The sequence below is a fragment of the Triticum dicoccoides genome, chromosome 5B (assembly GCF_002162155.2).
Source record: "Triticum dicoccoides isolate Atlit2015 ecotype Zavitan chromosome 5B, WEW_v2.0, whole genome shotgun sequence".
Classification (NCBI taxonomy): domain Eukaryota; kingdom Viridiplantae; phylum Streptophyta; class Magnoliopsida; order Poales; family Poaceae; genus Triticum; species Triticum dicoccoides.
Window position 1 is genome coordinate 403,632,575 of NC_041389.1, and position 72,089 is coordinate 403,704,663.

Consider the following 72,089-nt stretch of genomic DNA (forward strand, 5'->3'; position numbering starts at 1 on the left):
TGGCTTATACCCCCTGATACAATCCGTAGCTTCATCAAAACAAGCAAACAATGCCACGAAAACAGAATCTGTCAAAAACAGAATAGTCCATAGTAATGTGAGCATTTATGATACTTCTATAAATCCAAAAATTCGGAAAATTAGGACAACGTGGGAAATTTGCATATAAAATATGTGTAAATAATTCAGAATTTTATCATGCTCCAGCAAATTTTAACAATTCTTCTACTGATGCAAAAGTTTCTGTTTTTGCATAGAATCAAAGCAACTATCATCCAAATCATCCCAAAGGCTTTGCTTGGCACACATACTAATTTAAACATGAAAACACAATCGTAACAGTAGCATAATTGTGCACACACAAGAAAACAGAAAAATAAACAAGAAAATTAAGATAACTATCGGGTTGCCTCCCAACTAGCGCTAATGTTTTACACCCTAGCTAGGGTAATGCAAAGTTTCAAGTACTGTCATCTTTGGTTTCTAACTCCTCAATCACATATCCATATTTCCTAGGAGTCCTAGCATACATGTTTTTAATGATCACATTCCTAGGAACAAAATTAAGAGATTTATTTTCACATATAGGTTTCTTTATCAAATCAACGAAATTGGGGTGAACACTAATCATTTTAAGATCTTCGTTGTTGTTGCTAGATGTGGCACCCTTGTTTTTAGGAACGCATATAAACTTGCAATTCTTGCTAGCAGGAGTTTTTTCTATAGTTTTAAAGGAAGAAAAAGTGAAACCCAAATTAGTAATAAATTCTTCCAACTTATCAATCCTAGCGGGACTTTGCTCCACCCTTTCATTAATTATCACTTCTTTCTCTGTTAGAATCTTAAGAGCAATCCATACCTTTGATCCAAATTGAGTAACATGATTATGAATCTTTCTATCCAAATTTTGAATATTCTCTACGGTAGGCATTTTAATTTCAATCACATCTAGCCTTTGCATAACATGTTCCAAGGTTAAAATTGTTTCATTAATAGTGATATGTGGTGATCCCACTAAACTTCCCATAGCATTGGAAGCATCCATAGGGTGACCACTCAAGAAATTCCCTCCAATAATAGTGTCTAGCAAAAATCTATACCAAGTAGTAAGACCCACATAAAAATTGCAAAGAAGAATGGTAATAGATTGCTTACGAGTTGATCTATTTTCAGCATCGCAAATCCTATACCAAGCATCTTTTAAATTCTCTCCTCCCCTTTGCTTAAAATTGAGAATATCATTTTTAGGGGTACACATAACAAGGGAAGAACTAGCCATAAAGATAAAGGGGACAAGCAAACAAAAAGGAAATGGGAAATATTTTTGTAATTTTTTTGTAAAACTTTTTAGAAGTGGGGGAGATGAAAATGAGAGGCAATGTCAAATAAAATAAATGCAAGGAGATGAAAGTTTATGTATAGGTACTTGATAGATGATAATGTCTCCCCGGCAACGGCGCCAGAAATTCTTCCTGCTACTTGTGAGCTACGTTGGGATTTCCCCGAAGAGGAGGGGATGATGCAATACAGTAGAGATAAGTATTTCCCTCAATTATGAAACCAAGGTTATCAATCGAGTAGGAGAATCACGCAACAACTCGTTAACAACACCTGCACTCAAAATAACAAATCGAACAAGGGTTTGTCAATCCCTTGGCGGTTAATTGCAAGATTAAATTCTATGGTGATAGATAGATAGATTGGACAAAATAGAAAATAAAATAAACAAAGTAAAATTGCAGCAAGGTATTTTTAGGATTTTTTAATATATGATAGAAGTAGACCCGGGGGCCATAGTTTTGACGAGAGGCTTCTCTCTTGAAAATAGCATCTGTCCCAATGCTCGGCTGACACGTGGATCCTCTAGCGAATCAGAATTTTACACGTGGAAAATCCCCATTGGTCCGGGCTTTTAACAGGTTATCGATCCAAACCGGAACCCGATAGCTTAGTGGCGACCCGTTATGGTGGATGCCACGTGTCAGTTACCCTTCACGAAAACACTTCCATGATGCGCCATTTCTCATCATGGAAGTGGACACTTCCGTGATGATAATTTTGGTATTGTCATGGAACACTTCTACGACAGCACATGTATGACTATCTTGATTCTGTCATAAAATCGTCATGATGTACATGCATGACAGAAAACGTGACCTACTGTGACAAACATGTATCATCATGGAAGTTTTTTTGTAGTGCTAGCTGTTGGGGAACGTAGTAATTTCAAAAAAATTCCCATGCATGTGTAAGATCATCGTGATGCATAGCAACGAGAGGGGAGAGTGTTGTCCACGTACCCTCGTAGACCGAAAGCGGAAGCGTTAGCACAACGCGGTTGATGTAGTCGTACATCTTCACGATCCAACCGATCAAGTACCGAACGCACGGCACCTCCGAGTTCTGCACACGTTCAACTCGATGACGTCCCTCAAACTCCGATCCAACCGAGCTTTGAGGGAGAGTTCCGTCAGCACGACGGCGTGGTGACGATGATGATGTTCTACCGATGCAGGGCTTCTCCTAAGCACCGCTATGATATTATCGAGGTGGATTATCATGGAGGGGGGCACCGCACACGGCTAAGAGATCAAGAGATCAATTGTTGTGTCTATGGGATGCCCCCTCCCCCGTATATAAAGGAGTGGAGGAGGGGGCCGACCAAGGGGGGTGGCGCGCCCTAGGGGGGAGTCCAACTCCCAGCGGGAGTAGGACTCCCCCTCCTATTAGGAGAGGGAGAGGTAAGGAAGAGGAAGGAGGGAGGAAGGAAAGGGGGCCCCGGCCCCCCTCCCAATTTGGATTGGGCTTAGAGGGGAGGGCCTCCCTTGCTCCTTTCCCCTCCTTTCCACTAACGGGAGAACTTTGTTTTTGCCACTCTAGTTTTTGCCAATTTTGCTTATGCCACCCTAGAATTTGACATTTCACTTCTGCCACTCTTAGCTTTTGATAATACATCACAAATACCATTCCGTGGCAAAAGCAATAATTTTTCATTTCACTTTTGCCACTCTTAGTTTTTGGCAATGTATCACAATTGCCACTCTAAAATTATTGCTTTTGCCACAGAATGGCAATTGTGATGTATTGTCAAAAACTAAGAGTGGCAAAAGTGAAATGTCATATTCTAGAGTGGCATAAGCAAAGTGGTCAAAATCTAGAGTGGCAAAAACAAAGTTTTCCCTTCCACTAAGGCCAAATAAGGCCCATATACCTCCCGGGGGGTTCCGATAACCTCCCGGAGCTCCAGTATTGTCCCAATCTCACCCGGAACCTTTCCAGTGTCCAAATATAGTCGTCCAATATATCGATATTTATGTCTCGACCATTTCGAGACTCCTCATCATGTCCGTAATCACATCCGGGACTCCGAACAACCTTCGGTACATCAAAACTCATAAACTCATAATAAAACTATCATCATAACTTTAAGCGTGCGGACCCTACGGCTTCAAGAACTATGTAGACATGACCGAGACATGTTTCCGGTCAATAACCAATAGCGGAACCTGGATGCTCATATTGGCTCCTACATATTCTACGAAGATCTTTATCGGTCAAAGCGCATAACAACACACGTTGTTCCCTTTGTCATCGGTATGTTACTTGCCCGAGATTCGATCGTCGGTATCCCAATACCTAGTTCAATCTCGTTACTGGCAAGTCTCTTTACTCATTACATAATGCATCATTCCGTAACTAACTCATTAGCTACATTGCTTGCAAGGCTTATAGTGATGTGCATTACCGAGAGGGCCCAGAGATACCTCTCCGACAATCGGAGTGACAAAACCTAATCTCGAAATACGCCAACTCAACATGTACCTTTGGAGACACCTGTAGAGCTCCTTTATAATCACCCAGTTACGTTGTGACGTTTGGTAGCACACAAAGTGTTCCTCCGGTAAACGGGAGTTGCATAATCTCATAGTTGTAGGAACATGTATAAGTCATGAAGAAAGCAATAGCAACATACTAAACGATCAAGTGCTAAGCTAATGGAATGGGTCATGGCAATCACATCATTCTCCTAATGATGTGATCCCGTTAATCAAATGACAACTCATGTCTATGGTTAGGAAACATAACCATCTTTGATTAACGAGCTAGTCAAGTAGAGGCATACTAGTGACACTATGTCTGTCTATGTATTCACACATGTATTATGTTTCCGGTTAATACAATTCTAGCATGAATAATAAACATTTATCATGATATAAGGAAATAAATAATAACTTTATTATTGCCTCTAGGGCATATTTCCTTCACTAGCTACTAGATACAGACTCGTAGGTCTGTGGTAAACTACTCACATATCATTGGAGGGCAACAAGGATGATGTAGAAGCCCTCCGTGATGGATTCCCCTTCCGTCAAAGTATTGAAAAAGGCCTCCAGATGGGACCGCAGAAGAACAGAAGCTTGCGGCGGCGGAAAAAGTGTTTCGGGTGGCTCGCTATTGGTTTCAGGATTTATGGGAATTTATGGAGTTGGAATTAGGTCAATCGGAGCTCCGGGGGTCCCACAAGCTTAGGGGGTGCACCTGGTGAGCTTGTGGCTCTCCTGTGGCTCCCTTGGTCTCCTCCCGAGGCTCCTAGGGTCTCTTTTGGTTCCTAAAAAATCATCATAAAGTTTTATCATGTTTGGACTTCGTTTGGTATTGATTTCTTGAAAACCCAAAACATAAAAAAACAGGAACTGGCACTGGGCAACGGTCAATAGGTTAGTACCCAAAAATGACATAAAGTTGCATATAAAGTATCTAAAATTGATAATATGATAACATGAAACAATCAAAAATTGTAGATACATTGGAGACGTATCACCACATGACTTGGAAGCTCTCAGAAAACACCAACCGTTTTCCGTTTATGGTTCCCCACAAACCCAAGAGTAACAATATCTGTGAGGATCTTGCAGGGAATCAACAAACTCATGTTTTACTTGGATGGATTTGTAGACCGGTGTTCCTCTTTGTCTCTCTAGAGTATAGAGTAGATAGATTGGCTAGAGAGGGAGGAATCAAATATCGTAGCTTTGAATCAAATGTTGTAGCTTTGAAAAGAGGAATGGCGTTGCCATGCTCCTTTGAAGAAGAAAGGTTGCTTTATATAGGTTGCCACGATATCTGCTTGTTATGCACACTATACAAAGAAGTCGGATAGTATGACTTGCCAGATAGTCTAGGCCAATGTCCGACGTTGTATTCGACCTAATACAGAGAGTTGGACAAAGTCGGAGTCTATGTTGAACAGTTCGACATGTCAGATAGTCCCACGTAAGTCAGATTTTCCGGCTTGGCCCAGGCAACCAAAAAAGCAGCAAAATAAATGAACATTTGGGTGCCCTTCCTCGGATGGGATGTAGATGTATTTAGCTTGAATTATTTAGTGAGATCCATGGTGTGTCCCCTCTTAATAATACGACATACTTCACTCAAAACTGATAAATCGCCGGTGCAAATTTGACGTGTTGTCTTCTTTTGTCATGTTAGCTTTGGTGGTTGCCGACCAACAATATGTTTCTTTTCCATAGGTGTGGAAGTTGAAAGCAAGCTCGAAGCATAGTTGTCTAATCTCTATTGCCAGTAACATCGAAACCCTCTTTAGAAGCCATGGTGGGGTGTGACGGCCGGACATGAACCGCAAGTTTCCTTTGACCGTTTAGCCTGACATGGTAGTTGTGTTGCTACCTCTCGAGGAAGATGCATCGACAAGATGTAGGACCTTTAAGACTAGGCATAGTGGGAGTAACTTTGGGTCCAAGTTAGCAAATTTGCCTATGTGACAATGAGTTAATGAGGAGAGAGGTAAATTGAGTAACTTAGTTAGTTACTCATTCTATGAGTAACATCACACATACAAAAACAAAATGAGTCTATAACCTAATAAAGGAAAAAGTCCAAAACAAATCTTGATCTTGTAGGCGCTAGCGAAATCGAACCCTGAAGTCCAAATCCCTGAAATTGTCACTCTCAACTCACGAATCCCGATCTAATTTGGACCTTGACAAATATTCCCAAATAGGGATTGTCGACGTGGCAAGTCGTAGTGGGGATTTCTTTGTTTTTTCTTTTGAGAGAGAGGGAGACGGCCGTTTCGCTGCGTAAAAGGTGGCCCGGCCCAGTGCGACGGCCCGTTTGTTGATCTAGTCGAGGAGAGCATCCCATGTCTTCTCATCTCCCGCGACGGCAATGGCGATAGGCGGCGGTTGATTGATGACATCGGTGACGATCGTGGCGGCGTGCAACGGCAAGCGACATGCTAAGGTATGTCTCCATCGTCCTCCTCCTCTGGGCACCATTTTTTACCTCTGTGTACAACCTTAGGGTTAGGGTTGGAGGGGCGGAACGTGCTGTGGGTTTGTGGGTAGAAAGACTGGATTTTGGTGCGATTAGGGTACCTTTTTGCATTGAAATTGTTCGTAATAGCACGAGTAAGTGATGTTTCTTTGTTTATTTCAGTTTCATCATGGATCCGACGGAGATTTTGAATGTTCGATTCCATTTCGCTGGCGAGTTCATCGGCAGTAATGGTCCCAATATACAGTATGTGGGGGAAGATGAAGAGATGTCAGAGATTGAGAGAGATAAGCTGTCACTCCAAGAGGTCAAAGGCTTTTTGAAAGATCATATGGAGTTGAAGGAATCTATGAAGTTCTATTTTCGGTTGCCGGGGAAATCACTTGCTGATGGCTTGATGTTTCTGAATTATGACAGTAGATGTTTGCAGATGGCAGAGTACACTGAAGTGGGAGGAGTAGTAGCTCATATATGTCGAGTACCATGGAGAGGACGACAGTGAGCATAGCAGCAGTGGTAGTGATTTCAAAAAAATATGAGATCATGGAGCTAAGCGATGATGATTTTGCACCTGACATTGTAATCAGTGCAGACACAGTTGAAGGTACTGAAAATGTAGTGATTGTTCCTGATGTGATCATTCCTGATGACAGTGGTGTGATCACTCAAGTCATTATCAGTCCAATGAAGCAAGTTCATGGTAGAGAAGGGAAGTGGCAGCAGAGAATGTGCAAGATGATGTGGTAGCCTCTCAGTTTCCAATATCTCAGGTGTTCAATCCAAGTGAAGCACCAGAAACAGCAGCTTCTGATTCAGATAGTGAATCTGATTCAGACCCTGAATATGAGCCTCACGGTGAGGACAACGGTGAAAATTCAGAGGTTGTGGAGCTCCGAAGGCATGCTAGGAAATTCAAGAAGAAGATGAAGGACACGAAGAGTTGGATTGGGAGATCATCCAATGATCTTGTTCCAGTTGATCTGATTGCAAATATGGAGGAACAAATAGAAGTAGAAGAGAAGGAGTGGGATTATGATTCATCTGATGAGGATTACTCATACGATGAAGACTCTGTCAGACAACAAGTGAGAAGGAAGAGCAGGTTTCCTAGATACAATAATGAGACAGAGATTCCACATTTCAGCTTGACGATGGTATTCAGAAGCAAGAACCAGTTGGTGAAAGCACTGAAGAGGTATGGACTGGTCACCAAAAGGAGCATCGTGTTCCTTAAATCAGAGTCAGATAGGGTTAGGGCCATATGTGGATGGGATGGTTGCCCTTGGCTGCTCTATGCTTCAAAAAACTCAAGAAGCAGCAGGTTCCAGATAAGCAATTTCAATGATGAGCACCATTGTGCACATAACAGAAACAACAGGCTTGTGACTGTGAAAGTTATTGCACAGCGGTACGAGCATTTTATTCTAGCTAATCCTATGTGGAAAATTGAGAGCATGAAGGCAACAATACTGCAGGACATGTGTGCTGATGTGTCTCCTTCTAAATGCAAGCATGTGAAGAAGATTGTTATGGAAAAGTTAATGGCTGGAATGAAAAGTGAGTACACAAGGGTTTTTGACTACCAAGAAGAGTTGCTTCGAAGTAATCCTGGTAGCACAGTTGCAGTTTGCTTGGACCCAAAAAACATGGATCAGAACATTTTTCAAAGCTTTTATGTGTGCTTCAATGCATTGAAGTTGAGATTCAAGGCTGGTTGTCGGAAAGTGATAGGTTTAGATGGTTGTTTTTTCAAAGGAGCAGTCAAAGGAGAGTTGTTATGTGCCATTGCCCGAGATGCCAATAACCAGATGTATCCAGTGGCTTGGGCAGTCGTGGAGCAGGAAACAAATGAGAGTTGGAAGTGGTTCATTGGGTTGCTTATCAAAGATATAGACACATCAACAATAATGGAGAAGGGTGGGTCTTCATTTCTGATCAGCAGAAGGGTCTTATTAATGCCATGGCAGATTATCTACCAAATGCAGAGCATAGGATGTGTGCTCGACATATCTATGCGAATTGGCGGAAGAAGCATATGGCGCATGACTGGCAGAAAAAGTTCTGGGCAGTGGCTAAAGCATCCAACAAACAAGACTTCAACTATTATAAAGCAAAGCTTGCACAATTGACACCAGAGGGTGTGCAGGACATGATGAGAACAGAGCCAGGACACTGGGCTAGAGCTTTTTTTGCAGTTGGTGCCAACTGTGAGTCAGCTGACAACAACTTGTGTGAAAGTTTTAATCATGCAATCATTGATGCCAGGTTTTATCCTTTGATTTCTATGCAAGAGAAGATCAGAAAGAAAATATTTAGTAGAATTCAGGAACAAAGGGAGAAAGGTGCAAAGTTCCATGGGAAAATATGCCCAAGCATATTTAAGAAATTGAAGAGCAGCATAGCAAGGACACAGTTCATGGAGGTGCTCTGTAATGGCAAAGACGGCTTTGAAGTGAAGCTTTTAACTGGGAGAAGGCAGTACACACTGAGCCTTGAAAATAGGACATGCTCACGTGGTTATTTTCAGTTAGCACGTCTGCCATGTTCTCATGCAGTTACTGCTATCTACAAGTGTAAGAAACTTGTGGAAGATTATATTGATCCTTGTTACTTAGTTGATACCTTCAACAACATATATGAGCATTGTCTAGAGCCTGTAGAAGGTGACGAACTGTGGCCAAATTTCTGCCAAGCCTAGGCCTCAAGCTCTAGGTTATGTGCGAATGCCAGGCAGGCCAAAGGAAAATGCCAGGAAGAGGGAAGAAACTGAAAAACCGAAGCCTACCAACAAAATGAGCAAGCATGGCACTATAATTACTTGCTCATTGTGCCATAACACTGGCCACAACAAGGGAGGCTGCAAGAAAAACCCAGACAGAGGCAAGAAGAAGAATGCGCACCTTGTGAAGACTACAAAAAAAGGAAGGCATCAGATGTAATTTAGCATGCCTCTACTGAATTTACATGATTTCTAGTGATTTATCTCGAATTTAATTTATCTGGAGTTTAATATATCTTCATTTTTGTGCTTGTAGCAACCTGGTGAATCATCAACACAACATGCAACACCAACTGCACCACCAACTTCAGCAGCAAGGTCAAATGCAGCACCAACTGCAACAACAAGGTCAAAAGCAGCCCAAACTGCAGCATCAAGATCAAATGCACCACCAACTGCACCAGCAAGGTCCAAGAAGATAGTAGCTGGAACATCTGCTGGAGCATCCACATTTAAGCCTCCAAGAAGGACGGCAGCTGGAACATCTGCTTGGACACATGGTGACACAACAAAGAAGACAAAGAGAGCACCTGCATCATCCCTTCCTAGCTTCAAGTTCCTTACTGCTAGTGGCAATGTGTAATGGTGCCAAGTATTATGCAAACATTAAGGCTATGTAATGTCGCAAACCTTCAACGGCATCAGCTTTTGTAATCTATTGCAAACATGGATTTGATGTTGCATATGATATCTACTTATAATTGCCAGACATATTTGCTATATATTCTGTGTGTACTCTCAAATTTGCTATATGTTTGGTGTGTACCTCCATTAAATGGCTGAAAAATGTGTTATGTTCTGCCATGGTCATGTCAATTTTTTGTTGCTCAATTGACAGATATGAAAAGCATTTTCGTACATTCAACTTAGAATAAATTGTACAAACCACGGTTTGTTCAAACACTGCATAAAAGTGGATACACTGAGTACATAAAACTGCATACACTGCATACACAAAGCTCTCAAGTCACTACTTATGCATTCTTCTTCCTCAGTTCCGACTGTGGTTGCATCTTCAGAAATTGCCCTCCCAACTGTGGTTGCGTCTTCAGAAATTGCCCTCCCAACTATGGTTGCATTTGCAGTCATTGCCTTCTCCCTTCAGCTTCCAAACCTGGTCTCTCAAATCCAGAGGGCAGGACGATGGCGAGGTTCATCTTCGGCCTGGTGGAGCTCGGCATCAGCGCCACGGTGCACCTGCTCTTCGGCCTCTACGTCTTCAGCACCGTTGTCGCCGCCGACATCTCGCAGGCCGCTGCAGCGGCCTCCGGCTTCCCGCTCCTGCGCCGCCCCGCTTACCCCATGCCCGCTTCCGCCGCCGCCGTGGGGCTCCTCGACGTCGCGGCGGCCGGGGAGAAGGACGAGCGGAGGCCGGTTAGGAGGACGAGTGGAGGAGCGGAGGAACCACAGAAGAGCTCGAAGACCACATCACGCCGCCGTGGAATCCCCAATCGCCTCTGCCCTCGCTCTCGCTAACCAATCGCGATTTGATTTCGTTCCCCAATTCCCCAACGATTATAAGCAGAACGGTCAACACTTACATCGCTGGCCCACCACTAAGTAAAATCCCAGCCACGTCACGTTTTTTAACTGCAAACCCTGTCAGGGTCCAAATTAGACCGGGATTAGTGAGTTGAGAGTGACGATTTCAGGGATTTGGACTTCGGGGTTCGATTTCGCTAGCGCCTACAAGATCAAGATTTGTTTTGGACTTTTCCCCCTAATAAATGAAGCTTTGCATGACACTACACATATGTTAGTACCCACTATGAAGATAGTAACATAGTCTAGGATAGTGTGTACGTTAGTAGTGTAAGTTACTCTTCACTGTGACTAGTCTAAGGGAGAGAGAAACACATGGAAGAGGAGAGCTCATGACCTCTTCGCGCTACAACTGCAATAACTGCTTTGTCTAAGCGTCATCACTATCGCTACTCCCTTCGGGAGTCGATACCACCGATCTCGCTCGACTCCGCCGCCACTCCCAAACTTCTCCTCTCGGCACTGCCGACCATCACTACTTTTTGTTGTTGCCGTAGGGGTGACGGGGTGAGGGTGAACAACTAAGGGGAAAAGCCGAGCAGTGCGGATAACCAGGAGAGGAAAAAGAAGAAGAATTCAATGATGCACAATTCAAATTTTTTTACATCTAAACATAAGTTGGGAATGGTGCTCGTTTGATTCAAACTACCAATGTTTCACGCAAGCAACCAAACAACAAAATTGGCCTTGAAACTCGATACAATGTCCTGGGATACCTGACATTAGGAACCAATGCGACCAAGCCCTCCAATGTCTATGTCCAAACGGTGCCTCAGGAAAACTCACGGGTTAATAATTTAGTATATCTACCAAGCACACTGCATATTCGAATTTGACTACGAATTGGCAATCATATCTGCAAACTACCATAAATGCAAAAGAGAAAAAGAAAATGTAATAGCCAATGTGAATTCAAAAAAAAAAACACGAGACGCAAAGTGACTAATATCCACATCATATTTTGTCTGACAAAGCATTTTGTTTTTTGCAGAATTTTTCCAACGAAATTTGGATATTTTTTTACAACATCCACACAATTTTTTTTACGAACTAGCAAGATGCCCGTGCATTGCACGGACACCAAGATGCATTTATTTTACAAAACATCTATTGTGATTGACCCATGCAGGAGTAATCCCATGTGTAAAAACTAACGACATCGGCATGTTTATATAACTCAGCACGTACACCATTGATGCAGATCCTCTCCGACACTGACCTCCACAAGCACGTCGACGGCACCGTCCCTGTCCCAACACCTCAGACTATGCGGAGTGGGGGAGACGAGAAAGAGGAGAGATAATGTGAGGAGGAGTGGGACGTGGTGGTGGTTGGTGGTCGGACTGAGCGGAGGCATGTGGGTGGACGACGCCGTCAGCGGCCACCATGCTAGATTGTTCCAGAGGCTTTCTTTTTTAGTTGCTCAACAATAAGGTTGTGGGAGATAAGGATGAATGAGGAAAGACCTTATCTGCAAATATGGAGAGAGAGGTGCAGATATTGTTTTGCAAAATTATCATAATTTGCTTTCTATCCATTAGATATATATCGGACGGTCTATATTGCAGGATGACAAACATACCAGCATCATCGACTTGGTTTTCTACAAGCAGAAGATAAGACATGCAAAACTCCAGAAGAGCACATGGGCTGCTAGTGGGCCCACCCCATGTATATGTGGCAGGAGACAAATCACAAGCTTCTCCTATGATGGGACCCACAGTGCGCAGAGACAGAGAGCAGAGCAGCACACGTGAGCCGTGCCTGCCCGCCCGCTCGCTCCATCGTCCGGGACGGACATTGGGCGAAACGGATCAAACGGGTCCTCTCCTCCCCACGCCACGAACAACCACGCAAGCACGAACCCAACGTCGCAGCCAGCAGCCGAGGAGGGGAGTCCCATCGTACGCTGCACCACGCCTCCAGCACAGACTCCACCCCGATCCGATGGCGATCAAATACATACTACGACTTCCTCTACCCTACCAAGACCAAGGCCAAGACCAAAACCAAAACAAAAAGCAGCAGCATCCACCCGATCGGGGCAGCCGGAAACACAAAAGAAATCCCCCAATCCCATTCCCGAAATCCCGTCTAATTCTAATCTAATCTTTTAAGTTTTCTGTTTTTCCTTTCCGTCGCCCCGAGCAGTAATGAGGAGGCAGCGGCAGAGAAAACGAAAAGCGCCAAGAGAACAACAACAACATCAACGCACCAGGCGGCCGCAGCATCATCATCGACGGAGGAAGCGCGGGCAGATTAGATGCGCGAGCAAAGCGCAAAATAATCCATCCATCGCATCCCAAAGGGAAGGGAAGGGAAGGGAAGGGATAGAGAAAGAAAAAGTCCCCACTGCCCGAGCCGTCAAAATCCAATCTTTGACGGGGGACGCCTCGCCCTCCCCTACTGTTCTCCCCTCCGGTTTGTTTTGTTTGCGGCTCCGCGATAATTATTATTGGCAGGCAGCCCCGGGTTGGTGGTTGCTGCTAATCAGGCTGCCGCTGCCTAATCCGCGAATCCCCGCGTGATTCTCATCCCAGTTTGGTCGGCTTCTTTCTTTCTTTCTTTCTTGGAGGTTCCTTGGATTCATCCGTTCATCGGGCGGGCGTGCGGGCTCGATCGGGATGGGCGGGGGCTGCTGCTGCTGGGTTGGGCTCGCGTCCAATTCCCCACCACCACAACTAGTACGCTTCTTTTTTATTGTTCCAGGAGTGGGATTTGCCTTTGCGCTGTGAGAGAGAGGGAGCTATTTCCGCGATTCTCATTAGGGCTCCTCCCTCTTCGTCTTCGTCTTCTCCCCCACGCTTTACTCTTTCGTTATCCTCCTTTGCGCCCCCCCGAATCCAATCCTCCCCCCTCCGCCGCTCCCCGTCCGGATCCGGGGCGCTCGTTCTCGATTTCGCCCGCCCGCACCGCCGGCCCCCGATTCGGCCGCCAGAATCCGCCTCCTGGTATGTTTCTCGCGCCGATTTGACGGTTCGTGCCTCAGATTTGGTCGGATTTTTCGGGGGATTTGTGGTCTGATCCCCCCTTCTGTTTCGCGGTTGCAGGGTTCCATGAAGTGACGCCCCCCGAGGTTAATTTCTGGGTCTTTGCAGGGAGTTTTTGCTTGCGGCCATGTCGCAAATCCAGAGCTTGTCACGGAGCTGCGTGCTACTCGCGGTGCTCTGCGGCAAGCACGCCGATAAGCAGCAGCAGCGTGCGCCGCCGGGGAGGTCCGGGCCGGAGGCGAAGCGGCTGCGGCCGTCCTATCCGTTTCCTGAGCTCAGCTCGGCTGGGAGGTTGGAGGTCAGTTAGTAGCGTCCTCACTTTGTTGCGCCTGGGGATGGAAGGATTTTGCTTGGTAGCTCACATGGAAGGGGGCTTTTCGGTGCAGGTGCACACGCTGGTCAATCCAACGCCGGAGCAGTTCCTCGAGGCGCAGCGGCTGGTGCAACCCAACTTCTTCTACATCCAGGGCCAGCAGCTGGAAGATGAGGAGATTGGTTCGCTCGTCTGGGGGGACGCCGACATGTCTGACCCGCAGTCGTTTGTCTGTCTCATCAGCCCGCCGTTCCCAACAATTGTAAGCGCAGAAATTTTCTCTCAACTGTCTGCAATGCTATTTATTCCGTGGTTGACTAGTGGCGGCAAGTTCAAGTTGCAGTGCTGTTAGCTGTTGATGGAATTGACTTCCTAGTTGCATGATACTCGCTGACATGTTTTGGAGTTAACATTCTAATTCCATGACTAATCTATCCCAACTTGTTTGGGACTGAAAGGCTTTGTTGTTGTTGTTGTTGTTGTCGATTCTAGTTCCATAACTGCAATAAGACAGTTTGTCTAAGACTACCCATGCCACTAGGGTAGCTAATGTCTTCTCCATTTCATTGCATGATGTACATATTAGCTATTATGTTTTCACAGGCAGATTTCCTCTCCATACTGCATTGGATTTTCTTTGCCTTGTGCTACTGTAGTCTGTATCAGATTCTCTTGATTCTTTTTGTCTGTGTGTGGGTGACGTTAACACTGCGGCTTGGTTATAACACAGGTTTATCTGGAGGTTCCTATTGGTGAAAAACTTGCCCAAGCAGTTCACTCAAAGGTAGACACATTAGTCTTTGCAATATTTTGCCCAAGCAACTAGAGTCCCATTGTCCATTTCTCTGAGTGTAGTTGGAAAGGTTGCGCACAGAAGTATCTAGTAACCTGTCTTAAGTTTCACAAAAGAAGTTCACTTTATTTTAGTTATACAATATTGTAATTTGCTAAATCATTAATGCTGGTTGTTTCATTTCAGGGTATTCCATATGTAATATACTGGAGAAATTCATTTTCATCTTATGCAGCATCCCATTTTCGCAATGCATTGTTGTCGGTAGTTCAAAGGTACTGCCATCCCCTTTTCACCTTTCATTAGCATCATATGTCAATGACATGTAACAAGACATGTAACAATCTGTTTATGCTTGAATATAGTTCGGTGAGCCATACATGGGATTCCTTTCAGCTTGCTCATGCATCCTTTCGACTATACTGTGTAAGAAACAACCATGTTCAAAGTGTTAAACTCGGCCCTCGTCTACTTGGGGATGCTCCAAAGGTAAATGTAGTCACCCCCGAGAATGAAATGGCTGAGGAAGAGGGTTCTTCTTCTGAAGTTTCCCCAGCTATAAAAATATATGATGATGACATCAACATGAAATTTCTTCTCTGCGGAGTACCAAGCACGCTGGTAAGCTTCGATATATTAGACGTACGGATTATCCACATCTCTTGCATATTGTTTGTTACTCGATTCAACTATGTCTTAATTTCATCTCTATTCTTGTGCAGGACTCTTGTTTGCTGGGCTCATTAGAAGATGGTCTGAATGCTCTTCTAAATATCGAAGTATGGAGTAAAGCATTGTAGTTCAACAATACTTCTTATCCTCCACGTCCTTCTATGTATGGAATAAACATGATTTCTGAGTCATGGAACAAATGTTCAACTATTTGCTAAAGGAAAAAAAAACGTGGTATTACAATTCTAACAACAACCTTCATGACAATCTAAGGAATCTTGTTTACAGAAATATGATTTGACTAGGTTACATTTTGTCAAATCTGTTTTCTCAATTACATGGATGTTATCACATTTACACTCTTGCTCAAAACATTTATGCTCTTGTTTCAAGAGCCAGAAGAAGCTACACTCCTCACTGGACAATGGTTACAAGCAAGGACTACATAAAAATAAAATCCATCATGATGTGCGGCACCAAACACTGCACGTAAATGAAATACTAGATACGCAGCTTGAGTTCATTCAATTTGTACACAAAACAACAAGACTAGTAAGAAGATGCATCCTTTTGTCTTATATGTGAAGTGGCAAAACCAGATTACATTTTGATGTTATGATCAACACACATCCAAAAACACCGTACTATTTAGCTATTTCTTTTACTACTTGTCGGTAAACACATGGATGCACAAATAAAACAAGGGACCAAATAAAACAAATGTGCTAATCTTAGATGCTCCAGGATTTGTTCAGCTAACTCTTTATCTATCAATCTTTGTGCCACTTCTGTAATTCTGTTTGTTTCACTATACTTTTCATATGTATTATTAATAGCTCTATGTAACGTTTGATTCTGTTTTGGACAGATTCGTGGGAGTAAACTTCAGAACCGAATCAGGTGTGTTGATTTTCTGTCTGTTGGGGTTGAGAATTCTTACTTGATAACCTTCCTGTAGAGTGCTGAGTCAAGTTTATTTGCTATACATTATGTATTCTCAGCTAGCTCTACTATTGTTGCTTATTGTTCTTACTAAATGAAAGAGAGGGAGGGGACAAGTAGATTATTATTAAAATGAATCGGTGAGCCTTTGTTGGTAGAGTTGCTAACTAAAAGTACATGTGTACTAGTTCCTTTGTAAATATTGGGGTCACCCTGTGCAAGAAGTCTTTCCATCTGCAGTTTTTTTTTCTGCTGCCAACTTTATCTTCGTCAAAGATTCCTTTGTGGGTAAAGCAGAAACTGATTGGGTGTTCTCATATGTGGCAGTGCTTCTCCACCGCCTCTTGAAGCAGCGTCTGTACCACGTGGAATGGTTACCATGCGTTGTGATATGACTACTTGCAGTTCTTCTCATGTGTCACTTCTTGTTTCTGGGAGTGCACAAACTTGTTTTGATGACCAGGTACAGATTATCCCATACTTGAGACTTTCTTGACTTGACCACACAAACCCATACGGTGCTTACTATGTCTGCAGCTTCTAGAAAGCCATATAAAAAATGAACTCATCGAGAAGAGCCAGCTAGTCCGTGCTCTACCGAACAGCGAGGATAAGCTCTCATCGACCGAGCCTTTCACTTCTCTGTCCACAGCTTGTGGTGCTTCTACCTTTGAAGTCTGGATGACCCTTCCTAAGTGGGCAGCACAGGTTGGTTTAATAGATTGAATGCAACAGATATGCAACAGATTTGAATTCTATGGTGTGCTGATGTGTGCATTATCTGTCATCGCTTGGTTACTTCTATTCGTATTGTCTATGCATGTGATTCAGTTTGCTACTTCTAATGCTCCTATTATGTGGACTCCTTATGACCTTTTTTTTATGCCTCACGCCTGAGTTGTTTACATATGAATCAATTTTCGTCTATATCTGATGACTCAACATTATTTTCTGGAATTTAGGTTTTGAAGCATCTAGCACCAGAAATTTCATATAGAAGCCTAGTTGCACTTGGAGTTGGTTGCGTAAATGCTACTCCTGTTGCTTCATTCGAGAGACAAGATGCAGACCGCCTTCTTTTCTTCTGCACCGGTCAACGGAAAGATTCAGCCGGTGAAAGTGGCCCATATTTTCATCTGCCAAGATGGTCAGCCTCCCTTACCAAGGACAGAGCAAAGACGGGTTCAGAATCAAAATCAAATTTGTTAGGTGTGAATGGAACTTCAGAGGACAGGAAAGCTCCAGTTGAAGGGCCTTCCTCACTGACATCCTTCAAGGGAAAATTGAAGCCTGCAACTATGAGGCCTATTCCTCACTCTCGACAGCAGCAAATGCACCCTTTTATGGGTTTCCCTGAAGCTAACGTTCACGAAACTAGTCAGGCCAAGCCAAACTTGCCAGTTGCTCCACCTGTGAAGCACCATAATTCAGCACCTGCTTCTACAGCAGCGCATAGGAAATCAACTTCAGGGCCATCTCATGCTCAATCGATCATTCAGCTGAATCCTCTTCCCATGAAGAAACATGGGTGTGATCGGTTGCCTATCCAAGTGTGCTCCGAGGTATGCTTCTTTGAGCTTGATGAGAACGAAATGTCTCTATACTAAGACCACTACACCAAGCTAGAATAATGGGTCTGTTCTTTGACCTTTTGCAGGAGGACTTTCTGAAGGATGTCATGCAATTTTTAATTCAGAGGGGCCACCATCGACTCGTTCCTCATGGAGGTCTAGCTGAATTTCCTGATGCAGTCCTTAATGCAAAGCGCCTTGATCTCTATAACTTGTACAAAGAGGTAATTCTGCACTTCTGCTTACAGCGTACTCTAATGATTAAAGAGGTGCAAATAAATGTGCATTTTGTTAATCATTGTTCCCTAACAAAGGTTTTTTGTTTTTTCAGGTGGTGTCCAGGGGTGGCTTTTATGTGGGCAATGGTATAAACTGGAAGGGTCAAGTCTTTTCGAAGATGCGAAACCACACTGTAACAAATAGAATGACTGTACGTATCCACTATTCACTTCGCTTAGATAGAATTATTATTGCATTTTGTTATATCCTTTAGCTATCAATGCTGAAGTTCAAGGGAACAACCTTGTCGGCCATTTCTAGAAGTATTTTTCCATTTCAATTTTGAACATGTGTTAGCTTAGTTTTGATCTGGTCTCCATGATAACAATTAATTGCTACCTTCATTTTTTCTCTGAAATTTCATGATCACTTCTATTAGCTCCCTTCATAGCAAGTTAGCTTTACTGCTGCTGGTCGAGTGAAATGCTGAACGCGTTCTAATTTTGCTATATTTAGGGTGTTGGGAACACACTGAAAAGACACTACGAGACTTACTTGCTGGAATATGAGCTATCACATGATGACGTGGATGGGGAATGCTGTTTGCTTTGTCACAGGTCCGATCCTTTCTGCCATTATGTTTGCTTTGGATTTCAAGTTTGTCACTGTGAAACCTAACACCATCTTTGTACATAATAATTTCAGTAGCGCTCCTGGAGATTGGGTGAACTGCGGTTTATGCGGCGAATGGGCTCATTTCGGCTGTGATAGACGGCAAGGGCTGGGCACTTTCAAGGTAAAAACTTGTCCTGTACCATCGCCACCCCCTCTCCATGATAACTCGTCTAACGATCACTCTTCTTCCTTGCAGGATTACGCGAAAACAGATGGGTTGGAATACATCTGCCCGCATTGTAGTATAGCGAATTACAAGAAGAAGCCTCCTCCGCCCCAGAAAGTAGCCAATGGGTTTGCGAATACCGTGCTGCCTGTATCACGGAATGTTTAATCCTCTTCTTTTCTTGCTTTTCCTGTTTTTCGCCTCTCTGCCCTAGGTTTCGGGGTGATGCGTCGGTGGTAGGGTATAGGCCTGATAGAGGGGGGAGGCTTTTGTAGTGTTGATCTGTATTATCCCATTAATTTGGTTCAGTGTAGGAGCTCAAGTCTTTTATAGCATGTAACAACCGACAACACAGGGAGGCTACTTACTGCTGTAGTTGGCCAGATTCAGTGTAAGCACCTGTTGATATAAGTTAATCTGTATCCCCGGTTTCCATCGCCAGACTGCTTGTGTTGTCCTTTGCTCGCTCTAGTCGTCTCGGAATTCGGATCCTCTGAATGTTGGATGCCGTGAATTGAGGTGCAGAATCAGTGTACATTGAACTGCCAGTTTCGTTGCACTATGACTATGATCATCACGGCAATGAGACAGGCAGCTACATATACCAGGCTTGCACTTTGCAGAGCCAAAATGTGTTACAGCAACACAGGCTTAATTTACAGGGAAGGACGAACACACCGCTGCCAAAGTTTATTTATTGGTAGTACAACACAGGCTTAATTTACAGGGTAGTGAAAGTTTATTTATTGGCAGTACAACACAGGTTTAATTTACAAGGTAGTGAAGATCACACCTTCGGAGCTCTGACCGGCCTGTGGCTTGTGTAGGTGAAAGTGCGCATCAGCTTCGGTTGCGGAACTCGTTCATGAAGGACTCGTGGAACTCCTTGAGGCGTGGGATCATCGCCTTGATCTTGTCCTCGCCGGGGAGGATCGTGCACCGGATATGCCATGTCCCGGTGGCCTTGTTGCGCCCAGACACCTTTGATGCGTCCATGGAAGTCGTTTGCAACAAGATCAAAGGCCACCACAGTCAGGCAACTAATAATATCTTGTAACATATGCATGTGCATGGAAACAACTTCAAGTACTAGACAACACCATCTTCCTTATATTTTTTTCCCTTACAGATGCAGTCCTGATAAATAATAAAACAAAAAAAGGACTGACCTGGTGGAATCCAGAGCCAGGGACAATGGCGATCCCGGTGGCGTTGAGAAGGCGGCACGCGTAGAACATGTCTGGAGACATGCCCTCGGCCTTGGCGGCTTTGATCGCCGCTGCAGGGAGGTGGATCCGTGGGAAGGCGTAGATTGCACCTTCTACTTTGTTGCAGGTCATTCCCTCCAGGCTGCTGAATGCGCTCGCCAAGGTCTGTGAAGACCACATGAGGGCCAGCCACATGGTATTTATCAGTACAAGGTATGCAAGACTTGTCTCACTGAGTCATTTCATCATTCCTCTCATAGAGGAGGAAGAAGAAAGATGGCGTGCTGGTTGACAACATGTACGTAGGAGGATACCTTGGCGCGCTTGGCGAGAGATAAACGGATGTCTTCCTTTTCAGCCATAAAATCCTCAAAACAACCATCTCCCAGCTGCAAATATCAAGATGAGTTTGGTAAAAACAAACACATGCATATCTATTCTTTTCAAGGTGGGGGGTTGTCTATTCTGTGAGAAAATTGAGGCAGTAAGTGTTAAGGGGCAACAAATATTGCAAAGGACACAAAAACCTCTTATCTAAAAAGCAGAACGAAGATCTCATCAAAGCTGCATCAAATCAATTTTGATTACAAGTATGCCAATGGTGGGAACAATTACATCAATAATACCCTAATAAAAACGGCCCAAGAAACTTGCAGCAAAAGTCAATAAGGATTTTTTTTGCTGAAAATAATTATTTGGGTACTATCATGTAAGGACTTCAATAGCTGGCGAAGGTTCGCTGGGGAGGACGACATTGCGAACGATTTCCATGGCAATTTTAGTTATATGGGGGCAGCAATTTCTTCGGACTAGTATGACAATTCCTTCCTAGAGAAGGCAATTTTTTCAAAAAACTGTCATTGTTTGATCTCGATCAAACGACTGCGAGGGCATTCACTGGAAGTTCCTTCCCAGCGAACGTTTGACCAGCTAGCATTACCGATAAAGGATGGCAGCTTTACAATGCTTTCAGGATAAGATAAGATATACTCCCTCCACCCCGAATTACTCGTCTTAGATTTCTCTAGATATGGATGTATCTAACATGTTTTAGTGTCTAGATACATCCGTATCTAGATAAATCTAAGACAAGTAATTTAGGACGGAGGTTGTAGTAATTAAAATAAATTATCACAAACACAAGAAAGGCAGGACGAACGAACCTTCGGTGGATCCATAGCAAGGCTAGTAAGAATTTGACCACTTGTGTTGGGGCAAAGAGTCACAGAAGCCACTTTGCGAATCTCACCCATCACATCATCTCCAAAACCACATATCTCCATGTAGCCTCCCCTTCTGCCACATTCTCCAGAGAACCCTGTCAAGTTCAGATGATGAAAAAATAACCATCTGCTCTAAGGCTTATTTTCCAGAGGCTATGAACTATGTTTCTGATGAACAGCGGTTTACCCATCGAGACCGAGTGAAATGACACTATGGAGATGTCATTCTCGTCATACCCAAGTGATCTGGCTACTTTCTTGAAAGAATGGAATTTCTTATCCTCCACATAGACGTTATCTTGGTATACCTGTAAATACATTTACACAAATGTAGGATGTCTACACACGCGTCCGCGTCACAAAACTACTGCAGCTCACCAAGTGCAAACCTCATCGGCAAGCATAACCAAACCTTCTTTCCGACAAAATTCTACTATCTCCTCCTGGTTGGTGATAGACAGTACCTACAGCAGAGCTTGCAGATGTTGAGTTTCAGCATTAATTTAGGGAACCTTCTAGATTTTTTGTTTTGTTTTATCCCATTCACATTTATGGTATTGCAAGGTACATAAATATCTGTTTGCGTGCCTGTCCCGTCGGATTTCCGGGGTTTATGATCACCATAGCCCGAACAGTCAAACCTGCGATGCGTGCCTCCTCCAAGCACCTCTTTACTTCGAAGATCTCAAGCCCCCAATCACCGTCCTCACTAAGATTGTATGGTACCTACAAACCAAATTTAGTAACTTGGTCATTTCTTGCATGTAATAAAATGAGCAGTCCTTTACACTTTTTAAGTAAAAAATGTCAGGAATCTGATCTATAGGTTTGAGATGCAATGAAAAAAAAAAGTACTGAAGAATTGCGACCGCTGATCAATTATTTCATAAAGCTAGCACCATACCATAGTCCCACCATGAAGTATAATGGACGCCGAGTATAACGGATATTCAGGTAAAGGGCATAGAATGCCATCTTCTTGGGACCTAATGAGTATCTGCATACTCAAATTAATCTGGAAGGAAGAAATGAAAAATGCAGCCCAATTTAGCATATCGAGATAGACGAAATGCATTGATGTGATCGAGCTGTTGAATGTAGAGTATTACGGCTGAACTCGCTCCATCTGTCAGAAAGATGTCCTCTGGTCTTGATGGAAAACCATCTCTTGCAGCGATTCCATTTGCAACTGCTTCCCGCAAACTTCTGATTCCCTGATCATGTTAGAGGAGTTTACAACAACGAGGTGCAGAATAATAGTATGGGAAAAATATTATCATCGTCGGACAAGACGACAACACCAAGGCCAGGGCACTGGTCCTACTAAGTGGTGATCTCTTTCTGAGTGCTGGTGCACTAATGCGGCATCGCCTCAAAAGTCGAAACATAGACGACTCTAGTTTATGCAGCTGATTGTAAGATTATCTTGGTATTCCAATGTAATACCTGATTGTTAGTATATGCACCAGAGTTTCTGCCGGGCATGGACTCAATAATCTTCCGCGCTCTATTTATGGCACATGGGCTGTAATAGCAGGTTGAAACAACACCGGTCAGGTTTCGACGAATCAAATCGTCACAGCAAGATGGTGCATGATACTAGCAACTTTTGTGCTAGAACTGACAGCAAACTCATCAATGGCTGAAGAATTTGCTTTTCTTTTGAACAGAAAATTGTGAGAGGTGGGTAAACAGACTCTGAGCTAGTAGTACAGTATTATTTAAGCCCAACAAACCTGAATAGCATACGAGTTTCATCCCTGTGCAGGAGAGCTGGATTGTCACACAGAGAAAGAACCTGAAGGCAGATGATGATATTTGAGGCATAAGACAGCAATGCCTCCCAGATTAAGTTTTTTTTTTGGAGAGTGTGATTAAGGGTTATAACCTCACGGAAGAAGGTTATGGGTCGCTGGCCGAGAGCCTGGGGGTTCCCAAGGTTGCAGTATGTTATCTGCAAGGAAGCAACTCATCATCATCGATTAGTGATTTTGGCCAGGATTGAACATAAGTATATATGTAAACAAAGACGCACCTCTGGAAAAGGGCGAGAACCTGGGCTCTTCTCCATCTCCTGCGCCAACCGCTGGATAACACGAAAACCGGCATATGCCGATAGGAAACTTGTACGGTCAAACCAGTGTTTTTGCAGATGTATTATGGGCCAGGAATGCCAGATGATACCAAAGATCAAAGTTGGATGCATCATCTGAACTGGCTGTAGTGCAAAATGCAGTCTAGCACTTAGTTTCAGTTTACAGAAGTCATTTCTTTAGTTGGCTTGTGCACTACTTTAGTTTCAGTTTACAGCAGTCATTTCTTTAGTTAGCTTGTGCACTCGGGTACTACTATGTCAGAGGTAACCCACTGGCCACTGCCACTGGCTGTGTCGATAGACAGACAGTCTGACTGGACTGCGACACATACATACATACATACATACATGGACAGATGAACGGCGGGGGGTGAGCGCAGGCAGCACTGTTGCTGTTACCTCTGCGTGCCTGGCGATCTCCCCGCAGGGCTCGTAGTCGAAGATCTTCACCTGCGAGTGAGGAAGAAAGAAAAACATGGAGAATCGAGTCAGGTTTGGCGTACGTGAAGAAGGGCAAGCACCAGGAGCAGGGGGGGAGGCGTCCGTCAGGTACGGTACGGTACCTTGGGGTTTATGGTCTCGGCGGTGATGGAGGCGGTCTTGTTGTACGACATGGCGCGGGGCGGCGCCGGCGAGGAGAGAGCGCGCGCGGGCGGGGAAGGAAGGAGGAGAGCTTGGCTAAGGTGGCGCAGAGGAGAGGGGAGGGGAGGATGCAGAGAGTGAGTGATTGTGCCGTGCTGGGTGGCAGAGGCCGCCGGGTCAAGGGGTACGGGGGAGCTTAGGCGGTGGCGGTGGGCACTGCTTGGCAGGCCGCGGCTGCCACGTCCAGCGTGGGAACAAGCCTCTGAGTCTGGACCTTCGGCGGCGTGTAAGCAAAGCCGAGAGAGCTGCCCCTGCCGCGCGTCCGTCCGACCTGTGGGGTTCGGCCGGCATGGTTTTCTCAAGCAGTATTGCGACAGTGGTAGTATGGCGCTTCACGGGCGTGTGTGCAAGATCCACTCACCCCACACCAAATTTTCTTTGGCCAGTACTACGCGCGGGCGCGCCGGCCGAAATACTCGGCCGGTCGCATGCTAGCCACTAGATTAGATTATTATGCGCCGTTTGATTGAGGCTAGACCGGCGGACGCGCAAACATCTCTTTCTCTGTCCTACGTTTTCACCTCACACATATGATGCTAGCTGGTGGCGCATGCGCGCGGATGCCAGGTCGCGAGGTCCGCGGCGAGTGCCGACCTGCTAGCAACACGTCACCTCGCCGTTGTCAGCGACGTAGAGCGCCTCTTGCCGCAGACCCTTTGTGTCGCCCCATCAACGGCCGGCTCGCGGACAACATTGGACAACATCTCGCCGCGTGCAGCACCTCGGTGGTCCGCCGTTCAGCGTCGCCACCGGCCGCCGTCGTAGCGCACAGGTCGCAGCACCTCCGTGCTCCGCCACACAGCCCCGTCGTCGCCGCCCGCCATTGTCAGCTTCCTGTCTTTGGTTGAAGCTTTTTCAAAAGCTAGTTGTAACTTTCTCGTCGCCGGTTGTAGCTTCTTGTGGTGCGCGATGGCCAATCCTTAGCTTTCCCGTCTTTGATTGAAGCTTTTCCAGAAGTCGGTTGTAGCTTTCTTGTCGCCAGTTGCAGCTTTTCGTGGTGTGCGATGGCTGGCCCTCAGCTTCCCGGTCTTTGATTGAAGCTTTCCTAGAAACCAATTGTAGCTTTCTCGACCACCGGTCGTAGCATTTTGTGATGCTGGTTGCAGCTCTTTCACTCGCCGGTCGCTACCCTTACTTCCTCTGGTACCAGCAAAAAATGGCGACGGTAGTAGCATTTTGCGCAGCTGGTTGAAGCTCCGCTACGCGCCGGTCACAACACCTACTTTCTCTGTTCCAGCAAAAAATGCCGTTGGCTGTAGCAATTGGCACACTGGTTGCAGCTCCGCCACATGCCGGTCGTAGCTCCTCTGTAGCCAGTTGCAGCACCCTGTGCATTGAGTCTACTCGCAGCTCCGACGGCCGGCCTTCCAGCACCACACGGCCGCCTTTGCAGCAAAAATAGGGAAAAAGCAGCGTCGCCGTTGACCGCTGGCAAAGAAGGTGGAGGTTGATGGGTGACAGGTTGCAGCCATTGCCGACGGCCGGTGATGTCGTGGAGCTCTAAAGTGGAAATAGGGGAAGGAAGGGGATGGTTCGCTCGGGCCGTGTGGAGCCGCAGGCCGGCTTGACGGTGTGGAGTCAGGGAAGAGAGAGTTCGTGGAGACAGATGAGTCAAGACGAGGAGGCGGCAGCACTCTGGCGAATAGAGAGAAAAATAAGACTGGGAAAAGTCGTCGTGGAGAACGAATGAGTGGGCTCACACCCTTCGCGTTGGGATAAGAAAGATTGCAACGGAAAAAACAGCGTTGTGTGTGGCCCGCATGGAAAGCTGCGTCTGTGAGCGGATAACGTTTCACAAGAAAGGTGAAAAACGGGCCGCAGGATTCAGCCCGATCGAGCGGCGCCTGCAGGACCGGCCGAAGCTTCGGCCAGTGCGCCGTTTGCAAACGTTTTCCATTTTCTTTCTTCTATTCTACCGTAAAAAGAGGCTGGGGACATCGAGTTTATAGTCTCCAACTCACATGCATCGTTCGTATGAACAGTAAAATTCAAAAAAAATGGTAAATACAATTGTAAAACCTGTTTTTTTTGATACAGTAGGATGCCTGTGCTAACCCACAAGAAAATGCATGTTTTCTTGACAAAGAGTGGATTTTATTGGCTTAAAATAAAGCATCAAAAGGACATACATAACACAACATAATAAGGGCGCACACAACCGACCCAATCCACATGTGAAAACACACCGGCAACTAGCAAGGTCATAAGACAAAAACTATGCGTAGACGAGGAAAAAAGAAGAAAAAAACCCAAAGCGATCAGATCATCAATCAACAAACTAGAACTGAGACCATAGCGGCACTAACCATAAACACCACATGGATGACAATGATCTTCGACAACAATGCCTTCAGGGAGGGAGGGACATTCAAGTGCCGCCGTCACCGAATCTAACCACAAAGGCCAGAATCAAAGTTTTCACCCTGAAGAATCAGTCTAAGCATATCCGAACAATGCCTCCAACAAGGTAACGGCATAAAAAATGTCGCCATTGCCAGGTATAACCACTCAGGTCTAACCAGGCTTTCGCCTCGGAGCTCGAGATAGGGTGCTCGCAGCACATCGAAATAACAGTGTTGTCACCACCGCTTTTCCGCAATCCCAACATCTACAATTGGACTGCCGCCACTCCATAACCATCTCTCCGCGTTAAGTCGCCGTTCATAATTTTTGTCTACAACTGAAGTCATCCACCAGATCAAGAAATAAAACCTCCCAAAGTCTTTTCGATGATCTCGATGTGGTTCTGTAGGAAGTCACTGCAAAACAATCTACTAACACCACCATCGAACCGATCAGATCAAAATCACCACCACCAACAGAGGATCGCAGCGTCGCCGGTCGGCACCACACAAGCAGAAGGCCAGCTCATCGCCGCAGCCCCACATGCCCATACGTCGTCAGCACCCCGTGTCGTCCGCCGTCATCTGGTCGTCAGATCATGGTGGAATCAATTGAACACAAGCCTGGTACGACACACCACTGATACGTCTCCATCGTATGTATAATTTTTGATTGTTCTATGCCAATATTATCTAACTTTCATATACTTTTGGCAACTTTTTATATTATTTTTGGGACTAACATATTGATCCAGTGCCCAGTGCCAGTTCCTGCTTGTTGCATGTTTTATGTTTCGCAGAAAACCCATATCAAACGGAGTCCAAACGGGATAAAAACGGACGGAGAATTATTTTGGAATATTTGTGATTTTTGGGAAGTAAAATCAACACGACACGGTGCCCGAGGTGGCCAAGAGATAGGGGGATGCACCCCAGGGAGGCAGGCGTGCCCTGGACTCTCCTGGGCCCCCCGTAAGGCGGTTGACGTTCTTATTTTGCCGCAAGAAAGCTAATTTTATGAGAAAGATCTGGGTGAAAGATTCACCCTAATCGGAGTTACGGATCTCCGGATATAAAAAAAACGGTGAAGGGGCAGAATCTGAGAACGCAGAAACAGAGAGAGATAGAGAGACAGATCCAATCTCGGAGGGGCTCTCGCCCCTCCCACGCCATGGGAGCCAAGGACCAGAGGGGAAACCCTTCTCCCATCTAGGGAGGAGGTCAAGGAAGAAGAAGAAGGGGGGCTCTCTCCCCCTTACTTCAGGTGGCGCCGGAGCGCTGCCGGGGGCCATCATCATCACCGCGATCTCCACCAACACCTCCATCATATTCACCAACATCTCCATCACCTTCCCCCTTCTATCTACAGCGGTCCACTCTCCCGCAACCCGCTGTACCCTCTACTTGAACATGGTGCTTTATGCTTCATATTATTATCCAATGATGTGTTGCCATCCTATGATGTCTGAGTAGATTTTTGTTGTCCTATCGGTGATTAATGAGTTGCTATGATTGGTTTGAATTACATGTTTTATTATTGGTGCTGTCCTATTGTGCCCTCCGTGTTGCGCAAGCGTGAGGGATTCCCGCTGTAGGGTTTGCAGTATGTTTATGATTTGCTTATGGTGGGTGGCATGAGTGACAGAAGCACAGACCCGAGTAAGTAGGTTGTTTGCGTATGGGATAAAGGGGACTTGATACTTTAATGCTATGGTTGGGTTTTACCTTAATGGTCTTTAGTAGTTGCGGATGCTTGCTAGAGTTTAAATCATAAGTGCATATGATCCAAGAAGAGAAAGTATGTTAGCTTATGCCTCTTCCTCAAATAGAATTGCAATAGTGACTACCGGTCTAGTAACGTAGTCAATTGCTTAGGGACAATTTCACAACTCATACCACCACTTTTCCACACTCGCTATATTTACTTTCTTGCTTATTTATCTAAACAACCCCTAGCTTTTATTTACGTGTTCTTTATTATCTTGCAAAACTATCCAACAACACCTACAAAGTACTTCTAGTTTCATACTTGTTCTACATAAAGCGAACACTAAGCGTGAGTAGAGTCGTATCAGTGGCAGATAGGACTTGAGAGTATATTTGTTCTACCTTTAGCTCCTCGTTGGGTTCGACACTCTTACTTATCGAAAGAGGCTACATTGATCCCGTATACTTGCGGGTTATCAAGACCTTTTTCTGGCACCGTTGCCGGGGACTCATAGCATGGGGTGAATATTCTCGTGTGTGCTTGTTTGCTTTATCACTAAGTAAATTTTATTTGCTGTTCTAAGTTGTTCTCTATCTTTATTATGGATATGGAACACGAAATACCAAAAAAATTAGGCGTAGATGCTACTCATGGAGACGGGGAACCTCCTAAAACCCTCGATGCTCGTTATGTGAAAGAAATTATGTGCTACTTTAATAATCCTGAGAAAACCCCATTCAACTTTGTTATGGGAGACACCTTGGACCAACGTGAATGCTTTAGGGATTATCGCTTGGCACAAAAAGGGAAACTATTATTGGATCAAATTCAAATGTTGAAGTGGTATGCTAGGCAACTATGCTTGATACATGATTATACTTGTTGCTCTAGGATGAAGGCTCCACACTTTCCCTTTTCATGCAAATTCAATGATAATAAAACCTTAGCTTCTTATGCTAATGGTATCTATGATTACTATGATGTGGAACAAATAGAAGAATTTGTTGCTTTTATGGGTGCTTATGAGATTGAATCTATGTTTAAAGCGTTTAACGATTTTGATGATTTAGTTTATAGACCAGAAAATTTAGCTATACTTAGATATTGCTATAAAAATTATGAATACAATTACAATATTAATGCATTTATTGAGAAAGTCTCCGCTGTCCAAGAAGAGACTAATATTTTGCAGGAATCTATGGAAGAAGAAATTGATGAAACTGTGAGCTCATTGGATGAAAAAGATGATGAGGAGAGCGAAGAACAAAAGAAGGAAGAGCCGATTGATCATCCGTGCCCACCTTCTAATGAGAGTAACTTTTCAACTCATACATTGTTTAATTCCCCTTCGTGCTTACCGAAGGATGATTGCTATGATCCCGTTGATTATCTTGAAATATCCCTTTTTGATGATGCTTGCTATGCTTGTGGCCAAGATACTAATATGAATTATGCTTATGGAGATGAACTTGCTATAGTTCCTTATCTTAAACATGAAATTGTTGCTATTGCACCCACGCATGATAGTCCTATTATCTTTTTGAATTCTTCAAACTACACTATATCGGAGAAGTTTGTGCTTATTAAGGATTATATTGATGGGTTGCCTTTTACCGTTGCACGTGATAATTTTGTTAGATATAATATGCATGTGCTTGCTGCTCCTACTTGCAATTATTATGAGAGAGGAACTATGTCTCCACCTCTCTATGTTTTCAACACGATAGAATTGCAAGAAACTGCTTATATATGCATTGGCCTTTACTTGGTGTGCATGAATTGTTCTTTTATGACATGCCGATGCATAGGAAGAGAGTTAGACTTCGTTGTTGCATGATATATGTTACTTTGTGCTCACTACTAAATTACAAATCATTGTTAATTAAAATTGGCTTTGATATACCTTGGGATCCGGGTGGATTCATTACTTGAGCACTATATGCCTAGCTTAATGGCTTTAAAGAAAGTGCTGCCAGGGAGACAACCGGGAAGTTTTAGAGAGTCATTTATTTCTGTTGAGTGCTTTTATATAGTTTAAAAACAAAAAAATAAAGAGAAGAACCTAAAACTTTTTAAAAAGGAAAGTGAAAGTGAGAAAGACAAGCATTGTTGAAGTGGGAGAGCTCCTTGAACTTTGTTCATGCTCACGGAAACTTTGTGAATCTTGATTACAGAAACTTTTCATCAAAAATAATTATTCCCTTGTACAATTCCATTGTATTATAAAAATAATGTGCCAATGTTTGCCTTTAGGATGTTTACAATGCTTGTTGGTTTGTACGGTGTAGGACAGAAACTTTGGCTGTAGTGAGCGATTTTACAATTTTATCTGGAACGTCAAACAGTTCTGATTCTTTTTGCATTGTATTTCTATACAACTTGTTTATTTTTCCTAATTTTGGTAGAATTTTTGGGGTATCAGAAGTATGGTGGATGTTCAGATTGCTACAAACTATTCTGTTTTTGATACATAGTTTGCTTGTTTTGATGAATCTATCAATTTATATCGGTGGATTAAGCCATGGAAAAGCTATATTACAATAGACACAATGCAAAAACAAAATATGAATTGGTTTTCTACAGTACTTAGAGTAGTGATTTGCTTTATTATACTAACGGATCTTACAGAGTTTTCTGTTGAAGTTTTGTGTGGATGAAGTGTCTAATTGAGGATGTCTCGATATGAGGAAAAGAAAGAAAGGCAAGAGCTCAAGCTTGGGGATGCCTGAGGCAACCCAAGTAAATATTCAAGGAGACTCAAGCGTCTAAGCTTGGGGATGCCCCGGAAGGCATCCCCTCTTTCTTCAACAAGTATCAGTATGTTTTCAGATTCGTTTTGTTCATGCGATATGTGCAAGTCTTGGAGCGTCTTTTGCATTTAGTTTTCACTTTTATTTTATGCACCATGCTGGTATGAGATAGTCCTTGGTTGATTTATAGAATGCTCATTGCACTTCACTTAAATCTTTTGAGTATGGATTTATAGAATGCTTCATGTGCTTCACTTATATCATTTGAAGTTTGGATTGCCTGTTTCTCTTCACATAGAAAACCGCCATTTGTAGAATGCTCTTTTGCTTCACTTATATTTGTTAGAGCATGGGCATATCTTTTGTAGAAAGTGTTAAACTCTCTTGCTTCACTTATATCAATTTAGGGAGATGATAGGAATTGGTCATTCACATGGTTAGTCATAAAATCCTACATAAACTTGTGGATCACTGAATATGATATGTTTGATTTCTTACAATGGTTTTGTGATATAGAGGTGATAATATGTGGGAGGTACTAGTAGATGGTTGTGTTTAGTAAGGATGTTGCTGTTAAGGTTTGTGATTCCCAAAGCATGCACGTATGGTCTACTAACTATGTAACCAAATTGGAGCGCATTGTATTTTGATTGTTTATCTTTGCATGAAGGTCGGGGGCGCGTGATGGTTAACTCCTACCAACCTCCCCCCTAGGAGCATGCGCGTAGTACTTTGTTTCAAGGGCTAATAAATTTTTGCAATAAGTATGTGTGTTCTTTATGACTAATGTTGAGTCCATGGATTATACGCACTCTCACCCTTCCATATTGCTAGCCTCTTTGGTACCATGCATTGCCCTTTCTCACCTCGAGAGTTGGTGCAAACTTCACCAGTGCATCTAAACCCCGTGATACGATACGCTCTATCACACATAAGCCTCCTTATATCTTCCTCAAAACAGCCACCATACCTACCTATCATGGCATTTCCATAGCCATTCTGAGATATATTGCCATGCAACTTCCATCATCATATATATGACTTGAGCATTCATTGTCATATTGCTTTGCATGATCATAAGATAGCTAGCATGATGTTTTCATGGCTTGTCCATTTTTTGATGTCATTGCTATGCTAGATCATTGCACATCCCGGTACACCAACAGAAACATTCATATAGAGTCATATCTTTGTTCTAGTATCGAGTTGTAATATTGAGTTGTAAGTAAATAAAAGTGTGATGATCATCATTATAGAGCATTGCCCCATAAAAAAAAGAAAAAGAAAAAAAAGAAAAAAAAGAGGCCAAAGAAGCCTAAATAAAAAAGGGGGCCAAAGAAGCCCACCAAAAAAAAAGAAAAAAAAGAAGAAAAGAAGAAAAGAAAAGGGGCAATGTTACTATCCTTTTTCCACACTTGTGCTTCAAAGTAGCACCATGTTCTTCATATAGAGAATCTCCTATATTGTCACTTTCATATACTAGTGGGAATTTTCATTATAGAACTTGGCTTGTATATTCCAACGATGGGATTCCTCAAATGCCCTAGGTCTTCATGAGCAAGCAAGTTGGATGCACACCCACTTAGTTTCAGTTTGACCTTTCATACACTTATAGCTCTTAGTGCATCCATTGCATGGCAATCCCTACTCCTTGCATTGACATCAATTTACGGGCATCTCCATAGCCCGTTGATTAGCCGCGTCGATGTGAGACTCTCTCCCTTTTTATCTTCTCCACATAACCTCCACCATCATATTCTATTCCACCCATAGTGCTATATCCATGGCTCACGCTCATGTATTGCGTGAAAGTTGAAAAAGTTTGAGAATACTAAAGTACTCCCTCCGTCCGGAATTACTTGTCGTCAAAATGGATAAAAATGAATGTATCTAGAACTAAAATACATCTAGGTACATCCATTTCTCCGACAAGTATTTCCGGACGGAGGGAGTATGAAACAATTGCTTGGCTGACACCGGGATAGGCATGAGGGGTACCTTGTGTTAAGAAAAGGGAGTATACAAGACTATATGATTTTGTAGGGATAACGTTCTGGAAGCATTGATATTTTGAAAGACATGATTGTTTGTTGGGATGCCCTAAGTATTATTGTTTTTATGTCAAATGATAGACTATTGCTTTGAATCACTCGTGTCTTAATATTCATGCCATGATTAGACATATGATCAAGATTATGCTAGGTACCATTCCACATCAAAAATTATCTTTTTTATCATTTACCTACTCGAGGACGAGCAGGAATTAGGCTTGGGGATGCTGATACGTCTCCGTCTATGTATATTTTTTGATTGTTCCATGCCCATATTATCCAACTTTCATATACTTTTGGCAACTTTTTATATTATTTTTGGGACTGACATATTGATCCAGTGCCCAGTGCCAGTTCCTGTTTGTTGCATGTTTTATGTTTCACAGAAAACCCATATCAAACGGAGTCCAAACGGGATAAAAACGGACAAAGAGTTATTTTGGAATATTTGTGATTTTTGGAAAGTAAAATCAACGCGAGACGATGCCCGAGGTGGCCAGGAGATAGGGGGCGCACCCCAGGGAGGCAGGCGCGCCCTAGACTCTCCTGGGCCCGCCGTAAGGCGGTTGACGCTCTTCTTTTGCCCCAAGAAAGTTAATTTTATGAGAAAGATTTGGGTGAAAGATTCACCCCAATCGGAGTTACGGATCTCGGGATATAAAAGAAACGGTGAAGGGGCAGAATCTGAGAACGCGGAAACAGAGAGAGATAGAGAGACAGATCCAATCTCGAAGGGGCTCTCGCCCCTCCCACGCCATGGGAGCCAAGGACCAGAGGGGAAACCCTTCTCCCATCTAGGGAGGAGGTCAAGGAAGAATAATAAGAAGGGGGCTCTCTCCCCCTTGCTTCCGGTGGCGCCGGAGCGCTGCCGGGGGCCATCATCATCACCGCGATCTTCACCAACACCTCCATCATCTTCACCAACATCTCCATCACCTTCCCCCTTCTATCTACAGCGGTCCACTCTCCTGCAACCCGCTATACCCTCTACTTGAACATGGTGCTTTATGCTTCATATTATTATCCAATGATGTGTTGCCATTCTATGATGTCTGAGTAGATTTTCGTTGTCCTATCGGTGATTGATGAATTGCTATGATTGGTTTGAATTGCATGTTTTATTATTGGTGTTGTCCTATTGTGCCCTCCGTGTTGCGCAAGCGTGAGGGATTCCCGCTGTAGGGTTTGCAATATGTTTATGATTTGCTTATGGTGGGTGGCGTGAGTGACAGAAGCACATACCCGAGTAAGTAGGTTGTTTGCATATGAGATAAAGGGGACTTGATACTTTAATGCTATGGTTGGGTTTTACCTTAATGATCTTTAGTAGTTGCGGATGCTTGCTAGAGTTCCAATCATAAGTGCATATGATCCAAGAAGAGAAAGTATGTTAGCTTATGCCTCTCCCTCAAATAGAATTGCAATAGTGATTACCGGTCTAGTAACGTAGTCAATTTCTTAGGGACAATTTCACAACTCATACCACCACTTTTCCACACTCGCTATATTTACTTTATTGCTTCTTTAGCTAAACAGCCCCTAGCTTTTATTTACGTGTTCTTTATTATCTTGCAAACCTATCCAACAACACCTACAAAGTACTTCTAGTTTCATACTTGTTCTATGTAAAACGAACACTAAGCGTGTGTAGAGTCGTATCAGTGGCAGATAGGACTTGAGAGTATATTTGTTCTACCTTTAGCTCCTCGTTGGGTTCGACACTCTTACTTATTAAAAGAGGCTACATTGATCCCGTATACTTGCGGATTATCAGCCACCAGCTAGGGCCAGATCTGGCCGATGGCAAGCATCCCGAGATCGAGTAGGCATGCTACCGCGGCACGAAGGCGCCCACCGCTCAAGCCTTTTGCCCCTGCCATAGATGGGATCGGGGAGGGGGAGGGAAAGGGTGGGTAGGGCCGCACGTGGACAACAACTGAGGATGATGTTGTGCTGTCACTTGCCGGACTGGTCGCAGCAGCCAGTGAAGGTCTCTCGAGTCGTGCCACGATGGAATCTTGGCAAGGGGTTGGGGAGCGGAATGCACCGCCAAGATGGGAACGAGTCCGCCCCGCCGCCACCATCCTTGGGCCTGGCGTGGCTTCTCTGGCCAGCCCTTTGGCGGCGGCAATGCAGGAGCTGGCGGTGGACGGCCTCCCGGCAGCGCGCCTGCGGGTTCCCCTATGCCGCACATGAAGGACGACAGGGGGAGGGGGTGTTAATAAAACTACTACCGGTAGCAATTAATTTGGTGGTTTGTTTCAAAGGCACAAGAAAGTACATAGTCCAAAATAGTCCATCCTAGGTCGGTATCTAGAGTGACAGGATACTCCTCCATATCCTCGGCTTGGTCGACACGCGTAAAAATGTTTGCAAGCAGGGGTTGTCCCTGAGGGTGTCAACCAAACTTTCAGTGACCTCCTTGTCAAGTCTAGTGGAGTGTTGCAACCGATGCTGCAAATCAGGGTCGTTGTTTTAAAGGTATAGGTCCAAATGGTCCAAACGAGTTTTGATCGGACTGAATGAGTGTAGGTTGTGGTAAATTTGTTAATGCACCCGAAACGTGTACACCCCCTGGCTTCATGTTTGTATATTTCTTGAGAAGTTTTAAGATGGTCCCAAACAATTATTGACCATCCATTTACATTGATCAAATGGGTAGGTGATCTACTGCCTTGTGAAGGGTAAAGAGTAAGATTGACCTTCTCAAGGCTATTGATGTCTTTGAAAATCATATCTTGTGATGAGTTATATGGAAGAAAAAATGTGTATAATGGGAAAGGAGCAAATCTGACTTAATATATATACACATGTACAATCCATGTTATGTACTCGAGCTGCGTCAATTAATTTGGATCAGAGGGAGTATTTTGTTTAGGAGTTACTTCAGAAATTTTGAACCAAGTTTAGAAAACATTCATTATACCATTTTGTTTTTCAAATGAGGCTTGATTATGCGTATTTAATCAAGTGTTGTTTGTAGCTCAAATCCAACTTTTATTCATTTTGAAATATCATTTAAAGATAACCACCATTATTTCAAAGTATGCAGCATATTTAGGTATCATGTTAGCATGTAACCAAGAAAATTTAGAAATTATTCATATTTTTCTCTATCATTATTCTAACCAAAATAAATTATATACAGGTAACGCGACTCAAGCATATATATGTTTTTTTGGCAAGGCACCAATGCGAATGTAGATGGTTGAAATATTTTGTGTAAGTGTATAAAGTGATGAAGAACAGATGTCCATTGATGAATCTAATGGTGCCTCGACGAGAGCTTGTGGATCAGGGTTATATGATACTAAAATTCTTGGAAAGAAGTATACTGGTAGAAGTAATCTTCACCAATAATTTGGTTCACTCCGTGGTATCCGTCATAACTCCAGCAAATACACTTCCTCAAATTAACTAAAAATTTAAGAGCACTAGGTAATGCTTCTTCTTTCAATAAATATATAAATTCAGTTAAATTCATTGTTTATATAGTTCAATGCAGTCGTGCCGAGGCATGAAGCCATGGACACAAACCAAACTAGCCCTGTTACTCTAAATACTGAAGAACCATCCCTCAAAGTGTTCTTCCTAACCAGGCTTACTTACCCAATGGAAGACCGAAAACCAGCTTAATCTCTTGCATGCACTATGATCCGTTCTATTTGGGGGAATGAGTTTCATCTAGGTAGTCAACGAATGAAACAAAATAACAGTCACTTTTCATCCACACCTTGCCTCCCTTGAACCAGCAAACATGAGTTTTAGGACGAACTAGTTGCACAATCCAATAAAATCGACTAAGAAACCAACCCATCAAAACAATGTTTCAAATATATAGGTAGAAGAATGGTTTCCATATACACACGGACGGAAGGCAGAACTTCACATAGTCATTCATGGTAGCATATTACAAGCTGAAGGCTGTAGCAAACAGGTGCATAAACTATTGGAAATATGCCCTAGAGGCAATAATAAAATGGTTATTATCATGTTTCCTGTTCATGATAAATGTTTATTATTCATGCTAGAATTGTATTGACCGAAAACTTAAATACATATGTGGATACATATACAACACTGTGTCCCTAGTATGCCTCTACTAGACTAGCTCGTTGATCAAAGATGGTTAAGGTTTCCTAACCATAAACATAAGTTGTCATTTTATAATGAGAATGATGTGATGGACAAGACCCAACCATAAGCTTAGCATATGATCGTATCACTTAAAGTTTATTGCTATAGCTTTCTTCATGTCAAGTATCTATTCCTAAGACCATGAGATCATGCAACTCCCGGATACCGGAGGAATACCTTGTGTGCTATCAAACATCACTTCATAGATGGATGATCATAAAGATGGTCTACAGGTATCTCTGAATGTGTCTGTTGGGTTCGCATGGATCGAGACTGGGATTTGTCACTCCATATGATGGATATATATCTATGGGCCCTCTCGGTAATACAACATCGCAAGCAATGTGGCTAGTGAGTTAGTCACGAGATCTTGTATTACGCAACGAGTAAAGAGACTTGCCGGTAATGAGACTGAACTAGGTATGGAGATACCGACGATCGAATCTCGGGCAAGTTTATACCGCCAGACAAAGGGAATTGCATACGGGATTAACTGAATCCTTTACATAGTGGTTCGCCGATAAAAGATCTTCGTGGAATATGTAGGAACCAATATGGGCATCTAGGTTCCACTATTGGTTATTGACCAGAGAAGTGTCTCGGTCATTTCTACATGATTCTCGAACCCGCATGGTCGCATGCTTAACTTTCATCGACGTTAGAGTAGAATTGGGATATTTGTATTGGTGACCGAAAGTTGTTCGGAGTCCCGTATGAGATCGCGAACATCAAGAGAGATCCGCAATAGTCCGGAGATAAAGATTTATATATGGAAAGTCATTTTTTTGGGATTCCAAAAAAGCTGTTTTTTTGGTATTGTACCGGAAAGCTTCCAGAAGATTTCGGAGGATTCCAAAAGTCCACAAGTGGGTCCACCATGTCCCGAGGGCCATCATGGGCTAAGGGGAAGCACCCTGGCCTCTTTGTGCTGGGCGCACCAGCCCCAAAGACCCATGCGGCCAAAGGGGAAAGAGTCACAGCTCCGTACGGCGGAACGGGAGAAGGACTAGGAGTCCAACTCTTCCCCCCTTGGTGCGCCAACCATGCATATCGGGTGGAGGGGCTGAACTCCTAGCCCTCCCATGCATAAAAATAAAGGGGACGGGGCACAACAAAGCCCCCCAACAGATTGGACTTGGCTGCTGCCCTGTTTCTCCCTCCCGGCATAATCCTCGTCCCCGGTTTTTTGCTTAGCGAAGCGGTGCCGGAGTTCCACCACCACGCCGTCATGCTGGTTTTGATCCCATCTACTTCTCTCCCTTCTCTTGCCGGATCAAGGAGGAGGAGACGTCACCGAGATGTACGTGCACTAAACTCGAAGGTTCTCTCCGTTCGGCGCTAGATCGGTTTGGATTGTGATCGAATCGTGAAGAGTACGACTACACCAACCGCGTTTTATACGCTTCCGCTTAACGGTCCACGAGGGTATGTCGACACACTCTCCCCTCCTCGTTGATATGCATCTCCTAAATTAGATCTTGGGTGTTCGTAGAATTTTTTTTGATTTTCATGCAATGTTCCCAACATAAACATAAGGTCCTTGTTGGATAGCATTCATAAGGACTAACAACAGAGGCGTGTAGTTCCTTTATTATTGTAAGACATGAAGGCCGGTCCCGTTGTTCTTAGAATAGAAACACACATAAGTTAGTAAAGTGAGTGGTATTATTAAAAGAACAGCTACAAACTTCAGACATTTCAAAGGTACTATAGGCTATACCTTATACAGTTTCCGCCTTTCTGATGCATGAGCTGATCTAGTTATTCATTTAGGAAGCACACAACATCTTCTCCCAAATATGTACAGAGAAAGCAAGGCCAAGTATTTCAGTTAATTTTGGAAGTACTTCCTTTTTTTGACACTCAATTTTGGAAGTACTTCTATTTTATACAAAGACGACAATATAAACCTTATGTAGCAAAAAGCAGACATAAGGTGACATCTGCATGGACGGTATAAATGCCAGCAGAATCATTGTGAACATCAAGATGAATGAAAAGTGGAATACATGACTGCCTACCTTTATATTTATGCTGCGTTTGGATGTTTGCACTGGACCTTTGAATTGGATTTGGTATCGCCTGGGCAGCCAATTCGGTTGTTTGGATGCGCACTGAAACACAAGGCTGAATTGAGCCCAAATACAGGAGCGAATTTGCTCCCACGCACGGAGGCCTCCCGCAATATAGACCTCCACCTCTCCGTTTTTGGTTGAATTGACCAGCTCCTGCAAAAGAAAATGATTGGAGCGAGACCCGCCTTCTTTCCCCTGCGTGAGACCTAAGGGCTGGAGGAGCCACCCCCAGGCAGCACACCGACGGCGGCGGCGGCGGCGCAGCGCCCAGGTAAGCTCCTCTTGCCGGCCCTCCTCCTCCTCCTACGGTAACGGCATACCCACCGCCACAGCTTGTTCCCCTTCCTCCTATGGCGTCCCATCTCCTCTGCCGCTCGATGTCCTCCTCCCATGGCCGCCATGGCTGGGATCTAGCCATCCACCGCCGCTCCTCCTCCCATACCTCTGCTTCGGTGTCCCTCCATGCCACAGGACCCGCCCCTCCTCTGCCGCCGTTCTCCCATCTCTTCGGCTCCTTCCACATGTGCTCTGCTGTCAGATCCCCTCTACTGTCCTCTCCTTCTTCCCAAGCTTTCTTGCTTTAATGTTCCCCTGATATGGAATTGGTCCAGCCTTCCATGTTCTCTTGATTGACTATCATCCTTGCAATGAACTTACTTTTGCTACTTAACAATACCAGTCTGTGCAATCTGTGTACATATATAATACAACGGTCCGGATGAAGCTGAGCATGCAATCTGTCTCGGTCTGAAATACAAATTGTTGATTTTGTTAATTCTTGTTGCTATATAATCATTCAATTATAGTCACACATTGTACAAATTTTGATTTGATGTGTATAGAATAAAGCACTACGCAATTCCGTAGTTTGCCATCCAAACATGATTTGATATTGAAACCTCAATAAGATTCCATGAGTCAATTCAATGAGCATCCAAACAAGCGAATTCATATTCATATCCATTACAGTTTCCTTACTGAAATGGAATTGAAACCAATTCAATACATAGGCCTCCAATACAGACATCCAAACGCAACGTTATAGGCGAAACAAGGCAATCAAGTAGAACACAGCGCTGCTTCTTGATACTGATTACTGCGCGATGCACTTGGGATGGGAGAAGCACTCATTAGTGCACTATGGTATGGAAAAACACAGATAGTTAGCGCATTTAACATCTTCGTTTGCTAAGCAAAAATGATTCAGGCATAATTCAGAAAAAGGGTGAGTAGATCAGGTAAGACCTTCTTTTCATATTTAGGCGTTTGATATCACTCATTACCTGATCACTGTCTTGCACTTTGTTTTGGACAATCAACCGCCCCAACAAGTGTATCTTGCACAGCTTCACTAATACCATCTTGTTGCGGCACCGCTCAAGCATTGAAAAATGCTTCTTTTTTTGCTGTAAAACTTCACAACGAATACCGAAAATAATAAAAATTACATCCAGATCCATAGACCACCTAGTGACGACTACGAGCACTGAAGCGAGCCGAAGGCGCGCAACCATCATCGTCCCTCGCTCAGTGGAGCTGCGCAAAACTTGTTGTAGTAGACAGTCGGGAAGTCGTCGAACTAAGCCCCTATAGGACCAGCGCACCAGAACAACACGCGTCACCATTGAAGAGAAGCTTAGATTAGAAGGATCCAACCCATAGACACACGAACACAGACAAACAAATACCGGATCCACGTGGATCCACCGAAGACAAATGCCGACCAAATCCCACAAGATCCGCCAGAGACAAACCTCCATCTTCAGAGAGCTGTCGCCGTCTTGTCTATCTGAGCAGGACACAAACCCTAAGAAAACTCAGAAAATCATCCGAAAACGAAGCCTTCCGCGGGAAAAGGCCGGGATCCACCACGCCTCCATGGTCCTAAGGCCACAGGAGACGAGGTAGACCGGCGTCAGCGGTGGCGGGAGGCAGAAGAACCCTAGCGGCGGCTGGGTAGGAGCACTCATTTAGGAGATCCAAAAGTTCTATAGCATTGAAAAAGGCTTCTTAGTGTGTGCAATGATAATTTACGTATGTTTTTAGGCTCAGTATATCATCAACCATTAGACGGTTTATCATGTTTCCTTAGTGGCAGCTTCGCTAGAGCGCCAAATTCACTGATGCTGGTTCAAAGGACTAGCAAATGCAATTGTTAATGAGAGACACAACATAAATATCCAGTTTACGGACAAGAGGGAAAAAATCAGCTGGCATGAACTGTAAATTATCAATGTAAACATTGCACAAACAAAAACATAGGCTAACCTGTCACATAGTTGGATGCCAACTCAATTTGTTAGCTCCATTAACAGGGTCGGATTGTAGATGTGGAGAAGTATGTTATTGGCACAAGCACCATGCATATCAACTGTGATCAATGGAGTAACTTGATCAAATACATTGCAGGGAAGGACTCGATTGGCGTCACCAGAAAAAAAATACTAAGTAACACTTTGATTCCTCAACAAGTTATTTGTATTAATAGCTTCTGAATCAAGTATTTTAGCATACATTTAGTAAGTAGAGACCTTGTTTCCATAAGTATGGGAGTTAGATGGCTAACCTAGCATATGAATTTTAGAACAAAATTTAAAAAAAGCACAAAGAGATCATCAGTAATAGTAACCGGTTATCTCCTTCTCCCATACATACATGCCACAGGTACAAGGATTAAACATTTTTTACTGGCCGGTGAAAGCGTTTTGTAAATCATCTATAAGCAATTAGCATGACAGAATTTTAGCAACCGGACCATTTTGGGCCAAGTGAAATCCAGGGTTTAGAATTTTTAGAAAACAGAAGCATGCGCTACAACATGGCCCGGGGGGTGTTCAAGGAGGAAAAGAAAGCTCAAGTGGGCGAAATGAGGCAAAGTTGAGGGGAGTACCGGCGGCCATGGCCGATTGGCTTGTCTTGGCAGGGCGGGGCGGGAGGACGGTGGTTGGGGGCAGAAAGGGTAGAGGCAAGGACAATGTCAACAAAGGTTGGGACGAGGAGGGGTGGGGGCGGCACGCCCGACTCCTAACAAGGCGGGCTGACGGCAACATGCTATGACCCTCCAGGCAGAAAAGAAAACACAAAAGTTGTACCAAAGAAACGTTAATTATGGATTGGAGGGATTAGTAATAACTAGATAGATAGATAATCGACCGGCTATCACAGCGGACATGAAGAACAAAAGAATTAGTGGTTCACAATCTTGGTACCAAACAACAAAATCTGGCAACATTTCTAGATCTTCGTCACCTAACAACGAATCCCCCCAAAATGATCATACACCAAGATCAAACACCACACTTCTTTGGTGGACAACAATGTTATCGAGTTAAGAAAACACACCACGCTACTAGTTCTAAATTAGAAGACGTTCACGTCGGCTTCACTGATGAAAAATTGTTGCACTCACATTCACTTTGATTTATCATCAGCCTTCATAACCCCATTATGATATTATTGGGTTGGGTTGAGTGCATACAGTAGATGAAGACACAATGATCAAAATCCCAGAATGGTGCTGAAAACATTCGCTACCTGAATTGCACAATTATACATAAATGAGTGAAATAATGTGTAGTATATATATAGGTTTCATATATCTGAATTGTCCTTCTAGCCACTTTTTCCCCTTGGCAAACAGAATGAGGAGTTTTTATTTCTAATCTTACCTCAAACATTGTGTGTTGATACATAAGCACAGCATACATAGCCCAAAATAGCGAGATAAAAATTGGATGCCCTTGAATACGCATATCTAGAGTCACACACAAGCATAGTTCATATGAGAAAAATAAGGAATACCACCAGAAGAAGTCCAACAATATTCGGTATCACTGCTCCATACAACCAACTCGGGGTGGTCTAACCAAATATTAGGCCCAACGTGAATCAAAATAAATATAATAATTTACACTAAACTATACAAATCACAATCATGGGTAATTACACAGTATTTTTTAACAATAGTTACATTTTTAACATATTACACCTTAAAAGTAATTAAACCAAACCCACTTAAATGTTAGAAAATAATAAATTTAAAAAGTTACATGTTTTCTCAAATTAATCTGTGGCTATTGCATGAACATAGCGCATATGTTTTTGTATGCATTCTTAAAAAGCGACACACTTTTTTTAGGCCGCAGTCTCATTATAATCTATAGTGTGAAAAAATATATCTCTAGTGTATGGTACACGAAATATCTTTATGGCGGTCCTTGATTAGACGTATGCAAATAGAAAAATCTAGATTACATAACATGTTTACTTACTAGTATATTTGCTAGATTTTTGTTTTGAGGCATAAGACAGCAATGCATCATTCTCATTTCCTAGAATTTTCTTTTGCTCTGGAGTGTGTGATTAAGAAGTATAACCTCATGAAAGAACGTTACCGGTCGCAGCCTGAGAGCCTGAGGGTTCCCAAAGTTGCAATATATTATCTTCAAGAAAGCAATTCACCATCACTAATTACTTACCAGTAGTCTAGTACTAGTTAATTTAGGCCAGGACTGAACATAGGGAGACCAAACATGGAAGACAAGGGCTAAACACGCACCTCTCGGAAAGGGCGAGAATCTGGGGAGGCGGGCGTTTGGTCTATGGGTGTATCAATACCCTCTGTGAAAAACTCTTTGGAGCACCAGATGAGAATTTTGTGGCGCTCGATGAGCATGTAGTTGGGGATTTACCTCAACTTGGGACCGAGGAGAATGAGATTCTGTCTGCACCCTTCACAGAGCAAGAGGTGTTTGAGATGATAGCACAAATGGAAAATAATAGGGCACCAGGTCCTGATGGTTTCTCAGCAGAGTTTTATAAGAGATGCTAGAATATCATTAAGAGTGACCTTATGTGCCCATGTTCCATGATTTTTTCAATGGCCAATACAGTTATTCCCCCTAAACTTTGGAACAATATGTTGTTGCCAAAGAAGGAGGAGGTAGTTCGCATCGAGCAGTTCAGGCTGATTTGTCTACTTAATGTGAGCTTCATAATCTTTACAAAAGTTGGTACAAATCGCCTGACGCGGATTGCACACAATGTGGTGCAACCGACTCAGACGGTCTTCATGCCGGGACGACACATACTAGAGGGAGTGGTCATCCTACATGAAACCTTATATGAAATCCACTTGAAGAAAATGGATGGAGTTATCTTCAAAGTGGACTTCGAGAAGGCGCACGATATGGTTAAATGGTCATTCCTACAACATGCCTTATGTATGAAGGGTTTCGATGATTCTTGCAGGAAGCAGGTCGGATCTTTTGTCCAAAAAGGAAGCATCGGGATCAAGGTAAATGATGACACATGTCATTTTTTTCAGATGCAAAAGGGCCCAAGACAAAGGGACGCGATGTCTCCTATTCTGTTCAACATAGTGGTAGATATGCTGAAAGTTCTTATTGGTCGGGCCAAAGAGGATGAGCAGGTGGGTGAATTGACACCTCATCTTGTTGATGGTGGAGTCACCATACTACAATACGCTGATTATACAGTTATTTTCATGAAACATGATCTAGCAAAGGCTAGAAATATGGAACTCGTGCTATGGCTTTTTGAACAACTGCCGGGAGAGCGAACTGTTCTGTTTTGGACGTGCCAAGGAAGAACGGGATATTTATAGACAGTTGTTCGGATGTGAATTGGGATCTTTACCGTTTAGTTATAGGCAATTTTAAGATGCTCCAACTATTAAGGACCGTCCATTATTTCTGATCCAAGGCTTTAATTATTTCTGATCCAAGGTTGTAAATTGAATAAGGTAATATGTCATCCATGAGAGGTAATAGGTCTCCATTCACTCATATTTGGTAAGTTTTAGAAAAATAGGAAGTACCAGAACTGGAAAGTACACATCCTATATACCAAAGAGATTCATCCCATTATCTAATTTATCTTCACATGCAGACCATCCACCTAAGCCATGCAGCCACATCAGCCTACCTAATACTCCCTCCAATCCGTTTTACTCTGCGCCTAAGTTTTCCTTTTTTTCCGTAATGGTCCACGCGATGCTACTTTCCAGCGATTGTTTCCAACCAGGCCCCTCCTTTTCTACCCAGGTTGAAGTGCTCCGCATTAATCTCGCATGTTTCCAACCGCAGTGCATGCAGAAGAGGGAACGCACGCGTGCATGCAGTGTCTGAGAGGCATGCATGCAACTTCTGCCAATCATAACCGGACGAGACTTGCCTGCTCCCCACTCGTGTGCCCATGTGTGCTCCCGCGTACGTGGCTTGATTTGATTGGAACAAAATAAGGTCCGGCCCCACCCCCTTAAAATCAGGGGGGAGATGATTAGATTAGAAAGGGAAAAGAAAAAAGGACGACCATAGGATGAAGTGGGAGCACGGATGGGAGCATGGGGAGGGAGCATGCAAGCCGGATCCATCACAACCCCTGCATTTAGCATAGTTCGCGCATGCAGATCATGCGAGTTGCGGGGTAAAACCGTTCAATTCTTTTGCTTCGCTGGCTCTCCTTGCTATCCGTGATTAGAGTTAGACTAGCCACAGTGGGAGTAACTTCAGCAGTAACATCGAGTGCAACTCAGCAAATTTGCTTATGTGGTAATGAGTTAATGAGGAGAGAGTTAGTTTGAGTAACTTAGCTAGTTACTGTAACATCACATGTCCCAATGCAATATGAGTCTATAACCTAATAAATGAAGCTTTGCATGTTACCACATTTATGTTACTACCCACTATGAAAATAGTAACATAATCTAAGAATATGTGTATGTTACTAGTGTATGTTACTCTTCATTGTGGCTAGTCTTATGCGCAGAATAAAATAATAGGAGGGAATACTTTCGTTCAAGGTCCATGCACCACATCATCCCTTTTTTATAATGCTAAAAAAATCAAGCCATCCCTTTTCCTGTCGCCTCCGGCATGCGTCGGTCGTAGGAACCCTGGCCAATTAACTGCGTGTCCATTAATTTAGATCAGATTCATCTTCTCCACCGAAAGGCAGCCCTTTTCTTTTTCCTGTTCGTCTTCTGTAGTCCATTTCTTTTTCCCATTCGCCTTCTGTAACTGACAAGCCATCCATCGATCATATAAAAAGATACCAATTGTTTCCTGCTCGAAGCGGCAAGCGTTGCCGCCGCCTGCCTGTCATGGTTGCATCACGAGGACCTTCACGATAGCCCGATCCACCTTATCTCCTCTATTAGATTATTGATAACGCGCGTTGCCGTACCCATCTATTACTATAACTAGAAGATTCCCCGCGCGTTGCTGCGGCACTTCATGCATTTTATAAAAAGCTTTGAACAAACACTTCCCAAGAGAAAAGGACATGAAAATAAATAAAAGTGCATCGACTGCAAGTACAGTTTGTTACATCCTCACAAAGAATTAGTATTCATATTATGTTTCTCCCTCGAGAAAAAACAAATTAAGATTTGTATAATAACCATCAAAACAAATTAGTACGTATACTAATATTTGATACTTAGCTGGCCTAAAGTGGTTTTGGAAATGAATAACGCCTTTAGCTTCATCCCAAATTTGCCCCAAGCATATTTAAAATTTTACTGAGCAATGTATTGTATAAGTAATAGAAGTTTTGGAACTGCTCAACTAATGCAAGAGCAAATAGTAATAGTGAAGTTAAATTTGCACCTACTCAGATGGAAGATGCACGTGAAATTAGTCCTCCAATGGACTTGTATGTAGACATGTAGTATCATAAATATAACTATGCTTACAAAACCATGAGATAAAGATGAAATAGATTAAACGTATTTGTGGAACTAAAATATATGTATATATTGATTTCACTAACTGGACCAAACAAAAAAGTTATTGACTGCGTACACAAATAACATGTACACCAGTGTTCGATGTATAGACCAAAACTTCTATCAACATCATCCGCAACATAGATAATGATTTGTAGAAGCATAGATTATTCAATATAGAACTATGATGGCTAATTGGTTGCTTATTCATGATCAAGCTGGATATTTATCTTTTCGCAAAAAAGGTGAACATCCATCAATAATACATATACTTTCATATTTGAGAAAGTAAAAGGAATGAATTAGGGAATTAAGATAAACCATGAATTATGGAATCCTATTTACCTTGCCGGGACACCGATGCAAATGATATAAAAGTGCAGCTCACAAAATCCAATGAGTTCCTGCTTGCTTTCATTGGTGCGAGTGATGGCTGGATCTGACTAATAGAATTGAAGGCACATGGGTAAAGTAATGAGATCTCAATTGCTCTGTCTGGTAGAGGAAATAAAAAGAGTTATTTTAAGGGACTTGTTTAGAAGAACAATCACACGGAATTAGTAACTGACCATTTGCTGCAGCTCAATCCAAAATGGAGAGTTGATGAATAGCTGTACTCCACATGTGCAATTTATGGAAGTTGTGCACCTGAGCACCTGAATATGAGGACGAAGACTGGTGCAGAAACAAAGTATAGCTGAAAACTGATGAAACATGGCGCGGATGAATTATATACCTTTTTGCATTGCCGGTGTGTCACCTATATGAACATGGTAGTACATACGATTCACATATTACGATGATTTCTAGCTGCCTGCAAAAACCAATGCGAGGATGGCACTACAGATTATTTCTGAACCAATAATAGTAGATAAAGATGATCCTGAGCTCCTTGTTACAGTGAAATAACATAAGCAAATGATGCAAGAAAAACTGATTATGGGGCTAGCCCAAAATCCCAAGCCAAATTCAAAACACAACCTCATTAGAGAAATTAAGTCTGCTTCAGTCTTGCAATCATGGACCACATGAAAAGAAGGGGTACAGCGACACCAATGGCAAGCATGGTGAGGAAACCGCAGCTCCTTTGAATAAGAGAGGGAGAAACTATAGAGGAGCTCACCACGATTTAGGTTTGGTGACCGAACATCATGAGCCAAACAGCAATGGTCGTTCGCCGGTGTCGCAGCGAAGATGAAGATCCGTATCAGTTTCTTTCGTGCCAAGTAGAGGAAGGGAAAGGAGGATAACTGGTTTAGACAGACAGAGAGCGAGGAGGATAATTTATTACGGAGCGGAAGAGACAGCGGCATGCACGTCCGTCGGGGCGGGGAGCGGAAGAGACAGCGACGGCGAGACGAACAGACAGTGGTTGCGAGCAAACTTGGAGCAAGGAAGGTGGAGCCTAATCGAGCAATTACATGGGCTCACGCTAGTAGTAAGCTGGCCAGGCCTGTATAGGCTGGCACACCAATGACAAAGCCAGTTGCCACGTAGTACAATTTATTGGATGCCAGCCTAGTTGTCGGCTTAAACGCACATCCCAACCAAAACAAATCGAGCCGATTGTCTCAAAAAAATAAAATCGAGCCGGAGCGCTACGAGGCAGGCAGCGACAGCGGAACTGCGCGATAGAACGAAGCGGTACTTTTCACTTAGCGGTGGCAAGCTCAGTAATTTTCATCAACTTCCGATCAAACGGCTGCTGATTGCTGATCTATACCACATCAATGGCTGCAACAATTCAGATGACGTGGCTTCACGAGGATCTAGGAAAATCATCTAGTGGGGTGTCCCTATTTAGATATAGAAGATATAGGAATATGATTTTTCATAAATATATGACATAATAATTGGTTTCATAGGCTTTCTCGTCAATCACATTAGAAATATATTGGGATAGCAAAGCGGAAAAACATATACAACGAGATATGCGGTATAAGCCATCTTTATGGAACCTGATTTACTGTGGAATCAAAGCACAAGAAAATACAAGAGATTGCTCTGGAAGTATTCTTTTACCGGAAACCTGGAAGCTATGTTTAGCACATGTAACATGATCGGTTTTTTTCCTTAAGTCCAAGCAAAAACAAGTAAAGTTAGGGAAATCCCATTTGGCTCCCGAGCACATCTACTTCCTCCATCATAGTTTTTTGGGCGTACCTCACATCTTTCTGGGCCCAAGGTTGGTAGCGATTGGTAGGAATAAACGAGGCGTGATAGTTAAGGAGATGCGCCTAATTAATCGCTAAACCAACGCATAGTAACCTCCCCGTCCAGTAAAAGAAGGAAAACCAGCTCATGTTCCCACTTGCATGCGCTTCAGGAAGAGAAACGGAAGGAGTAATTGAGCAGCCTAATGCGCCCCAATTAATAGGATAGTTAATGACCTGCGCCCTATTTCCCTTTGATTGTGAAAAATTATGGATTTGGAGATAAGCCCAACAAACTGTGATGGAGGGAGTAGTCCCGATATCTGAGCCGATCAATGGTCTTGCGATTCGCGCTGCTTGTTGTATTACGCGTCGTATTTTCAGACGGAGGTGTCCCTTCTACTGGCATGTGGCCCACATCTGAGCTGCAATAATTAACAGGAGCGCCATTTAGGCCGAGGGAACAGGCGTTTGTTGCCGTCCTGGACCAGCATGTGTGCATGTGGAGCTCATGCAGGTCAGCAGGGTCCCACGGATAGTAAATGCGTTCCTTCCAGACGTCTCTCTCCTACTTCATCTCTCTCGTCTCGATGTCTCGGCGAGTGAGAAGAACTGGAGCAGGCCAGCACATGCTAACGCTCGACTCCGGCGGCTGGAGCTCGTGGATCTGGCATCTCCCACGAACTAGGTTGCCTGAGCATGTAAATCCAGCGTCCTCCTAGATAATTTAGATAAGCTAGTTAGATAATTATCCAGCGTTCTCCTGACCACATCCAACGTGGTGGTGACGACTGGAATTCTCCATGTGCTTAGCGACTGAGGAGATCTTGCTGATGGACACTCGGCAAGCCAGAGCAACAAGGCGGCTGCACGGACCGGCGAGCAAGGTCGAGCCCCTCGCAAGAGGCGAGTGTCTCACCAGCCTGTTTCATGCATGTTCATATTGCAGCGCAAATCATTTGTTTTGATTTTTTCCACCCACCATTGTTCATGCCAGATTTTTATGTACAGTACACATAATTTAGATAAGTTTGTTTCATCTGTAATGTTTTTTCCATTCGAATCTTTCAACACTTTTTTTAACACTTCAACACTCTTAGTTGTTTGTTTGTTTGTTCATGCTGAGAGTTCAGTCTGTAATCCTTGTTTGACTGATTTACCACCAATAGTTTTCTTCTGTTCTAGATTTACGCATTAATCATGAACTAAATTGTAGGGGCAGTTAACACTCGTCAGATCAAATCTTGTGCCACGGCTCATCCTTTTCTGGTGACGCTCCTGTGCGACGGAACACTATCCACGACGTGAATCACAACGGCAGGGCTGCTAACGCCGGTGCGAGATATGCCCCACCGTACGCAACTGTACCATACGTATCTGCACCTGCCAGCCTAATTTAAAGCGAACCGTATTTGCAGAGAAAATGACCAGGCACAGATCCCGAAAAGACACCCAACGCACAGGATAAAGGGAGCAGGTGCGCTCGGGTGCCAAAAAGCCACTCTCGTAAAGTTAGCCCTTCAAGTGTCATATATTGTTCTGATTATTTTTCCAAGGCTATTCAATCACATACTCTCAAAAATCTCATGTCTCATCCACAACGTTGTTATCAAAATTAACCATCTGCTCACACTAATAATTAACATTAACATGACTTGAAAAATACAAGGACATTTTCAATCTCATCATTGGTTGTCCTGAACATGAATAAAGAGAATATAACATCCAAGCTGGAACAGTAAAATAATCTCATGACAAAAGGACCCATGCCTCACAAGATACATTACAACTTACACAATATAGCCAGTTCTTTACAAAGAATGTAGTTTAGAAGATTTCTTGGTCCATGCTGCAGAGATGCCTTCAAGATTTGCATCTCTATCAAAAATCCTCTTTGGCCTCCTCTTTTTATCTACTACACATGAATCGGATTACTCTTTTATCATTTTCCAGAATAGACTCCCACTTTATCGTGAAACAGAACTATACAAAAAGATTTATAATGAGGTAAAATCCAACCTTCAAAGAAGAGCAAAAGCTGACAATGTATCTTCATATTTTATAGGTTAGCCAGACTGCTTAGGGAATGCTTATTTTGAAAAAAATTTAGTATGCTATTAAAATAACTACTTGTATCATGAACCAAGGGGAAACTTAACAAATGTTTTTAGGGTCCGTTTGGATAGTAGCCCGCGCCTGCCTTACCAAAATTTCGGCGTTGAGCGTTGGCATGCGTTTGGATGGTGGCCAGATTTTCGGATCTAAACCAAAATTTTGGCGAGCAGTTCAGTTTTTCTCGCCAACTGCGGGCGAAGCGGCGGCGGCGAAATCCCTCGCCAAATAATTGGCACGCCCCCGAATTGGTAGGGCTGGTCTGGGCACGATCCAAACAGGCCCTTACACCATCAGCGATCAGTCACTGACTTTACTGTGAGGATGTACTTCCTCCTGGATTGGCACCAACCAAACATAATACATCTAGTGTATTGCTTCAGAATAGCGACAAATGAACGAAGCACTATGAATTGAGGTAATCCATCTAGTTGATACAGCTTGCCATAACACATTAGATGACATCATCGAATAGCTAGGTTCAAACTTAGGATCATGGCAGCAAAGAATCATACATTCGCTATGAAAATACAGTAGAATGTGGTTGCTTGCTCTGACGCCTTTTTTGAATCCGAACTTCAGAACATTGTCAATCCCATAACTAAGCATTTTTGGGGTAACTCAAAATTGAGGAGGGAGAGACTCCCGCGACCAGGCGCTAGGGTTCCCCCTCCTCCCCTCCAGCCGCCGCCGGCCGCCGGCCTCGCGCCCCGCCTCTGCCCCCCTTCCGCCCCCCCTTCCTCCGTCCAGATCCGCCTCGCGCCGCCTCCCCGGGAGGTGGCCGGGGCGGAGCCCGCGCTCCTCACCCGCGGGTCCCCTCCTTTCCCATCTCCGCCCTTCGCTGGCCCGGGTGGTGCCGGCGGCGGCGGGCCTTCTCGTCCCCGCGCGCGCGTGCTCCCTTCCCGGGGCAGGAAGGCGGCAGCGGTGCAGCCCGGCTTCGCTACGGTCCGGCGGCCCTGCGGCGGCGGCCGGCGGCAGGCGTCGTGACGGCGCCGCTCCTTGGCGACGGGGCGGCGTGGTGGTGCTGGGTGGCCGTCGACGCGCCCCCATCCTAGATCTGGGCCCGACGGGCCGCATATGGGCCCTAGCGGGCTGGCCCCCCGGCGTGGTCTCGTTGTCTGCGGCGCGGTGGAGGAGGAGCGGCTCGGATATGGGGCGTCGGCGCCGAAGGCGTGCCGGCAACAGCGCGAAGGTGGGAGCTTTACGGGCCCACGAGGGCTCGGCCGGGCCTGTGGGCCTACGGGCCTGATGTGCTCCTGCTATTGCGCCCGGACGGCTATAGTCGCTGACGGTGGAGGTGGGGCCCTCTCGCGTGCCGATGGTGCTGATGCCCTAGTCCCGGCTCTGATTCTTCGTCGAGCTGTCCTCACATCGCGGTGCCGTGGTGAGACAGCGTGGAGGCCTCATGACCGCGTTGGCGCAGGGTGGTGGTTGGTTTGGTGGCTGGATCCGGAGCGCCCGAGGTGCGGGTTGGGATCAGGGAAAACCCCTGTCGGTGTGGCCGACTCCGGCGCGGTGGCGCCTGTGGGTGCCACCTAACCTTCCGGGAGGGCGTCAGGGGCTACCCTTCCTCTCGCCTCGTCGTGTACCGGGGGAAACCCTTGGCAGCAGCGTCGTCATCATCGCGATCCTTCTTGGAGGTGTTGATTGGTGCCGGCGCTTCGGAGTCTTGGAGCCTAGTGGAAGAGACCGGTGGGCGGCGATCGCGAGGCTTCTTCGTTTTTGTTCATCCGACGTTGTCGGCATTTATTTTTTTGCTCTTCCTCCGCCGTTTTTGTTGGACGTGACTGTGCTGCTTCCGCCCCAGCACCTATCCCTGTATGGTTCGGTTGGTTGCTTTGTATACAAAGCGGGGGAAAACCCTTTTACGGTAACTAAGCATTTCTAGCTATTTTTTACAATAAGAAGCAGTAAGCAAAGTCATGCAAATAAACCTGGAGTGCAACTAATGGAGTTGAGTAGGGGAATACAAATAAAGGAGAAAAAATTGATGTAATGTGAGAGATCTCACATGTGTATGCACCAGATGTGTACTTGTGCAATGCATAAATATGAGGGTGTGTTTGGTTCGGGAACGAAGTGTCATCGAATGTCATGGTTCCGTTCTGTTGGAATGGAATGGTTCCATCTCGGTGTATGGTATAATAATAGAGTGGAATGAAATGGTTTCTTCTCAATGTTTGATTGATGGAATGGAATGGAATGAAAATTGTTCAAAATTGATAGTATGTTCAGTAGCATTTCATTTAAATTTCAAAATAACATTTTATTTGTAATTTGCTTCACAACATTTCAGATAAATGACATAGTAGTCTATATATACGCAACCATATACGTATATTTACTGACATTACTGACAAAATGTAAAAGGAAAGAACAAGCATGTACAAATTGACATCAAAATTTGTCACGAATATCAACAAATATAGGCAAGAACAATTGCAAAAGGCTGCCGCCTGAGCCTGGAAGCCGGCCACCGTCACTCGCATATATGGCTGCTGCCTGAGCACTGGATGGAAGCGCCCCTTTTCCCGGCCTTGGCCACGCACTCGTCGGTGCAATCCACATCGGCCGCCATGCTCTCCAACTGCTGTTCGAGCGCTGGACGCCACCGCTTGTCTTCCCGGCGTGAGCCCCGCACCCGCCGCCCCTGCTATCGTCCGTCTTCCTGGCCTTGGCCCCGCACCCGCCGCCTCCATCGTCACCCTTCTTCCCAGCGTCAGCCACGCACACGCCGCCCCACTGCTGCCGCCTAAGAACTGCACACTCGCGCCCGTCGCCCGCCAGCCCCACGCACCCGCCGCCCGCCAGCCGATTCAGGAGGAGACGAGGGAGAGGAGTGGCCGGCGGCACGGATCCAGGAGAGGAGCGTCCGGCGGCGCAGATCCAGGGAGGGACCGGCCGGCGGCACGGATCCAGCAGAGGAGCGTCCGGTGGCGCAGATCCAGGGAGGGACCGGCCGGCGGCACGGATCAAGGGAGGGAGCAGATCGAGAGTGCCTTGAGCGCGAGAGAGGGAGGCTTCGCGCGAGAGGAGAGGAACGAGCGACGGTTCCACATGGTCCGCTCGATTTGGAGAGACCGCTCAGTTCCGGATCTGAGCGGAATATTCGGTAGGTGGGAACGAGTGGGTTCCGTCCCCGTTAACCAAACGCTAGAACGTGGGTCAGGGACGGGTCCGACCCGTTACATTCCAGTTGGTTCCTGGAACCAAACACACCCGAAGTGCGAGCACCTTGTGTCCACGCCTCACGCATGTTTGTTCTGACCGATGCTCTCATATTATGTGCATAACTAATTTGTGGATGTGCACGCGTGCGGGTATAGCGGTGCGGCAAGGACAAGACCGTCCAAATCACAACCTACGCGGGCAACCACAACCACCAACCGCCATCGCCAGCGACCACTTTGGCCAACACCACATCTGTTGTGGTGGCCATGCTCCTGTCTGGCCCTGCCGGCAGCTGCTATGGTGGCACCCTCCTGGGCTACGTTATCACGCCAGTCAACCTTGATGATAAATGGTTGGAATTTACAACATATGGTTGGTATCTAGAGGTCTGGACATGGAACAGTAAATTCCTAACAAACAAGATATTTATCTGTTAGTAACAGAAAAGGTAAATATTTGTTAGTATTGAAAAAATTGTTGCCAGTCTTTATAGTCATGTACTTCCAATTGTTTTTAGAAAACAAACAGGTTTGCATTGCACGAATTTAAAAATATGAGCACATAGAACATTGTGTGAAATAATTGATAGAACGATAGCACCAAATTCAGTTCTGAAAACCATTACTACAAAAAAAATACACTTTCGTGATGATACGTGTTTGTCATAGTAGGTCATGTTTTTTGTCATGCATGTACATCCATGATGATTTTATGACAGAATCAAGATAGTCATACCTGTGCTGCCATAGAAGTGTTCCATGACATTACCAAAATTATCATCACGGAAGTGTCCACTTCCATGACGATAAATCACGCGTCACAGAAGTGCTTTCGTCAAGGGTGACCGACACGTGCCATCCACCGTAACGGAACGCCGTTAAGCTATCGGGTTTGGTTTTGGATCCGATAACCCGTTAACAGCCCGGACTAATGGAGATTTTCCACGTGTAAAATCATCATTGGCTGGAGGAAACACGTGTCAGCTCCGCGTTGGCAGAGGTGTCACTCATCCAATGGACGAGATGCGCCTATGATATGTTAACACGTGGACCGGCCCATAAAGTTTAAATGGGTTGGTCCAACTAAAGACCAACAAGATTTTGGGGACCATAGTGGGCCGACCCAGCTAAAGGCCCACAAGATTTTATGGACCATAATGGGCCAGCCCAGCTAAAGGCCCACAAGATTTTACGGGCTATAATGGGCCGGCCTAGGTAAAGGCCCACAAGATTTTTGTGGGCCATAATGGGGCGGCCCAGATAAAGGCCCAAAAGATTTTTGTGGATCATAATGGGCCAGCCCAGTTAAAGGCCCGCAAGATTTCGCCGACATTAATGGGTCGGCCCAGCTGTAGGCCCACAAGATTTTGAGGACCCTAGTAGGCCGGGCCATTAACTGGCTGCCATGTTTTGGGCCAAATGCCGGCCCATATTTGATCCGGTCCATTAATGGCCTGCCACGTTCCGAGCCTAATAATAGCCCATATGAGATCCGACCCGTTAAAAGCCTACCACGTTCTGGGCCAAATTACGGCCCAGATCAGGTCCGGCCCTTTAAAAGGCTTTGAGCTAAATTATGGCCCATATTAGATTCGGCCCGTCAACTAGACGCTATGTTTTTGGGCCCACTTGCTAAAGACCCATTTAGTAATTTGGCTTGATATTAGTTTCGGCCTGTTAAGGGTCCGTTTAACATTTCGGCCCTATATTAATTTCATCCTGTTAAAAGCCCGTCATATAGTTGGGCCTAACTACGGCCCGGTTTGCATACGGCCTGCTCGCAGCCGATAATCTGATTGGGCCAAACAAGGACCGAGACAATTTTGGCCTGTTAAAAGCCCGTGATTTGATTCGCACAATCATGGGTCGGGGTCCATTTCGGATTGTTGTCGGCCCATGAGCTGTTCGACACGTTTCAGGCCTAACCTACTTCTCAGCCTCCTAAAAGCCCATTGAGTTTTCTTGCGAAAAGAGGGCCGGTGGTTTACTCGGCCTATTAAAGGCCCGAATCTACTAGTGGGCCAGTTTACATTTAGGCCTTTTAACGGACCAAGCTGACGGGGCCCATGATGCAGATCATACATCGTGATTGCATGACGACCCGATTATGTACCGTAATTTACGGTTTGGCCGGTTTACTACGAAGACATGATATATATACAGTGAAATAACTGCAGCATCGTGAATAAGAAAAAACCTAGACTATACAATAAAGAAATTACGGCATATTACATCCACTGGGCATCAAAATTCGCCACTATGATAATAAAGCACAAGCAGACATCAAATTACATACACTAGGCATCAAAGATTGCCACCAGTGCAAATAAACACACCGACAAAATAATATACAAAACCGATAGCACTTCAATAGAGTTCAAGAAAGGTTAGCCCTGCTAGGGAGCTGCAGCGCAAGCAGCTGAGCAAGCTGATGAGACTGCGCTTGTTTAACACTTATATCCTCCCCACTCTAAAAGATAAACAAGCAGACAGATGATAGGTTTTGCACATAAAAGTATCAGTGCTGACAATTCATCACATTTCTTACTGATGAATAAAGTGATACAGTTTAAAATTGCATTAACACAATATGGTATTGTTCAGGTTAAGACATGGCAGGAAATGACATTGTGAAGGAGTTGGCAGCTTCACGACACTACTGGATTACAGATCAAGAACTCATAAGTATCAATGATTAATGTGTTGGCAATTTATCCCATTTCAGATTAACAAATAAAGAGATGGTTTAAATAATAGTAGAATGATATGACATTGTTCATAGTTAAGACATTGTAGAATATGACATTGTGCTGTAGTGGGTAGGTTCACCACACCACTGGATTACGGATCAAGAACAGAAGCATACATGCAGTGCAAAAAAAGATCACCTGCTCTGTATAGTTAAATTTACATGGTATGAAGAAGGAATTTGGTTGTACAACTGAAAACTTAAATTGAGAAGGACAAACTTTTGTTTATGAACTACATAATAAACTTTAAACATGCAATTTGATGCAAACACCAAAAATAAACAACTGATGCAGTCATGCCTAACCAAATATACACAATAAAGTTTGAAGGCTTGAGAAGGACAAACTTATATTATTGGTGAAGACAGGCTCTATAAATCCCTTGTCCATGCTGATGGGGGGGGGGGCAATTCAAGAAGTTTACCACAAAATCTTCTTCATAAGCATTGCCTTTATTCTACATTTTGTTAAGAGTAAATATAGATGTGATAATACACGAAAAAATGAAGAATATTTAAGATAAGATGAAGAGTGATGCTACATAACCAAGTAGCTATAAATGTAAGTGCAGCGATACAGGCAAAAGGTACATCCAAGAGCAATGCACAACTAAACTTCTTCAGTACCATCGGTGTTATCCAACCTTATGGTAAGAGTAAATATAGATCTGATGTGTAGAAAATGGAGGGCAAAGGAAAATAAGCTGCAGAGCGATGATACATGAACAACTACCTGACAATATAAGTACACTGGTAAAGGACAACATATACTTACAAGAACAATGCAGAGCTAAACAAAATTCATTGGCATTGGATATATTCTACACTAATGTAACCATTCATATAGATCAGATAATTTGGAGCGAACAGTTGATAAGCAAGCTATTATGCATACTGCTGTCACATAATGAACCAAGTATGTATGCAAGTACAGTGATACAGGACAACATGTACTAACAAGAGCAAAGCAGTGGGCAACATATTTGTGATATCCTGTCGTTCTTTTCAAACCGGAATTCTTCTTCGAGCAGATTTTCTGCAAAAAAGATCCGTAAGGCACATGCGGAAAAGTAGAAGTTCAAATTGTCATGTGATTTCATAGACAGTACCTCATCCTGGGAACGAGACCAGTGCATAACAAGGTTTTTCCATTCAATGTCTTCTAAATTTAGCAGAGGAGACTTCACCGGAAATTCGTTTATAGACTTGCCATCAATGTGTGATTTCCTCAGGTAACATCGATACTGCTGCAATGCTTCCTTGAAAAGCACAAGCAAGCTTTGCTCGTCATGACTATCCAGATTGACCCTCGCCTACTTACAACAATGTAATGTAAATCATTGATGTGTTCAATCAGCAGAAAACAGGAAAATAATAACCATGCATAATAGCACTTACACGTAAGTTGGACAGGAAGATGTGAAAATGGTGTTTGTCTTCACTATAATCTTCCCATGATGGGAATATATGCACGTAGTCCCTAACAATATTGAGAGCATTGTCTTTTAAACTGGGAATAACTGGAATGGGGTTTCAATCTGCAGGAATTGGCCGTCTCTACAGTTGGGATAGGTCTTCGGCCGGTGGACTTGCTGTACTTTTTGCTGGAGTGGGATTTTTCTGTGGTACGACTGGTGCTATGGCAACTGAAATCGGTATACCTTTTGCTGGAGTGCAGGTCCTGTGTGGTGGGGCTAGTGGTGTGGCCAGTGAAGTATGGGTACAGTCTGCTGGAGTCGGTCCTACATTTTGTGTCACTGGTTATACAACCAATATAAGTGGGGTGCTGTCTGATTTCTCTGACACCACCATGTTTTTCAAGGACTTTGCTGGTGCTCGTTCAGGTTTGGAAATCACCCTCTTCCTTTTTGATGTCTGATGCACAAGAACATCATTTGAGTGGAAAAACATGGTATGATGACAGATGGAATATGTATTGATAATGGATGGGCATGTCATCTCGACATATATGATGAGTAAACTAAGCAGATGGCGGTGCAAAAAAGTAGAAGAAATGCAAGACAACATATGCAAGATACGCGCAATCAATAAAACCTTGCCAAATTAGAACAGGCACCTTGATGTGTGAACAGGACAGGCCATCTGCCTTTGACTCCTCGAGGTTAGAATAGTCATTAGGATCATATTCTGAACAAGAATCAATAGGTGGGGAGCGTATGAGTTTCATTGCATCCAGAATGGGCCTCAATGCCTTGGTGCCAAATTTGTAAGTCATTGCAGTGTTTAGCTTCAAGAGTGGACTGCTGCTAGTACGACACAAAGCAGCTACACAGATCATAGTGTAGATATAACGGGAAAACCGTAAGCATCATAGTAAAATCAGCAAAGTGGAACTTGCTGGAATATATGTGCTAGTATTGCCAGTACGGCTAGAAAGGCTTCGGATACCAGTTCTCTTCTATTGAAGGTGTGGTACTGTTAATATCAGTGTAACTCTCAAAGGCGACACGGCTCCCAGCATTTCCTTGCTATTCTTATAGGATTCAAGTGGGCAGGCCACTACAAATCCTATTCCTATGTTTACAAAATCCTACGGATCAAAGAGGCTCAAAGTGTCCATCACAACCAACCATATAGACCTCTACACTGTAAATGTCCCTGCTCATCTTCAGTACAAGGAACATATTGTACTACTATCATACTCCCTCTGTTCCAAAATATAAGTCTTGGTAGAGATTTCCACTATGGATCACATACAAATGTATCCAGATACATTTTCGTGTAGATTCACTCATTTTGCTCCATATGTAGTCCATGGTGGAATCTATATGAAGACTTGTATTTAGGAATGGAGAGAGTACTTATTAAAGAAGAACGGAAGAGGAACATGGTAAAGAAGAGCAAGCATATTTTGGATAATAAAATGTTGGTTGCGCAGTGCCCACACATGATGAACCAGAGCGCATTAAGAATGCAACTCCCTGCTGTCTCTCGACCATTTCAGGCGGTTGGATGAAGATCCTACGTCTCCTAACCCTTCTTCTTCCTCGTCTCTGATTCTTCCCATACAGAACACCACACGGACCGCCGGCCGGACCACCGGCCCCCACCGCCTGTGTTCCTCCGCCACCCCCACCCCCACCCCCGCCCCCACTCGCGTCGAGTTTTCTTCGTTCGGCGAGGCCCCACCACCGCCCCCCAGAACCACCGTCCCCACCTGAGCCCCTTCGTTCGCACCGGGGAAATCCGGCGAGCTCTGACAAATCGATTGACCCAATTTTGAAATTTAGTCTACTGTGATTTAACTAGTGTGGAATATAAAAGGGGAAAACCATAAGCATTGGGAGTATAGTGTTGAGCGTGCCATGGCGGATCTGAAGGTGCAAACTGGACAAAGGTAACTTCGCAATCAAGACAAGAAATCAGAGTAAAGCAGTGGCGATCTATTTTCTTGCTGCGATAAATAAGTTGAGCAGATACGAAAGAGTACCACCTCTGGTGCGGCGCCGTGTATGCATCTGCTGAGAATTTGACGGTGCTGCAGTAGCGATGGCTGTCGGTGGCATGGAAGCATATCTAGGAGGGTAGACGGTGGCGGCGGGGCACGGTGGATGAGATGGTTGTAGGAGCGTCGCCGGCAAGGTGGACGACGGCGGGGATGAAGCGAGAGGGCGTGATGCAAGGATCCCGGTCCGAAGCCATGGATGAGAGAGGTCGATCTCTTGTAATGGACGGTGGCATCGGGGTATCAGCTCCGGCATGGTGGAGGAGGACGGCGGTGGATTGGGTGACAGACGGAGGAGGCTGGGGGTGGAGAGGGTGTTTTGGCGCCCACGGAGTACGAATGGGGAAAAGGGAGGTAGAGAGGAAGGGAGGAACCATGTATTCAGGGCGCGCTTTTCTCAAATGCGAGGAAATTTACAAACTTATCCCCCGTTTCAAATTTCCTACATCACAGCAATATTAGTCGGTTGGGGATAGGACGGCAATCTCACATACACCGAATATTTGCCGACGAGAGTTTGTTTGTTGCGCCCACCGTGTATGAATCGGGAAGGGAGTCGATTTCGGCCGAGGACACAGCGTGTTTTTGGCGTCCACCGTGTATGAATCCGGGTGAGAGGCGGTTATGTCACGTTTGGGTGAAATTACAAACCTACCCCTATCGAAACCTATAGAAATCGAGCAGATAGGCTTAGCGTGGCAGAGATAGGCACTAGTAATTTCCATCTTGCAGATTTTGGTTTCGGGCGGTTACTGCGACTTTCCCCGCTTCGTTCAAATTTTGCAGAGTGCATGTTTACCGTGCCAACTCAATTTGAATCCCGTTTGTATTCTATTTTTTTCGGGCGGGATCCATTTTCGATTGGAATTAAATTCTATATACGTCATTTTTTATATATACTGTCAAAAGCACAACAAAGAATTATGCTCCTTTATATGTATAATATGATTTACAAATACAATGATCTCAAAATCATAAGGTTGAATTCAAAAAATTTAAACCAAATTATGTTCTACTAAAATTTATGGACCAGTAATATCTACATATTAAATAACATAGATGCGCGTGAATTCATATGAGTATGCATGTTTGATAGATCAATTTTGGTTCGAGTATGGATTACACGTATCATCATCTCGAATTCAAATATTTGAATCCCTTTTATGTTCACTCCTTTCACGCCCATCTCTCTCGCATGCATGCTCCTTCATGTAGCTATCACTCTCTTTTCTCCAGCTCACCCGCACGCTCACTTCATGTTTCTCCTATCCTCGCAAACATGGTCTCTCGACGTCTCCCTTGAGAAGTGTCACACTCTCCCTATCATTATACATTACACGGTTTTCATTATCTCTCACGTCTCTACTGTTCTCTGGTATCACTAGGTACCTAAGCTTTCTTTTTCACCGCCACACACAGTCTCCACTCGTCTTTTACTTTGTCTTTCTCTCTATGGGATTCTCTCACACACCCTATATGTCTCTAGATATGACTCATACCACTAAAATTACTCTCTCTCTCCTGTAGACACAACATTTGTTGTGGTCTTCTTTTCGTCTCCATCCCAGACTGACATTATTCATTTGTTTACCGATCAGACAAACTCCCCCCTCTCTCACACACCCACACACACACAACTCCTGCTTCCACTCCCCTTCCTGACTATCGTCTCTCTCTCTCACACACAAAACTCTCGCTTTCGCACCCCCGACTCATATTTCTCTCACAAACATTTATCGACTAGCCTCTAGATAGGTTGATACACCCGCACACTCATGCTTCCACTATGGCATACATGTCTCTCTCCTGCTCCTTGTATCCATGTAGATTTTTCTTCCCTTCTTGAGACACGCCCTCTCGATCGTGCACACACACACTATCGCCTCATTTTAAGCTGATACCTCCCGCACACACAATCTTTGTGTCTTTGTCACACATGCACTCCGTCCTCCTCCTCTCTCCCTCTCTCTCTCTCACACACACATGGGCTTTTTGCAACAACTAGCAAGATGCCCATGCGTTGCACGGAACATCAAGATGCATTTGTATGAGTAGTTTATCTTGTGGGGGAAAAGGATGAACTAGGGAAGGCCTTATTTGCAAATGTGGAGAGGGGTGTGGGTATCTTTTTGCAAAATTGCCATGGTTTCCTTCCTATCCGTCATATATAGATCGGACAGCCTATATTGCAGGATGGCAGGCACACGATCATCATCGACTATGCTTTTTATAAGAGTAGGGATAAAAAACAGAGTTGGTGATGATGGTGGGCCTGTCATCCTGCAATGTAGGCCGTCCGATTTATATCTGACGGATAGGAAGGAAAATATGGCAATTTACCCGCACTCCTCACCACATTTGCAGATAAGGCCTTCCCTCGTTCATCCTTTTCTCCCACAAGATCTTGATGTTCCGTGCAACGCACGAGCATTTTGCTAGTAAGAGTAGAAATTAGACATATACCACTTCTCGAATCTTGAAACCAACAACATTCCTCACTTATCTCATCAAAACCGCCAAAGGAATATATTTTGAGTGAAACATATCATATTTTTAGTGATATACGTATTTCAAAACTAGACTTTTTTTCTATCAAATCGGTGAATATGTATTAATCTACTTTGATCGTGTGGCAACGCATTGGCACATTGCTAGTAGTTATTACAATTTTTTGGACATCAGACAAACAGTGGAGTACATATACGAAGAGAAGAGGCGCACACACACAATCGGTCTCTCACTGTCTCACACACATGAGTGTTAAGTAAAGGCAACGTTAACAAATAAACCCTAAAATCCTAGGTGCACGATTGCTGCATTCGCAGGTACTGGGTACGTGGTGGAGCACCTTTGTAGGAATAGTCAGCTTGCGTGATAATTTGATCCGTAGGAGTTGATGATCGGGATCACAGGTGAACGACTTGGAGGCGGTGGCTCGCCAGTTGCCACAGATTGAGTAGCCACGTTTAAAATATCATTTTTTAGCGGGGTTAAGAGTTCCAATTTTCAATGACGCGTTATAAGTACTAAGTAGTTTTTAGAACGATTGGTATGGAGCGAAAATGGAATTCATAGTACTACGTACCTCCTTGGCATATGGTTGTATGGGTTTATGTTGCGAGATGTTGAACCTGGTAGTTCTAGGGCAAATACTATGGTTTAGATTTAGATGCTGGTTTTCAGTAATGAAAATCGGACGGGGGAAACCCTTCTTTGATTAAAAAAAACTACTACCTCCATTCTGGTTTACTAGTCCCCATCGTATTTTGGGTCAAAGTTTGTCCACGAATTTTACTTGTAAAATGTGAATGGAAAATGAGATTTTGTTATACCCAAACAAAAAAGGACTGAAGGGAGAGATTGCTCTAACACAGACACGACCTCTCATAGCGCAGGCATTGAACCGGTGCACCGGTCAAGAGAGCCCCACTCGCTGCAGGCCCGGCTGAGCACGCCTCCTCGACGTGTGCAACCGACTTCAGACTGCCCTGCCTGCCTTCATTGAATCCGCGCGTGTGCCGGCAACACGTCCTTCTGCGAGCCGGCCGGCATTTTAGAACACAAAAAATGACAAAAATATTATTAATTTAGGCATGGTCTTGACTTGTTGTGCTCGCACTGGTAGCAGGAACTAGTAGAGGTTTTTCTTTGTTTATAACTCTCCTCACATTTTTTTTTGGCTTTGAAGTGAATCATGGTTGTGGACATTATGTATGTCCGATATCGGGTTCCGGCAAAACCCTTAAGGTCCGAACACTAGGGTGCGCATGAAGATTTCCCCCTACCGAAACACGCCCTCAGCCTCGCCGCGATCTCTAAGTTAGCTCGATGCACAACACAAGAGACACAAGATTTATACAGGTTTGGGCCACCGTTGTGGTGTAATACCCTACTCCTGTGTGTGGTGTGGTGGATTGCCTCTTGGGCTGATGATGAATAGTACAAGGGAAGAATAGCCTCGCGAGGAGAGGTGTTCTTGTGATTGGTGAACTTGTGTGGGTGAGGGTGATCTGAATCAGTTGTCCCCTCTACTGTGGTGGCTAGCCCTATCTATAGAGGCCCTGGTCCTCTTCCCAAATATCGAGCGGGAAGGGATCCAACAACGGTCATTTTGAAAGGGGACAACTAGTACAAGCTATCCTGACTAAAGGTGGTCTTGCCTGTCAAAGGCGCTGGCGGTGACGCCGTCTTGGGCTCCACAATGACCTCCGTCCTGCCGTCCTGCTGGTCTTGGTCTTGTTGCACCGATATGGAAACCTTTGCTTGATGCCTTAGTACTCCGCACCTGCGCTTGCCCCCTTAGCACCAAAGGGGAAATGAGGACACTGCGCGGGCTGGTGCCCGCCGGCACCCTCCTGGCCTTGGTCGTCATGGCTTGCGTCACGGGGACCTCGCGAGGTACCCCTTGCCTTGATCTCTCTGCCTCCCTCGCGAGCCTGCCTGGTGAGGCCTCCCCTGAGGAGGACTTGTGCCATCCGTCTCACAAGGCTTGGCCCCTCACGAGGGTCTTGAGTGTTGGTTGATGAAGATGGGCCACATTGGGCCACTGGTGGAGCCACGCCGCAGGCCGCAGGCAGGCAAGTCTGGGGACCCCCGTTCCCAGAACACCAACAGTAGCCCCCGGGCCCAAGGCGCGCTCGGGCTTGGCTTAGCAACGAAGCCAAAGGGCAAGGGCGGAGCGCTGTGGGCCCCAACAGCCTGCGGCCTTGGTCGACACGTGGCGACTGATTGGACATGGGCGTCTCTGCTTCCCCATGCTACCTTGGCAACTGCCTGACTTGACGAGTCCCTGCTGCATGCAAAAAGGGTCATCATTATCTGCGATCGTGGAGGTCGATGGTTGGCCTCCTTTGGGCTATAAATGTGGAGGGGCGAGAGCCCCTGTCGCCCATCTCTTCCCATTTCACTCGCTTATCCTCCCTCGCTCCTGCTGATTGCAGCGCTCCCATGGCGCCCGCGAAGAGGTTTTCGGCCACGGAGAAGGGGAAGGCTCGCCAGGAAGGGCCTGGCTCTCCTCCACCCAAGCGTGGACGCGGTCACCCTCGCAGGCACGCTGCGACCCCTGCCGTGGCTCTCCGCGGCCCCGGGGTGGCTCTTCACATGGTGGTGGCCGCCCATGTCGAGGCAGTCCGATTGGTCGGGGAAGGCGTGCTGCGGCTGCGCGACCTCCCTAGCCGCGCTTCCACTCGGCGGAGGTGCTGCCTGAGTTCATCGTGTGGTCGGATAACCCGGCCGACAACTGGCTTCAGCTCCCTCGCTCCTTCGTCGGCGAGCTGCCGGCCACTAGCCCATGCGGGCTCTGGTTGCAGGTGGATGGCTGCCGTAGCAGGGCCTCCTCGGTCGCGGTGGAAGTCTCCATTGCTGGCAATGCAACCCTGGCCCAAGGTTGGCAGACGTTTGCCCGCGCGCGCGGTCTGGGCAGGCGGTGTACTCTCCACTTCAAGTATGATGGCGATGCGACCCTCTACGTGAGGGTGTTTGGAGAGGACGGCCGCTGCGTCGGGTGCTGCCCTGAAGACAACGACAGCGACGAGGTGCTCGGTCTTGGTGACGGTCGTGATGAGGGTGAAGGCGAACTTGCTCCCGGCGGCGACCGCGGCTCGTCAAGCTACGGCGGCTCTTCCTCCGGTGGCAGCTACTCCAACGGTGGCTATGATCAACCGCCACGCTGCCGTGCCCGCCTCGAGAGCGGCGGCGGGTCGTCCTGTCGCCGCGCTTTGGTGAAGCGCGAGGTGGAGTCTGGCTGAGATCGGGAGGACGCCGTGGATCCCTCCTCGCGAGCTGCTGCGAGGCGCATGTTTCTTTTCTTTTGTTTTCCTTCTTTCCTGCATCGAGAGAGACACGTATGGGGTCCCGTGGGGGCGTGCAACAAACTATGATTCCCTAGTTAATATGTTGCACTTATTGTTCCCGTGCTGTGTCATGGCGTCCTTGTTGTGTGTTGGCGTGTAGGAATGACTTAGCTTGGTATGCTTGAAGTGGATTCCGCCTCGCGAGGTGCCTGCCTCAGGCCTCGTAGGGCGTCTTTAACGCTGCAAAAAACTCTGCAAAAAACTCATTGAGAGACTATCCTTTTCCGAACCTTGGTCATTAGGTCTTCTGGCGATGGCCCGACGCTTCGTGTCGCGATGCCCGAGGGGCACGAACAGAGAGGGGTGTTCCCGCTGTGAACTCGAACAAGAGAGTCTCGCGAAAATTAGAAGAAAAGGGCTCGCGAGGGCACCCGTACAGCCCCCTCGCGAGGCTTGCGAGAGAGAGCGAATCAGACAAAGAGCTGAAGACAGAAAACGGAGTCAGGAAGCGATTGAATAGGACCGGCAAAGAACATCAGAAGCAACTTCAATCAAAGTTCAAACAAGGAAGAGCGAGCCAACTACAGAAAGCAAATGAAAAGCCACATCTGGCACCTAGTCTAGTCTTCGACGTCTTCTCACCAGCGCGGATGTCACATCCTAGTTAGCCATGCATTAGAGTGTTGCATCATGTTTACTCTTTCATCAGAAACCTGAAATGGGGATGACAGAACCCCCAGTCCCCTCTGAATCCAATTAGGGTTTACTAAAAACTTTTTCAATGAACCTGAAATGCCCTTCTAAAATGCCCATCATTTTTGTCTTGGTTCAGAACCTCTGCCAAAAGTGGTGCACATTTTCCTAGGCCATCCTAGCGTTTTTGAATTAAATCATAAATATTTGAATTTGGGCATTTAAAATTATATAAAATATTTAAATGCTCAAATATCTCCAAACTAAAATGTTTCATGTTGGAAATAATCCAACTATGGACCAGGAGTAGTTTGGTGATTTTAGGAGTTGCCTAAGTATTTTATTTAATTCAACAAAGTTGCAGAAGTATTAAAAAAACAGAAAACAGAAAGAAATGGAAAAAACTTACCTGGCACCCAGCACCCGGCCCACCTGCCGGCCCAGCCCAGCGCCGCTCCAGCGAGCTGCTTGCCGGCCAGGCAGGCAGGCAGGTGCCCGACGGCGACCGCAGCGCGCGCCACGCACCTGCTCGCTGCCTCGCCGCTCCCCTCGCCCGGTGACGTCGTGGACCGGCCTCCCTCGCTCCCCCGAACCCCCCAGACACCCCCTCTCCTCTCCAGCTCCTCTCCCTCGCGCTCCCCCGCCATGGCCGACGCCACCATCGCCGTGCCTTCGTCGTAGCCGTGCTCCCCGCCGCCCGTGCGTCCTCTCGTCGTGTCCAGGAGCTCCGCCGCTGTCCACTTCATCGAGCAAGCCGAGCCCCGAGCACTCGCAACGCCCGAGTCCACCGCACCGACCTCGCCCGAGTCCGCCGTCGCCGGAGATCCCCTTCAATGCCGTCGTCGCTCCGGTCCATCCCTGGCCGCACCAAGGGCTTCGTCGCACTCACTGTGAGCTTAGCCATCTTCCCCTCCCTTCCGTTCTTGCTCCCGAGCCGTGTAGCGACCTCCCGGAGCTCAACCGCACCCACCGCCGTGGAGCTCGTCGCCGACGTGCTCCCGGTCACCCTCCGACCACTCCACGGTGTCCATCATGCTCACCGTGTCACTTAGCACCTAGCTAGCCACTCCCCGAGCCTCACCGACCCCTCTAGCGTCAAGTTCGTCTTCGGTCGAACCCCGGTGGCCGCCAAAGTCGTCGCCGGCGCCAACTCCGGCCACCCCGACCCCAACGGATTCCACCAAGAGCTGCGGCTCGTCCTCAGCTCCACTCCGGTGGTCTCCGCGACCCATTTGGTGGCCGAAACGGCCAAAACCACTTCCGCCGCCGCGTCGGGCTCGCCGGCGGCTAAACGCCGGTGCAGCCGACCCGGGTTTGACCACGGGTGGGCCCTGGTTGACTCCCCTGAGTCAATGACAGGTGGGGCCCAGCCCTGTTAATTAAACAGGTTTAGTGTTAATTAAACTTTAATTAATTTAATCACCCTGACATGCGGGACCCACTGTCAGGTTTGACCCGGACGTGTTCCGTTGACCTGCTGACGTCACACTGACGTCAGGCTGACGCAATAATTGATTTTCTGGAATTATTCTAATATAGGAAATTCCAGAATATAATTTAAACTTCAAAAATTCATAACTTTTATTCTGTAACTCCAAATCAGACAAATTATATATGAAAAATGATCAGAAAAATCCAATCTATCCATCTGTACTATTTTCATGCATGATTAAACAAGTTAACTTGATGTTTAATGCAGAACAAGGAAAAACACTTTAAAGGGCCATGTTTGAGTTTGAAATTTGAATCTTTGATTCAAATTGGTTCAAACCCTTCTGGTCTTAGCTGCATTAGCCCAACACACTCATATTGCTATGTTTCATGCATACATCATATTGTTGCACATTGTTTGGTGATGGTTGTGTATTGGTGTTCTTTGCGGCAGGATCTACCTCCGAGGAGTATCGTGATTACCCTAACGAAGAACCGTATCAGTGCATCGAACCATCAGGCAAGCAACCAACCATTTGATCATATCGATACAATCCCATGTTCTCGCTCCTGCTCTCTTTTACTGCATTAAGACAACGCGTTTCAAACTGCTGTGTGCTACGGTAGTTGAACCCACTTCCTCTGCATGACCTGTCATTGCCACAGTAACTAGATGAAACCCACTAGCATGTGTAGGAGTTGATTGAGCCATATGTATGTGTTGTTCCTACCTTGCTATGCCTGCTATGCTTAGAGTCGTGTCAGGTCTGGTTCATCTGGGTGATGGGCTAGAGTGAAATGATTATGTCGGTAATAAGAGTGGTGTGGTGAACACGATTTGGTAAAGGTATCGATGAGAGGCCATGTAGGAGTACATGGTGGGTTGTTTCATTGAAGCCGACCTTAAGCACTGAGATCTGTATGTGTGATTTAAGAATCAGCTACTACCATGCATTGGGCCCGAAACCAATGGACCCTCTCGGCTTCTTATTCACCCTAGTTCTCCGTCCAGGAGTTGCAAGTAGTTTTTGGTGTTTGTAGCCTACTGGAGGCCGTGGACAGCGCTGACCGTAGGGGTGGGCTGTGATGCGGTAGGTACGTGGCCGGGTGTACCGAATACCCGTTAGGTATCTCGGGAACCCTGTTCACATCGTTCGGGGCCGTATGGGAAACCTCGGCCGGACTCCATGCGGATGGAACCTGGATAGGCGATAAACCTGGACTGGAGGCTTAGGTGGTTAGGTAGGTCGTGGCCGACACCCACGTTGGGCTTCCGCTTGAAGGTTGCCGAGTACATGTCGTGTAAACGACGGTAAGTGGTGAGAGCGTGTATGAAGAAGTACACCCCTGCAGGGTTATCATGATCTATTCGAATAGCCGCGTCCACGGTAAAGGACTACTTGGTTGCCTATACAGTTCATAGACAAGTAAATGGAAACTACTAAAAGCCTCAAGATAAGTGTGAGTGCCGAGGATGGCTCTTCCGTAGGAAGACGGAGGTGGATCCTCGGTAGTGTATTGAATTGGTGAGTAGTGGACTCGTGTGCGCAAAACCATTTCGAGTTGGAGTCTCGTAGGTTAGCCTAGCCAAGAGTCAAAGCTGGCTTGCTGCAACAACTCCACCAACCCTTCTTGATAATATGCATGTATGTAGGATCTGATGTAAGTCTTGCTGAGTACCTTTGTACTCATGTTGCTATAATTTACATTTTTACAGAAGACGCTGCAACCCCTTCTGATGGGTTCTACATAGACGTTGACATCAATGAGTAGGCTAAGGCCCAGGTGGTGATCCTGAGCTTGTGAAGGACCTCGTAGTATAGCTAGGCTTTCCAAGCCTCTTTTATTTTACTAGCTGTCTGTACTCAGACAAGTTACTTCCGCTGCTGGTTTGTATGACTGTATGACTTGAATGGTGGGTCGTGTGACCCGTACCATTGTGTATGTTATGTATGGCTCTCTGAGCCTTAAATAAAGTACTTGTGTCATAGAGTCATGTTGTGATGCCTTGTTGTATTTGCACATATCGAGCATATTGTGTGTATGTTTGAAATGCTTGGTATGTGTGGGATCTGACTATCTAGTTGTTTGTCCTTAGTAGCCTCTCTTACCGGGAAATGTCTCCTAGTGTTACCTCTGAGCCATGGTAGCTTGCTACTGCTCGGGAACACTTAGGCTGGCCGGCATGTGTCCTTCTTCGTTCCTGTGTCTGTCCCTTCGGGGAAATGTCACGCATTGAGTACCGGAGTCCTGTTAGCCCGCTACAGCCCGGTTTACCGGAGTCCTGCTAGCCCAGTGCTACAGCCCGGACCCACTTGCTGATGACCGACACATTCGTTGCTGGGTCATGGATGCCTGTCCCTGTAAGTCTATGCCACTTTGGGTTTACGACTAGTCATGTCAGCCCGGGCTCTTTATCATATGGATGCTAGCGACACTATCATATACGTGAGCCAAAAGGCGCAAACGGTCCCGGGCAAAGGTAAGGCGACACCCGTGGGGTTACCATGTGTGAGGCCGCAAAGTGATATGAGGTGTTACAAGCTAGATCGATGTGACATCGAGTCGGGGTCCTGACAGCGTTGGCATCAGAGCCGGACTGCCTGTAGGTTCTCCAAGCCAAACCGGTCGATGTTGAGTCTAGAAATTCTTTAGTTATATGTAGGGGAATTGTTTGTGGGTTGGAACGTAAGGCTCTTTTTACTCCTTTATCTTATGACATTCTGATCTGAGTCAGTCTATTGTTCCACCGGGGGTTAAGGAATTAGGATCTATTCTCTCTATCAGGATCACGTGTTACTAATCAGTAGTACCTTATAGGTTTGATGGTTACAAGCCTAGTTCAGTTCTTCTACCACGTTATGTTGTTAGGATGGATTCAGAACTTTGATATGATGATGTTGAGTGTGTATGAAATCCTTTGTCAAATGTCTCAAAATCCTTCTTGAGCATTTACAACTGTTATGCTGCCAAAATTTTGCTAGAAATTCTAATGCCTTTGCATTATGATTGTGCTTTCAGATGGCCACTCGCGACCTTAATCAAGTGGTTCGCCTGACTCGATGCCTAGATGTACCCGGCCATACTGCCATGTTGGTCAGGGTAATGACTGAGGCTGGATACCGTTGGTATCCTGAGTACACGGTCGAAGAGCAATTCCGAGACTTTAATCAAAGCCAGTATCTCTGCACTGTCAGGATATTTCCATCTTATCCTGGGTCCACCGAGCCCCTTCACTGCTCCTATGGACTCGGGGTTACTATTGAGATGGCTGTGCAGGACGCCGCCTACTCTATGATGACCATCATGCGAGTCAGATCTGGTCTATTTCGGGACTCTGATTTCCGGTATATGCCAGGATCACTTCCGGGAGCACAAGGGTATCTCCAAGCTATCTATGCTGACCCCACCCAGGAGGATTCACGGACTCGCACCACTGCTGAGATGCTCGAGGATAAGGACCGTGAAAATCGGGCCTTGAGGTTAGAGCTCTTCAATACCCGTGCTGACCACTGGGCCACATTGACTCGGTTTGCACCGGCGGTGCAAGCTGGATATTCGGATATGCGCGATCTCTATCCTG

General features: G+C 45.1%; 2 protein-coding genes and 1 long non-coding RNA gene across 4 annotated transcripts; 2 read left to right on the forward strand and 1 right to left on the reverse strand.

Annotated features, from left to right (window-relative positions):
- The first annotated feature begins 12,549 nt into the window (after window positions 1-12,549).
- Window positions 12,550-19,400, forward strand: LOC119309506 (AT-rich interactive domain-containing protein 4-like). The gene is made up of 16 exons (XM_037585498.1): window positions 12,550-13,569; window positions 13,669-13,906; window positions 13,995-14,183; window positions 14,652-14,705; window positions 14,901-14,989; window positions 15,080-15,335; window positions 15,437-15,493; window positions 16,255-16,286; window positions 16,656-16,791; window positions 16,866-17,036; window positions 17,291-17,890; window positions 17,986-18,123; window positions 18,231-18,329; window positions 18,635-18,735; window positions 18,824-18,914; window positions 18,990-19,400. The coding sequence occupies exons 2-16, from the start codon at window positions 13,736-13,738 to the stop codon at window positions 19,125-19,127; spliced, it is 2,322 nt and encodes a 773-aa protein (XP_037441395.1). The 5' UTR covers window positions 12,550-13,569; window positions 13,669-13,735; the 3' UTR covers window positions 19,128-19,400.
- Window positions 19,401-19,542: 142 nt separating this feature from the next.
- LOC119309507 (alanine aminotransferase 2-like) lies at window positions 19,543-24,362 on the reverse strand. 2 transcript variants are annotated; one of them, XM_037585500.1, is made up of 15 exons: window positions 24,049-24,362; window positions 23,885-23,935; window positions 23,426-23,476; window positions 23,279-23,344; window positions 23,127-23,188; window positions 22,837-22,915; window positions 22,500-22,604; window positions 22,295-22,405; window positions 21,979-22,116; window positions 21,780-21,854; window positions 21,578-21,698; window positions 21,331-21,485; window positions 20,482-20,556; window positions 20,129-20,332; window positions 19,543-19,940 (listed from the first exon to the last, which is right to left on the reverse strand). In XM_037585500.1, exons 1-15 carry the CDS (start codon window positions 24,097-24,099, stop codon window positions 19,800-19,802), a joined length of 1,485 nt encoding a protein of 494 aa, XP_037441397.1. In that variant the 5' UTR covers window positions 24,100-24,362; the 3' UTR covers window positions 19,543-19,799. The 2 variants fall into 2 exon arrangements, with proteins under 2 accessions (XP_037441397.1, XP_037441396.1); XM_037585499.1 differs by having other exon boundaries at window positions 23,426-23,935.
- A 14,978-nt stretch (window positions 24,363-39,340) lies between these two features.
- LOC119309509 lies at window positions 39,341-44,926 on the forward strand. The gene is made up of 2 exons (XR_005150529.1): window positions 39,341-39,461; window positions 44,441-44,926. It is a non-coding gene; the product is annotated as an uncharacterized LOC119309509 (long non-coding RNA).
- Window positions 44,927-72,089: the final 27,163 nt, after the last annotated feature.

Excerpts from the sequence above, each read along its gene's own strand:
- LOC119309506 (XM_037585498.1), top strand. The coding sequence starts at position 13,736 with ATGTCGCAAATCCAGAGCTTGTCACGGAGCTGCGTGCTACTCGCGGTG. Across the intron at positions 14,706-14,900 it reads CCCAAGCAGTTCACTCAAAG|GGTATTCCATATGTAATATA; the intron begins GTAGACACATTA and ends GTTTCATTTCAG. Across the intron at positions 16,287-16,655 it reads AAACTTCAGAACCGAATCAG|TGCTTCTCCACCGCCTCTTG; the intron begins GTGTGTTGATTT and ends CATATGTGGCAG.
- LOC119309507 (XM_037585499.1), bottom strand. The coding sequence starts at position 23,599 with ATGATGCATCCAACTTTGATCTTTGGTATCATCTGGCATTCCTGGCCC. Across the intron at positions 22,605-22,836 it reads GTGCATATACTAACAATCAG|GGAATCAGAAGTTTGCGGGA; the intron begins GTATTACATTGG and ends TAACATGATCAG. Across the intron at positions 20,557-21,330 it reads TTGCTATGGATCCACCGAAG|CTGGGAGATGGTTGTTTTGA; the intron begins GTTCGTTCGTCC and ends TGATATTTGCAG.